At 34.3% G+C, this 60,948-nt stretch overlaps 5 protein-coding genes across 7 annotated transcripts; 4 read left to right on the top strand and 1 right to left on the bottom strand.

Annotated features, from left to right (window-relative positions):
- The first annotated feature begins 227 nt into the window (after positions 1-227).
- LOC132306604 (EPIDERMAL PATTERNING FACTOR-like protein 9) lies at positions 228-1,866 on the top strand. The gene is made up of 4 exons (XM_059804063.1): positions 228-426; positions 951-1,039; positions 1,138-1,316; positions 1,689-1,866. The coding sequence occupies exons 1-4, from the start codon at positions 354-356 to the stop codon at positions 1,690-1,692; spliced, it is 345 nt and encodes a 114-aa protein (XP_059660046.1). The 5' UTR covers positions 228-353; the 3' UTR covers positions 1,693-1,866.
- A 4,820-nt stretch (positions 1,867-6,686) lies between these two features.
- LOC132306603 (ylmG homolog protein 1-2, chloroplastic-like) lies at positions 6,687-13,128 on the top strand. 2 transcript variants are annotated; one of them, XM_059804060.1, is made up of 2 exons: positions 6,687-7,538; positions 12,743-13,128. In XM_059804060.1, the coding sequence occupies exon 1, from the start codon at positions 6,765-6,767 to the stop codon at positions 7,518-7,520; it is 756 nt and encodes a 251-aa protein (XP_059660043.1). In that variant the 5' UTR covers positions 6,687-6,764; the 3' UTR covers positions 7,521-7,538; positions 12,743-13,128. The 2 variants fall into 2 exon arrangements, with proteins under 2 accessions (XP_059660043.1, XP_059660044.1); XM_059804061.1 differs by having other exon boundaries at positions 12,726-13,128.
- Positions 13,129-15,248: 2,120 nt separating this feature from the next.
- On the top strand, positions 15,249-21,654 carry LOC132306602 (uncharacterized). Its single transcript, XM_059804059.1, has 5 exons — positions 15,249-15,656; positions 17,595-17,755; positions 19,535-19,565; positions 20,059-20,161; positions 21,029-21,654. The coding sequence occupies exons 1-5, from the start codon at positions 15,339-15,341 to the stop codon at positions 21,133-21,135; spliced, it is 720 nt and encodes a 239-aa protein (XP_059660042.1). The 5' UTR covers positions 15,249-15,338; the 3' UTR covers positions 21,136-21,654.
- Positions 21,655-28,258: 6,604 nt separating this feature from the next.
- LOC132306601 (uncharacterized) lies at positions 28,259-31,303 on the bottom strand. Its single transcript, XM_059804058.1, has 4 exons — positions 30,594-31,303; positions 30,254-30,454; positions 29,628-29,822; positions 28,259-28,697 (listed from the first exon to the last, which is right to left on the bottom strand). The coding sequence occupies exons 1-4, from the start codon at positions 30,597-30,599 to the stop codon at positions 28,644-28,646; spliced, it is 456 nt and encodes a 151-aa protein (XP_059660041.1). The 5' UTR covers positions 30,600-31,303; the 3' UTR covers positions 28,259-28,643.
- An 8,410-nt stretch (positions 31,304-39,713) lies between these two features.
- LOC132310178 (receptor-like protein EIX1) lies at positions 39,714-49,983 on the top strand. Of its 2 annotated transcripts, XR_009482566.1 has the most exons (3): positions 39,714-40,154; positions 48,987-49,061; positions 49,680-49,983. XR_009482566.1 is itself a non-coding variant. In XM_059808393.1 (2 exons), the coding sequence occupies exons 1-2, from the start codon at positions 39,815-39,817 to the stop codon at positions 41,306-41,308; spliced, it is 369 nt and encodes a 122-aa protein (XP_059664376.1). In that variant the 5' UTR covers positions 39,714-39,814; the 3' UTR covers positions 41,309-41,767. The 2 variants fall into 2 exon arrangements, 1 of the variants encoding a protein (XP_059664376.1); XM_059808393.1 differs by lacking the exons at positions 48,987-49,061; positions 49,680-49,983 and adding an exon at positions 41,280-41,767.
- Positions 49,984-60,948: the final 10,965 nt, after the last annotated feature.

Here is a 60,948-nt window from a genome sequence, read left to right as displayed (position 1 = left end):
ATCCACCAGAATCCCCTTTTTAACCTTCAAAAATATCAAATTCAGCCAATGTTGATGTGTAAAAACAGCAAAAGGAGGTGGTTTTTTTTGTAATTCTATAAGCAATCTTGTATTAGTAAATCATGTGTAGGCTCAAAAAATAAAAAAAATAAAAAAAAATTCATGGGGGACCTCTTTGCTGTGTTCTTCTCATCACAGCATCTTTTGTCAGTCCATCTTTTATGGTCATTATTTGACCACAACCCTTCCTTACCCTTCTCCCTCTCTCTCTCTCTCTCTCCCTCTCTCCCCTTCCCTCTCTCTCTCTCCCCTCTTCTCTCCTTCAAAATTTTCCCAATACTAAGGGAATTAAGATGGGCAATGCCAAACAACCAAACTTACTCTTGCTTTTCTTCACCCTAATTTGTGCAGCATATGTTATGCAAGGTCATAATAGCTAGTCCTTTCCTCTATTCTACATGTTTCTAGAGTATGCTTTCTTGTTTAATGTTCTCTTTTGGGCTAATTATGAAAAAGCCCTTTTCTTTTCAGCTTAGTATTGGTGGTTTTTTTTTTTTTTTTTTTCATTATTTATTATTAATTTGTTGTTCTGGCTTTGTTAGGAAGTCATTTTTATTTAATTGGACTAGAAATTAATCTTAATTATGAAAAACCCTTTTTTTCTAATATTCATATTGTATATCAATTTGTTGTTCTAACTTGCTAGGAAGTCATTTTTATTTAATGAATACTAGAAATTCAGCTTAATATATATGCTTATATATATATATATATGTTGCACCATCTAGTAGTACTAAGTTCCATTTGGTTGCTGAGAATGCAGAGGAGAAAAGAAAGGAATTTGGAGTTCAAAATAGGCCAAACATGGTGTTTGTAGGATTCCCAATTGTCTCTTCTTTTCCATCATCTTCAATTCTTGTGACTAACTTTTTTCTTCCATATTGTTTCAGGTGTTGCAGGGTCCAAAAGTCAACTGGTAGTTCTTCATGGTCAAATTGTGTATGATTCTTCTCAATCACAAAGAGAATTACATTTGCTGGTGAGAAAAAAACAAGCCTAAAACGTTGCTCAATTTTATTTCATATTGTGTTCTAACATATTTTTGAACATCGTTTCTCACTTTTTGGGAATACATAGGGTAGTAGCAAAAAATGGATGAACAGAAACTCAAGAAGATTGATGATTGGATCGACGGCACCAACCTGCACTTACAATGAATGCAGAGGGTGCAAATACAAGTGCAGAGCCGAGCAAGTTCCGGTGGAGGGCAATGATCCTATCAACAGCCCGTATCGTTACAAATGTGTCTGCCATAGGTAAAAATTCTAGTGTTGGAACTACTAGGTTGAGCCAAGTGAATGATGGTTCAAATTTGTAAAATCTATGGAGAAGACTCACAAAGTCTTATCCTCTCTTCTGCTTCAACTCTCTATTTTTATCAGTTCACACACTAGTGTAACATCATGTTTAGACCTAGATTTAGCAATTTTTGTGTGTTCATGAATTCAGAATGCTGAAGTGCATGAATTTATTTCTTGCCAAAAAGAATCTTTACATGTTTTCTTCTACTTTTGTTTGTATTTGTTACTGTACCTTTTTAAATAGTAGTTCAGTAAGATATAAAATATTATCTTACATTTTTTTTTTTAAGTGTTTTTGATACATTTCATTTTTCTTTCAATTTGTAGGTGAATCTTGTGGTTGAACAAGTTGAGCTACTATAGGGTATATTTTTGCATATTCATGATTAGGAGAATAAACTTCATATGGAAACGTTTTTGCACATTTGGATTAGAAATCTCTCACAACAATTTCTAGTTATTTGATGAGACTTTATATTGCAAACAAGAGATTATTTTTGGGAAATGATAAATACACTCCACTTCTTTATAATGCACCCATTTTTTATTTTTGTATATATTTTTTTTAACAACTAAATGACTTAAATGTCCTTTATATTTGATTATAATGAATTGAATCAAGAATAATAATGTCATTTCACATAAAAAAAAATGAGTGCCTATAAAAAAAATGGAGTACATTTTAGATTATCTAGCTCGAAAGCACGTTTTAGAGTGGCATTAGTGATCAATTTATACAAGTTAAGACTAAAACTACATTACAGTACGGGTGTTGTACTGCATCAGACGGCTCACAATACACACATGCGATCTCACAAATGTGTGCGTGTTCTGTGAGTCATTTGATACTATATAATTATGTGTTTTACTACATCGGATCCTAACATTACAGTACGGGTGTTGTACTGCATCAGACGGCTCACAATATACACATGCGATCTCACAAACGTGTGTGTGTTATGTGAGTACGTCGTCTAATGTTGTACAGTTATGCGTTTTACTGCATCGGATTCCAACATTACAACGTCATGCATGCCCTCCTCATTTTGCAAATAGAATTATAAAAGTCTTACTACAACCATTGAACTTGAGAGAGCACCTAAAAGCATTTTTCTTTGGAAATGTGGATTGATTTTTTGTTCATTGGTAGGTTAGATGGTGGTTTTAGAGAGACAAAAATGTGGCACATGGAAGTGGTCCCAAAATATATAAAAACCAGCAATATGTCACATGGGGGTACCTTGTGAGGATACATGCTTTTGCACAAAATGGCAAAACTGAATTTAATTTATGGCAGAAGATTTGTAGCCAGTAGGGGAGGTCCCATTTTTCAGTGTACAACAAGCAAAGAGCAAGCCACTCCAAACTCATGCTCTACTGCATGGTCCTGGAAGTTTTTTGCAGTACGTCTTGCCTTTTGTAGTGTGTGTACTCTCATTACTGTAAGGAACCCTAGTACCCATAAAGCCATTTAATCCATCCATTTGTTGGTGACTTCCCCTCTCACCACTATGGTGTCACAAGCACTTTACTCCTACAAAGCATTCAATGCCCTAAATGATGGACTCCATTCTCATAACACTTCTCCTTCAGGTTCAAGGAGAATATGTCTCGTTAAAATTTTACTATAAAAAATTTAGTGGGATACAGCAATGGAAAAAGAATATAATATTTTTGTGTATCTAAAAATAATATTGCATATATAAAAAGTTTAGTGGGATACATACCTAGCGATGGAAAAATAGTATAATATTTTTGTGTATCTGAAAATGATATTGTATGTGTTGAAACGGTCTCATTACTTTGTCAGGAAAATTAGTAAAAAAATAAAAAATAAAAAAAAATAAAAAATAAAAAATAAAAAGCAAACCTTAACAAAGGAAAAAGAGTACATGACAATATTTTTAACATTAATTTTATATTTTATATTTTAACTGACTTTTAATAAGTTCAGGCCAACTAATAACGTGGTCGAAGTTAAGTCGATGAAACTTTAAGGAGGTTGATCAAGCTATTTTGCAAAACTTTGATTTGAATGTAATAAATAGAAACTTAAGATAGGTGGGGGTGATTTATCCTACGTAGTAGTAGTAGTAATAATTACTGTAGTAACTATTGTCTACAATTGGGCCTGGGATTGTTAAATGCCTCAACGCATTTTTGTTGAGGTATTTAATCCATCCATTTGTTGGTGCATTTACCCCTCTGCAATCATCTGGACTTCCCCTTCAGCACTTTTGGTGATTGTAGAGATGGCAATGGGCTCAATTTTTGGGTAATCTCACTAGTATGGGTATAATTGTCAAACTTGTTATGAATATAAAAGAAATATAGAATACAAGAGATATGCAAACCAAAGAGAGAAATAATTGTTCTCTCTTTTTCACTTTTGTCATGTTTAACGCAACATGTCACACGCATGCATATAGATATATACACACGCGCACACACGCATTTGCATCGCCATTGTTGTTTTTTCTTATTTTTTGTTCACAAATTACGTATTTTCTCTCATGACACAAACACTTTACTCCCACAAAATATTCAATGCGATAAATGTTGGATTAATGACGGACTCCAGTCCTAAGTCACATAAAGAGGGCGCGGGAGAGCGAAAGTGGTAAAAATTTAAGTTAAATGGGAGGGGACAAAAGCGAGAGCGCACGCAGAGCGGCACCTGTTTAGAAGAATTATGTGACTTAGCTTCAATCTCATAACACTCCCCTTTGAGATCCATTAAGAATATGTTTCGTTAAAACCTCATTAGGAAAATTTTACTAGGAGAAAAATTAATAAAAACAACATATATCGAAGAACAGAAAAGAGTACATGAGGGTATTTTTGACATTTATATTTTGTATTTTAACTAACTATAATAACTTCACGATCAATTAGACACGTGAGTGATCGGAGTTAAGTCATAAACTTCAGAAAATATGATCTGAGTTGAGTCAACCAAACAATATGATCTGAGTTGATCAAGTTATTTTGAAAACCTTAATCTGAATGTAATAAATAGAAACTAGGATAGTTCGGGGTAATTTATCCTAATAATAATTAGTGTAGTAACTAGTAACTATTGTCCATGATTGGGCGTGGGATTGCTAAATGCCTGATTGGCCAAATGTTGCTAGTTTAACCAAATGTTTACAGATACAAAAACCCATGGACCTAGACCATGGGTTGGTGATGGGTTGGGTTACCTTTGTATGCCCGACATTCTTAAGCATTGTTCATTGTTGTCAAGCGAATCCATGTTAAGTCACTAGTCACTACTACATTATTTAAATACAATTTTATTAAAAGTTTAACAGTTATACTCTCTCAAGAGATTTTTATTTTTTATTATTTTTTTTTATCATCTCTCTCTCAAATTATTTCAAATATTGGTAAGTAAACCAATTCTTACCCACATTGCTTAGATCTACATTAGTTTAACACTGAAATACGAATTCCTAAATTCATACCTAGAAGTTCCAAAGTGCTAATAGCACATCTTTTGAAATTTAAGCACATTGAGTGATAAAGTTCTCAATTTTTAATATTGGAGTAATAATAGAAAGTTCGAGAGTGAAAAAATCAAATTAAATTTATATGATTAAATGATGATATCATGATGAAATCATTGAATGATGTCATCACTCACATAAAGCAGTCAACACATCCAACTTTCAAAATACTTGTCACTATTCCGAATATTAACTCGTAAATTAATTTGACAATTCTATACCATTTGGATTCTCAACGGTCCAATAGCCGTTCCAATCTCACATGGCAAGCTACGTCATTTTCATAAAATTCTCTACAGCTTTCCCTCTCCCTCGGATTTTCCCTCTCTTATGGTTCATCGATTTGAGACCTTTGTTTTATACAGTCAATTTAACAAGTTCATGAACCCATGAATCTAAGTACCATCATGGCCATGGATTTCTTGAATTAACATATATTGTAATGCCTTTGAAGATATATGTAGATATAGATTCTTTCTCTCTCTTCTCTCTTTAATTTTGCAAAATCCAAATAGAAAACAAAGCATTAAAAGTTTTTGGCTTGTTGGTTCGTGGGTCGATTCTCCCTCTAGCTTTGATTATGGCTTTCTCCCTCTCTGATTTTGCACTACCTTGCACGTAGAATCCCTAATCTTCTATCTCTATTTGAACTTAAAATTAAAAGTCATAATTAGATTAGCCCTAATATGAATTAATTTTCCTCTTTTTTGGGTCGCCTAATTTTTAAATAAGGGAGATCTTCACAAGTTTTTTTTTTTTTTTTTGACTTCACTTCACTTCCTTTTTAATTAATAAAATCATATAATTGCCCAAGACATTCTACTCACAATTCTCATTGATTATTAAAAATAGAGTAATGATAAAGAGATAATAATGGACAGATCTGACTAAATTTATTAGTAGGGAAGGATATGACATCATTTTATTTAATGACCACAATGGTAATGTCATCACTTACTCATATAAATTAATCGGATACATCCAAAATGCAAACTATTTATCCTTATTCTTAAAAACATGATGGGTAATTTACAATGATATCTTCTTTTACATAACCATTCCATATGTTCAATTAAATTTAAGATAAAGTACAAAAGAAACTCCATACTATATACAAAATCTGCAAATATTCATTTGGTGGTCAATTGTTAAAAAATCCCTACATTTTTTCAAATTGAGCAAATAAGGATTATTTTTTAATTTGAAGATTGAAATATCTAAAATGCCCTTAAAAAAAAAATAAAAAAAAAAAAAATTTAAGGAAAAAAAATAAATCAGGACATTTTAAAAAAAAATTATAAAATCCCAAAATTTTTATTATTTATTTATAATTTATATTTGTTTTTATTATTTTTACTTATTAAAAAAAACCTAAAATTCCCTTAAGGGCATTTTGGAATTTTTATAAAAAATTGTTTAAAATTGATGACCAAGGGACAATTTGTTATAAAATTTCAAAACACAAGTGTTATATGCAGTTTATAAAAGCGGGAGTGTTTCTTACACTATTATTTTTTTAATTAAAGGAGGATTTTTTTTTGCACTTTATCTTTAAGAGGGGTTTTTTAGCACTTTATCTTTAAATTTATTTTTTCTCAAACTTTAATGGCGGATGTTATTGGCAAAAATTGTAGTTTAACTAATTTCTCTCACATTTAAAATAGGTTTTTAGGACAAATTGTATAAAAACCCATGAACTTTTAAAAGCCCTCTTTTTAAAAAATAAAATAAATAAAATTAGTAAAATAGTTTTAGTACTCCGTAATTATTATTGTTGCAATATACTAGCAACTACTCCTGCCCTTTTATACAGGAGGAATATCAACTTTAGTGATAAAAGATACGAAAAGGGTTCCATTTCACAGTTGAGAATTGGGGAATTTCTGAGTAACCGATGGCTTCTCTCATGGCCTCTCAAACCCTCATCCTCCGAAACCCTAACTTTCTCTCTCCTCACAAACCCACCACTCTCTCTCTTCCTTCACCTCAAAAACACCTCCTCCGTCTAACCCCCTCAAAACCCACAACCCCTCTCTACAGTCTCAGGTCTCCCACTCTCAAAAGATCTAGGGTTTTCGCATCCTCATCTTCCTCCACAATACCCAACAACCCATCAATTGATTCGTCAAACAACCCGAATCACTCGCTGCTCACCGAGTCAACTCGCACAATCTCAACCATATTCGCGATAGGTCTATCAATTCTGAGGCTGACCACCTCCAAAATATGCAATTTCACACTCAAATTGAAGGGGATTTGCACAACCCCCAGTCCCGACGAGCTCGCCACGATTCAGACCATTCAGGAGAGCTTGGTATGCACAGTTGGGCCACTGTTCTTCGCGGCTCTGAAGGACCGTCCCAGTGGGTACCTGAACACGCCGTTGACGGTGGTGGCCTCCGGCATGTCGAAGTGGCTCGATATATACAGTGGTGTTTTGATGGTTAGGGTTTTGCTCAGTTGGTTCCCAAACATTCCTTGGGATCGTCAGCCTTTGTCTGCAATTCGGGACCTGTGTGACCCATACTTGAATCTCTTCAGGAATATCATTCCTCCAATTTTCGATACTTTGGATGTTAGTCCGCTTTTGGCTTTCGCTGTGTTGGGTACTCTCGGTTCGATTCTCAATAACAGCAGAGGAGGATATTGAAGAAGAATGGGATTCATGGTGAGGTTGCTAACTCATTGTTAGTTATTTTGGAGTAAAGATATAAAGTTTCAATCTAAGTTTTGGTTCTTTTGTTCTAGTATTTTCTGTGTTAGGGGGCTTTGTTGGTCACTCGTGTGATATTGTTGTAGTGAATTTTGTTTTATCTTATAAAATTTGCTACTTCCAAATATTATTAGATTGATTGTATTACAGTATTGCATGTTATATCTGGTGATTCATAGAATCATAGCTTTGACTGTCAAATTTGAACCAAAACTTCCTGTAATTTTGAGAAGTTGCATAAGCGGAATGAATTACTTTTGGTGTTATTAATTTTATTTTTTATATGCACCGAGTAGGTAAAGTACTGATTGAGACAGAATAGTTTTCAGAAATATATGATTTGTCAATTACTATATCTGTATAAATCTTCAAATAGTTTGGTTTCTTATGTTTGAAAATCTATATTGGGTCTCTGATTTTTTTGACTATGTAATTGTCACAATTCATTACCCACTGAATGCCATATTGTGACATGACAACATAGGGATGAAACATTAAAATTGGATGATTATTGTACTATACTTGGTATTCTCCATATTTATCATTGTTGTTACTGGTATCTTCGTTTTTTACATTAAGCAACTTAAGTTAGTTGAGAGATAAGTTGACTTTCCTTTGTTCAAAACTAACCTTCCTATATTGAAATCATCATGCATGTTTCTACTGACAGTTAGCATCTATAAATATACTCTCATCTAGCCATCATTATGAAATCATCTTTGATTCTTTCATTCATAACATTTGAGAAGTTGTAATTTTCATACAACTCGGTGCAACATTACACATCTAAACAAGCATACACAACTCAGAAGGCTTTAATATACCTTCATGTTAGCTTAACCACTTTTTATTCTTCTTTTACTTATTAAAAACTTGAGCTTTGTTAGTTCCAAAAGTTTAGTCTTATTGCACGAGTTTTTTGACCTTCAAGAATGGATACTTGTATGAATATCTTGTAGACTTGTTCTATGTAACTTCTTTTTGCAACTTTTTGTTTGATGTTGAAGAATTTGATAAATCACTCAATTGTTCTTGTCATATTTGAGGTAATGCAAGGTGCATGTGTTTGAACAATAGGAGTCATAAATCCATAATGTATGAGGGTTAGGAGGGTTAGGGCTGCAACTTGGGCGGGCTAACCCAGCCCAACCCCAACCCAGAAAATTTGAAATTTGGGCTTAAAATTCACAAATCGGGCTCATGTTCGGGTTGGGTTTTGTCAAAACCTAGACATGTTCGGGTTGGGTTTGGGCTCAACACGAATCCAAAACCCAAAATTATAAAAAAAAAAAATAATTAATTTTTTTTTTTTATTTTTTTCTCCTCTCTCTCTCCTCTCTCTTCTTTCTCTTTCTCTCTCTTCTTTCTCTCTCTCTCTCTCTCTCTCTGCCGCCGCCGCCGCCCCTCTGCTACCGCTGCCGCTGTTGATCCACTGCCTCCGCTATCCCTCCGCCTCTGCCGCCACCACTGCCGCCGTCACTTCCCAAAATTAAAACAAAACCCATACATACAAGTTAGCAGTTGTAGAGAGAGAGAGAAAAGGGTAGGGGGGGGGGGGGGGGGAAGCTTGAGAGTTGAGAGACAGTGGCTGAAGCTTGCGAATGGCGAACCGGAACTGGAACAGCGGGCGATGGTAACTGAAAGATATGGGTTTTGATTTTTTGAACAATCTGGAATGATATGCCGATATGGGTTTTGATATAGGTAATAGGTTCTGAACTTTTGATTCTTGCAGACAGATAGATAAACTGAAATATATGGGTTTTGAACTTCTGATTCTTGTAGATTTTGTAGTTTGCAGTTGTAGTGAGAGAGAGAGAGGGCAAGTTCAGAGTCGAGAACTTGAATATAGATGGAGGCTGAAAGGATTTGCCCTAAAAATATTTTATTTTTTAATAATAATAATATAATCAAATATATAATATATATAAAATTTCGAAAAAAAACTATTTTTTTTTTTAATGCAGAGAGAGAGAGAGGGCAAGTTTAGAGTCGAGAACGATAATAGAAATGGAGGCGATTGGGGAGGCTGAAATGATTTGCCCTAAAAATATATATTTTTTAATAATAATATAATCAAATATATATAATATATATAAATTTCCCCGCCCGGGGGGGGGGGGGGGACTTTGTTTTTTTTAAAAATGAAAAGCTCAACCTTTTCAACCCGACCCGACCTGCCCGAAAATATTTGGTCCAGGTTATGACCATAATTCATGTTGACTACAATTCGGACTGGTTCAACCCAACCCGATTTGGGTTGAGGTTGGGTTGGGACTGGGCTGGGCTGGGTTGGGCCAGCCCAAATTGCAGCCCTATTGAGGGTTGGGACCTATCATAGTGATCGAGTCAAACAAAACGTAGTGCTTGTTTCTTTTTCCTCTGAGAAGAAAATAATGTATTGCTTGTTATATTAATGGTAATCAAGTTAATAGAACATGTGCTATTAGATGCTTCCATTTTTATTGGAGTTTTTGACAAACAAACACAGTTGCTTTCATATATGAAGAATAATCATGAGCACGAGATTATCTACCTTTCTTTTCATTACACAGTTGTTTTCCTTTTTGGCCTTTTAAACTTTTATGTCACCAAGGTCAATATTTTGTAACCTTGTTGCCTTCATCCATTGGTATCATCTCACCGCATGCATGTTTGCTTGGATATATGTATCTTGGGACCCTAAACTCTCATGTTGCTTTTATACGTGCTTGCCTCAATACCATGTTGGGTTGGTAAATGCTTGTGTCTGTACCATGTTACCTAATTGATGGTTGGTCCAATGCATGAACTATAAGTTGATTTGATATCTGGTGGTCATAATGCACGGTGTTTGCAAAAAATTATGCAACTATATTGCCTTAGTATATGGCATGGTGGGAAATTTAGTGAACAACTTTACTTGGACTCATGCCTTGTTACTGTGTTTCCTTAGTTGATGGTTGTAGGAATGGCAACGGGGCGGGTTTGGAGCGGGTTTCCCTAAATCCCACCCCGCCCCTTTCAATTTTTGTCAAGTCCATGCCCGCCCTGAGACCCACGACGAGTTGGATTTTTATGCCCAGCCTCGCCCCGTTGGAAAATACTGTGCCCCCGTGCCCGCCCTGCTAATAAATTTTTTTTTCCCACTTTTTGGAACTTAAGCTCCTGCTATTTAAATGTGGAAAGCCTGGGAACGGCACAACATAAATGAAATTATATATCCCAACAAAAAAAAAAAAAAATAACATGCACATAACATAATTCAGAGAACATAATAAACAAAAATAAAAGTTTAATATAACCAAATCACAAGAAGTTCTAAGTTCTGACTTCCACCATAAGTAAAACAAAAGCAAATTTAATACCAAGTTTACATCCCAAATTAGGATTGTAAGAGATGGATAACAGGGTAAGCAAGTAAAATAAGTTATTAATATATATATATATATATATATATATATATATATATATATAATATAATTATATGCTTAGCGGGGCAGGGCGGGGTGCCGCGGATATGTATACTGAACCCTTACCCGCCTCGTGACCCGCGACAGGTACACAATTTGTATCCATGCCCGCCCTAATGGTATAAAAAGTGTTCATATATTCGTTATTAACGGGGCGAGATGGGGCAGGGCCCCGGCCCCGGCGGGGCGGTAAATATTGACATCCCTAGATGGTTGCCTCAAAATCATATATTTTTGACACATTCTACTTGATTAATTGTTAGCAAATTAGAAGGTTACCTCGATTACTAGTTGTAACTTGTATCCTTATGTGGAAAATCTCATGTTGCCTTGATATGTGATTACCTAGGTGTCATGCTACCTTAAATTATGTTGCTTTGATCTATAGAAATCTAAGAAGTGCGGAAACGGTTACGGGACACGGACACGACATGACACGGACACGGCAACACAGTAAATCCTAAAAAATTAGGACATGGATATGGCAAATAATAAATATATATTATATATATCATGTTATACTTTAAGAAATTAAGAGTAATATTATCTTTTATCAAACTACTAATGAAATTTTTTTTTGTGTGTTTTGCTGGGTAAAAGAAGGAAAGAAAGAAAGAAAGAAAGAAAGAGGATTAGGGTGTAGTTAGAAAAAGAATTAGGGGTTTTTCGTCATTGTTCATTTCCCCTTAAACGTCATCCCCATTTGTTTCCTCATCTAGCAATCAAACAGAAGTAGGCACATTAAATGGAAAGCATTAACCCAGTCATTTCTTATAGTAATTTCAGTTCAAAATTTCATACAAATAATAAAAATACATTTGACTACTATTCGGAAAATAAAACTGAAGGTCTATATCATATTTCTAATTAGAATTTTATGAACTATGTATTTACCTCTGGGCCGTTCCCACATGAAAATAATTTTGTCTCGTCTGCTGCTCTGCAAATAATGATCACCAAAGAAACTTGTCACTGGCTTTCTTGTGCATCCAGATTTGGTCCAAAATTGGGGACAAGAAAGCTAGTGACAAGTTTCTTTGATGAACCATAAAATAACGGTTCAATGTTTTTGGAGCCGTGACCAGACCAAACCATATAAAAATTGAACTGAGCCGCTATATATATTTATATATTATATAATACACACACACACACTAAACCTTAACTTCGGTAGTTCACACACACACACACACACACACACACACACACACACATTAAAATAAGTTACTAACCTTAACTTCGGTAGTTTAGTTAACATTTCATAAAATCCTGATGCCCCACCGCTGGCCTCCTCCTCTCCTCTTCTCTCTATTTGGTTATCAGTTAACTCGCCACTCTCTGCCACCATCGATCGTCTCTAGACCTTCACTGCCTTTGTTTCTATTACACATTCACTATCTCTATTCTCCAGCAACCAGATCGTATGGTGACATTCACACACCACCAACAGCAACGGTGGAACCACTCTCATCTTCTCAATATTGTACAATGGATTCACCATCATTTTCAGTTTCGGTAATATTCAAGACTTGAATTTTAAGATTGCTGTTATGGGTATTGTTATATTTTTTATATGCTTTATTTATTATTTTTTTTTCTTTCATTTTTTGATAAGTTTTAATAGCATTTTCTGTGAATAATGTGATATGTTTTTCTTCTGTTATATGATTTGAAAGGCTTGAAAATGCAGCTCTTCTTCTTCTGTAGATATTCTTTTCAAGGCTAGAACCGTGGAACTAAAGCAAACTGGTCCCTCACAGTTCGGTTAGGTTCAGTTATATTGGTTTTCACGGTCTGGTTTGATTCCAATTTTTTGTGGAACCGTTGAGACCGGTTTGGTTCCAAAATATTTCCAAACCGATCCAATTTGAATCGTCTGCACCTCTAATCATTTATTAATCCAGAAATATGATTTCGAATAAGAGATACTTTGATAGTTCTTGTTTGAGTTAGTTACATTTAACCCTCAAGGCCAAGCAATAACAAGAAGGCCATGGGATCTATTTGTAATTACGTAGCATATGAATATGTTGGTTGGTTACGTACCATATGAATATTTAGGTTTAATGTTTATATTTTTGGCATTTTAGTTAGGTATGATGTTCTTCCAAGGCTGTCCAGATATTCCATGTTGGATATTGAAGGATTACAGGATTAGTATTAGTTGAAAATGGTGATTGATTTCTGAATTTGCATGAAAAGTTTAAAGTTGAAGATGTCATTCATCATATTATTTGTTCGGTCTCTCTCTCTCTCTCTCACTATATATCCACACGAACACACAGGCACCTCAAGGTTTTTTCTCAGGCAAGGGTAAGAATCTGTCTGATTGGTTGGAATCGGACAATATACGAGTGCCATTGAAATGTGTGAACAGCGCTAGTATACTGTCATCCCTTGGAGACTTGATTTCCAGAAGAGTAAGATTTGAACTTTGTTTCCTGTGATAGTGCAAATTCACTTGTATGGACCATTCTAATCCAACCGTGAATCTTGTAAAAGATTCCAAATCAAGAAGGTCCTGAATGAACAATTCAAAACCATTTTATTTCATTCTTCTAGTAAGATTCCAAACTTGTAGCTATGTAAAATACAAGCTTTAGAGGATAGGTTTTTTTGAAAAACTTGAAACTCGCTTGCTCCATTCATTTTCTGAAAACATTTCTCAATAAAAGACAATTCTTGTAAAATAGACTTATTTTTATAACTGTGTTTTCATAAAATAATCTTTTGAAAAAATTGAACCTAAAATTTAACTAAGCAGAGTTCTAAGGCATGCTTGGTTTACCACTCAGAAAATACCAATTTCTAAGTAGGGTTTTGTAGAGTTTAGAAAATAGAAAACTGGATTGGGTTTTTTAATAAGAAAAATTGTTATCGAGAACTCCTAAAATAGAAAATTTAGGACTTATTTTGTTTGTAATACTGAAAACAGTTCTCAAGAATTTTGAAAACTATTTTTGAGAATAATATTGTATAATTATCTGAAAGTAGATATTTTATAACAGAGTTTTTAGAAAGCAGTTTTCCTGTACAGTTTTTTGAGAACAGAAAATTATCTTCGTAGTTACAAACTAAACAAATTATAAAGAAAAAGTCAATTTTTTCAAAACTGGTCTTCCTAGAATTGAGTTTTACAGAGTTTTTGTATCATTAAATGGTTTTCATTTAATTAAAAATGGAAAATTATTTTTTGGGTGAGACTTGTAGTAACCATGTGGATGGGATATTCTTCTTCTTTTTCTAATAAACAAATTGAAGTAAAATAAAAGTAAGGGAAATATTCTCATTTTTTTTAAAGGTTACATGCAATGCCGGAAAGAATTCAATTAAACAAATTTATTTCTCTCTTTCTTTGATCACAGTCAAAAAGGAAATGGGACGTGAATGTGTTTATTGGACAATTGCAAAAGATAAATTAGTTCTGATTTTAGTTTCTTTTTACTAAGAAACACTAGTTTATTGATTTTAAGGTAAATTACTTGAAATTGTCATAATTATATCAAACCCTCTTTTAATTTGAAAAATTATACAAACTTTGCATGTCATTGCTAAAAAAAATCAAGTTAATTTCATCAATGAAGTAAACAATTTTATATTTTACTCCAAAATTTAGATTTTTAATCTAATGAAACAAATTTGTGATAGAAAATTTTTACAAATTTCAAATTACAAGCTCATGCGCAAGGAAAATATATTTATTATACACACCTCAACCCCTCAACCTATCGGGTTAGACTCGAACACTTGGCATGATACCAGATTAAGAAATAAGTCTGACTCTAATACCAATTATAACGGGTGGATATTTACCTATTTACTCAAAAATTCAAATTGTTGGGTTGGGTAGTAGTGTTACATATCCACTCAGTTATACACATTTCAACCCACGTCTAAATCCAACGTGGGACAAATTTCACTTGTATCAATAAGTTACTTAGCTTTGGTAGTTTAGAAATTTAATTATTGTGTTCGGAAATAGTAAACCCCTTAGAATTGGAATGGAAAGAAAAATAGTTTAAGCTTTGAACTAATTTTTTTAAAATTTTCAAATTCAAAGCATGGGGCAAATATAGCGACAGAAAAGTTGAATCCATTAAAGAAAGTTTCTTATATAAATTTGTGTTCATTACAAAAAAAAAAAAAAAAAAATAATAATAATAATAATAAAATAAAATAAATTGAAAGTGATATTTTTTAAAAGTAAAAAAAATAAAAAATTGAACAGAAGCTTGCAAATCGTCTCCCACGAGAGTTTGTTAGATTGATGTGAGACGTTAGGGTCTCCGACTAAGAAGTAGGTATGATGATTTCGATCGCTAGAAAAGTAGAGAGTTTAGGTCCATGCCTCCAGCGAACCGCCCACCAAATCCGGTTCGCAAGAACTGATGCCCATTCGGCTCCCCCAGCCCGGAGGCGGGGCAAGTTCGCGGCGGCCAAGCTGAGGAAACCCGACGAGAAGTCGGAGTGGTGGGTGGTCGACGGCGAAATGCACGAAATCGGCGACAACGTGCCGCCCAGAGAGAGGTTCGTGATCCCTAGAGACAACATCCCTAACAGGCGTCGCAAACAGCTCAGAGACCAGTTCATGCGCCGGACTCGTCTCGTTATCAAAGAATCGGTAACTCTCTCTCTCTTAGGGTTTCTTTATCGAATTCATTTTGTGTTTGGTTACCGAGAAAATTGCAAATGATGTTTTTCTATTCAATCTTAATTTAGAACTGTCTTATACGAGCACTTTGCTTAGGTTGTTAATTCAATGGTCAGGTTGTTAATTCAATGGTCTGCTTGGTTGATGGGAAAATCTGGTAGAGCACAAAATAAAAAAATTGGAACTTTCTTGTCAGTGACTAATGGCTAATTTTGGCTAGCAAATTTTTCTGGCATAGATGATCTTACATTTATCAAATTTTATTTATTTATTTATTTAAAAATTGTGTGAGAAAAAAGAAAAGAAAAAAAAAGAGGAAATATATTATTGAATGAATATTACATTATTTTGAATCTTTTAACTTTCTATATTTTCTCAGCAATCAACAGGATGGTAGTCTGTTGGTGTTAAATTATGGTTGTCAATTCTTCCATTTTTTTGAAATTTCTCAGCATCTAATTCGGGCTGCTCTTGTTGTCTCTTCTCTCTCTACCAATCCTCGAACTGTTGACATAAGGGTTGACCAGACAAGCCAACTCCTAGGCCAAAGAGGCCACCAGAGGACCACTTACAAGTTCTCAAACCGCTTACATTTTCTCTCTCTCACTCCTATTTTGCCTTTCATTGCTATCTCTGCTGCTCTTTTTAGATGCTGATGGAAGTTGAAAAATCACCAGGTTGCTTAGAAAATTAGAATTAGAACCACTAGTATCTGAATAATAATACACTGTTGTCACTTTCTGAAGAGTTTGAATGTTTACTTTTCCAGGGGAACATGTGATTATCATGTAACTAGTTTACTGTATATAGCCGACTCCCCTATGTTACTGAAAAAAGGCAATTACAGCATTTACAATCAAATTTCATGTAGCTAAGGTTTAATTTGGATTTTGGAGCTATTCCTTGATCAAGGTAATGGGAGGGCATGCAATCTAGAATGTGTCGTGTAAGGGGAAGCAACAATGGGATTAAAAATTCGACATGGTAGCTACTGCCACTCATGCAAAATTTATGTCATAGAATAGAACTTTTTTTCTATCCTTCATTGCTTGTTAACATCTGAACATAACTTTCTCGTATCCTTGTAGTCAACTATACCTTATTTGTATACATTGCATTCGGATAGCACACCAGGGAAGCAACAATGGGATTAAAAATTCGACATGGTAGCTACTGCCACTCATGCAAAATTTATGTCACAGAATAGAACTTTTTTTCTATCCTTCATTGCTTGTTAACATCTGAACATAACTTTCTCGTATCCTTGTAGTCAACTATACCTTATTTGTTTACATTGCATTCGGATAGCACACCTTTGTTGTTACAAGTGCAGGGGTGACAATTTGTGTTGTTTCAATACATGGGTTTCTGTCTACACGAACACGACATGACATGCGACCTGTTTAATGGGTCAAGACTTGACACGACACGAAATGACACAAGACGCGTTTAAGTCATTTTTAACACGAAGAAGACACGTTTATTCAACATGTTTAACTAAATGAGTCATTTTTTACACAAACACGATACGGTTATCTGACACGTTTATTCAACATGTTTAACCAAATGGGTCATTTTTGACGCGAACAAGACACGTTTATTCACCATGTTTAACTAAGTGGGTATTTTTTTACACGAACTCGATACGGCTATTTGACACGTTTAGTAAACGGGTTGGTGGGCCACGACATGTTTAATTATCGTGTCAATTCGGGTCGACACGATTACGACACGAACACGATTAAGTCGAACCTAAACCCACTTATTCCATGTCGTGTTAGCATGTCATATCAAATTTTGCCACGCTAGAAGTGCTTGTACAATTTCCATTAGTTGCTTTATGCTTGGATATTAGATGTAAATTTACCTTGTTTCTATATAATAGAATCTTGCTTATTTTACTTAAAGGAGCATGAGCCATGGTGCAAAAGGTATATGGAACTCTATCAGGAGCTTAGAGAGAATTGGGAGAGACTTTATTGGGATGAGGGCTACTCTAAGAAAATTGCTCAAACTCACGCAAATTATGACTCCGCTGAAGATGATGATCAAGACTTTTCACCATACAGGTCCGTTTATTTTTGTTAATTTTCTTTTATGTCTACCTGTGTTTTCAAGTTTTTGGAATAGTGATGTTTAGATTTCCTGACATAAAGAATACTCAATTATTGTATCACAATTTACACTTTTTAATGGAAATTAAAGAGTATAGTTAGAAGTTTTAATTTGTTTTTCTTGGACAACGTCTTGGAATTTTTAGAATATTTTTCATCTAATATATATATATACACACACACACACACACACACACACACACACACACACACACACACACTACTTTGTGACTTGAATATTTGGGACTTGAATTATGTTTCACCATTCTACTTTGTGTAAGACCATAACTTAGTTAAACTATGTTATCATGTCCTTTCTTACTATCTAATACAAGTTAAATTTGACCTTCCCCTATCTCTTAAATTGCCTTCGTCTCTGGTGCAAATTATTGGTTTTCATTGCACCCACGGTTGGTTGACCATTTAGTCGATACACTCACTTTATCTCCAAAGGATCATTTCATAAATGCTATAATTTACTTTTTTTTGGTAGCTACTGAATATCTATTTCAACAGTCAGATTAAACAAGGTTGTAATTGGGATCCTACACAGGATTGATGGGATCAGGATCATAGGATTGGTTATATATAAATAGAAATATCCTTGAAACAAATATAGAATAAGACTAAAACACAATATATATATATAGATATAGAAATGCTACTCTAAGCATATAACCTACATTTAGGGACAAGTTTATCCATGTATATGAGAGAAAGTAGCTCAAGAGGTAGTGCTCTCACATAACTATGCGAAGACTCTGTTTTTGCTCAGAATAATGAATAAAAAAAGAGGGAGAAAAGGAACAGAGGGGAAAAATATCATGGGTCTCTTTCTATCTTTTATTCATTATAAGCAAAGAATAGGTGGGGAAACAGAGTTCTCTCTGATTTGTTTTGAAAAAGAAAGATAAATAGAGAAATCAACAAGAGAGCAAAACAGAGAAAATTTTGATGGTATGATTCTATACGATCCTACCGGCCAATTTTTTTTTTTTTTGGTTACTGCACGATTCTATGATCCTATCTACTATCCTTCCAATCCTACTGTGGTTGTATCAGCCAAAAAACTTTAGTTCGATTTAGATCAGTTGAGCAATTTGGGATTGTAGGATCTAATGATCCGGCTCTCAATTTAACAATCATGCATATTTTGGAATGCTAATATTTGAAAATGTTGTTTCTTAGCCACAAACAGTCCACTTTATCCATCTTGATATATTGCATGAGCAATATCATCCCATATTCCCACTTCTTGTATATAATTGAGTATGGTAAGAATTGTTCGCCTTTTGGTATCAATTCTGCTAAACTTACATTTTATATATTCAGTTTTATTCCTATTTATGTCACTTTCTTGATTTCTTGACTATAGAAATTCTCTATTAATCTGTAATTTCGCTTTTGTTCCACTTTAGTAATATTAATAAAAACATTACTATTAACATACATTGTAGATTCTCAATGATTTATTTAATGCATTCTCATTTTTCACTGTTTGAAATTTTCCTACTTAACACAAAATAATAATAATAAATCTAATAAATAAATAACTAAAAATCTCCTAGTTTGATTTCTTATTTATCTGTGTTTTCTTTTGAAAAGCCTTTGCTAATTTCAGGGGGCAAAAAAAAAGAAAAAAATTACTGTTCCCTTAAATAGATAAGGTTACTTGTATTTTGAGTTTTAACATTATTTGGTGAAGATAAATCTTACCTCGTTTTCTTATGTCAGGAGTAGGCAACCCCAAGCTGATCAAATGAAGGTACTATTACAAATGACCTACAAGAATTATTTCTTCTGTTGTTTTTTGATCTTGTCATCTTAGTAGGTGTTATATTATGAATGACTACAACAGTACTATAAAGCCTTTTGCTTTGTATTTTTTATGTTTCTTAAGTTTGACCTGCAGGTCCTATGTCTAATTCTTTGAACCTTAGTACAATAGAAATATGACATTTGGTCTAAAATACGATAAGATATTTTCCATGGATCCCACCTTTCTTCAATCCAGGGCCAGCTCAATAAAAGTTGAGGCCTAATGCAAAAAACTCTAAATAAGGCATTTTCTATGTTGAATATATTAATATATAACCTATTAAATATTTTAATATAAAAACTATTATTAACTCTCGAATTTGTGGATTTTTTTTTTACTTAAAATTCATTATTCTCCCATTTTGATATGTAAAATTACTTATTTATAATTGTATTAAAGGTTTTGTAACATAGCTACCATGACTTGACTTTGAGTGCAGTACCAAAGTATGGGGAGAAATGGCCAAGGCGATAATCGGGAAAAGGTTAACCAAATCCGTGACAAGTTTGAATATGACAGAGAGAGAAGAACGAGAGAGAAAGGTTGGTTCAATTGGTTTTGATAATTTTTATATGTTGTGTATTTTTATTTTTTGCTTATTTTACCACTCAGCTCGACCACTAAAAACAGGTTGGAGCCCATATTACTGTGAGGTGGTTAAAAAAACACAAATGAGCAGCTTGAGTTCAGCTCTGTCTTTTAAACGGGTGATCTTTGCTCAAGCATGAGCTCAACTACTAGAGTTGCTGGTATCATCATGCAACTGTGGTAAACTGCAGACAAGATGGATGAGATAGTGATAAAGTTTCGTGCACAAGTTATATTGCACCCAAAAGTGATACAATCATTATTGAAAAATGAGTAACGTTCCAAAAATGCCGACACTAAAATAATTATTATCCAGGTTGATTTTCTAGGGGTGATTTCCTTGCACGGTTATCCATCAGATTCACATTCTCTGCAAATGCTGCTGAAATATTTAGATGGGAAACCATTAGTGCACCTTGGAGGACTCCATGATCATGAAATTATTGTGTTTTTCACCACGTTCACAATGAAATCTTTCCTGTACCAAGGGATTGATCAGTAGGAAATTTAAACCATCGACAAAGTTACTTGTTGAAATTGAAACTTTGCTTTCACAAAACCCTGGGATCTTGCACATACTTGCACCGTTGCACATGTAAAGATACTCGGGCTTAGTAGCTTGGAGAGGCAAACACGCTCATTATGCACTGAAGAAAAATACAACAGAAAGAATTCACTTTTATCTAACATATAAATGTGCATTTCATGGTTGGTCTGTGTTTGTGTTGCTATTTATTTTATTTTATTTTATTTTCGAGTTTGTGTATTTAATTGATATTCTATGGGTTATGATCTTTATTCCTATATTGCGCTTCTTGCAGCCTTTGCACCTATGAACAGAGGAACTGGTTTTGACTCGGAAGATTCAGCCTCCAAGAATCAGCCATTCGACCCTCGTAGATACTTTCCCCAAGATGAAAGCGACTGACTGATGATGGACTGTCAAAGGTTTAATGTGAAAAAGTCTGTGGACTCTACTTTTTTCCGACGAGGAACCTCAAGATTCACAGATTATCATCCTAGCAACAGAGATCTGCAGCAGAAGCATCAAGAAGTTAAGGTCTTGATCATCATCTAACAAATCTGGAGAGGGGGTTTTAAAGACAATTTGACAACACGTTGCAACCTGATGACTTCAAACCGAGATTTACGCTTGGTTTTGCATAATTCCATTATAGACATTGTTTGTATATGATTTGGTTCCCATGGTGTTTTTATAGTCTTGATAAATCTAGATCATGGATGAAAATGCTTCTAGGAAACATGGATGCCAGAAGGAAAAGAAAATTTAGCATTAATTTGTGTTGTTACTACACTAATTATGCTCTTCAATGCATCATTTCAAAAGCATTATATATTGTGGTAACAATGTTGTACTGATCAAGATCTAATATATATATATATGTATATATATATTAAGAGGAATGAAAAATTTCTTTGTTTACAAGGTCATTTTGATGCTCTGTGTGCGCCAAAGCAGCTCTGCCAAACCTGGACAGCTGAGGCTGGCCACCAACCACACTGCCCTGTGTGTTCATGCTCCTGAAACTGGATGTTTTAGTAATCCTAACGCAATTATCACCTAACGGTGTCGACAACGATATCCATGGTGCACCGACTCGGTGGAGACGGCACCTGAAAGAGCCGGGATGGCTGGTCGGAGCACATATGCAGCAGCCTTTCTTCATCCTTGCCTCGGTTGGTTTGCTACAGTCCATCACATTTTTCTTCATGGTCTTGGAGGTTGAGACAACCATCATCTTGTTAGGCCTGTAAAACAATTTAGAGATGGGCCCATTACAATTAATTCAACTAATATATAGCTATTTATCCTCACAGCAAATGCTTTATTGAAAAAAAAAAAAAAAAATTGGTTAGGTGTTTGCATGCTATCTACTATAATTTTTGGACAAACACTGAAAGAGACTATCAGTCAGTGAACGGACCGGAGAATTATATGAGAGGAGGTGGCCTTGAACAATAATAATATATAGTTGGGTATTATTAGAAATTGAGGCAGGATACTTTTAAGATTTTACAAAATTTATTATAAATAAAAAATAATTCAGTGTGGATGGCTGTCCCCACTACCTTAATGGGTGCTTGCCAAAATAACACAGTAAGTAATGTTTCTTAAATAAACTAAGTAATGTTTTTAAAATAAACTAAATTTTCTTGAATTCTAAATTTAAGGGGTTGATTCAGTCCATTCAGAGGTAATTTTTAGAGTTTTGTAATTTATTGTTGTTTAGATGTTAAAAGGACTAAAGTCAGGAAACAGTGATTAGCAAATCAAATTTGATTAAGGCCGCAATATGAAATTAAAGTTTTGAAATTAAAATTAATAAAAATCGAACAAAAATAACTTAAAATTTTGAATTATTATTTGACATAAAACAGTTGAAATTCCTGTTCAATATAGAACAACTTTTTCACAGAGCCGGAACAGCTTTTCAACTGTGTGACTGTGTGTATTAACAGTACAAGGGTGACCATACTAACTTTCTGTTAATAGCATACAGGATTCAATTATTCGAAAGGGTGACCATACTAACTTTCTGCTTTTAGCATGACAGACCCTTTGGTGAGAGATGATCAGTCTTTCCCAACCCTATGATTTGGGACTACCATACCCTACGAAATAGAGGTCACTATTTCAACTACCCCATTTTTCAAATCCACAAGATATTTTTCTAGGTCCACCGACCACACAATTTGTGACGTGTACATGTAAAAAAAGGACATGAGTTCTTTCCAAGTGTCATCACTGAGCCCATGCCCCCATTACACTACTTTGAATGATCAGTCTAGTAAATATAAATTCAAACAATAAAACCTAAAATCAACCTATTAAATTTGAAATTGAAATAAATTTCAATTTCAAATTCGACCGCTGATTTGGGGTTTTCAAATATAATATAATAATTGTTAAGAAAAAAAATAATTATAAAAAACGATTTCAGTCAAACATTCTTACAATTATTATAGAAAAAGAATTATAATATATATATATATATATATAATTATATATAAATATGATAGATTTGTAGAGAAGAAAAGAGATAGAAAGTAGTGAACATACAGTAAATTGGAGGCAGTTGTGGTGTCAATTTCGTTCGGGTTGTTTTGATCCTCTGTTGAGAGTTTCAGTGACTTTCCCATGGCTTCACAAGTAGATTTCCTTTAGAACGCAGACACTGATCAAATCGTTAATGCACACAACAACTATATATATATATATATATATATATATAGAGAGAGAGAGGGAATCCAAATCCCAATAGAAGAAGAACATGAATTTGTATGATTTTTTTCTTTTTTGGATAAATAGTGATGACGTAAAATTGGCGCGTGCTGATAGGATCCCAACTAACTCTTCTTATCAATTTGGGATTTCCTTTTAAATTCAGTCAACCGTCACTTAATTGGAAAGTAAGTAGTAGTAATAGTGAATACGGGTTCGGATATGTTTTGTAATTGGTTGTTTTGCTTTGATTGGACGAAAATGCCATCTCTTATTGGTGATGGTGTGCTAATTTCTCAGGCCGTGATTGTCATAACCAAATTTCGGGCGGGGATATTCAAAGGAATGACTTAGATTTACTTTGACATTCTCCCTCGCATTATAAAAAGGTTTTAGTGAGGACGTGATATCATCCTTTAATTAAAGATGGATATATGCGTGGGAGGATGCATTTATTTTAGTAAATTTTGTTAATGTTTATTCGTATTTAATTAATGTCATCACTATAACTATAGCATTTGCGCATTTATTTTAGTGACTTTTGTCAATGTTCATCCTTATTTAATTATCACTATCACCCAGAGCATTTAAGTTTTTTTTTGCTTTCTTTGTTTTTGTATTTTTTGAAAAATTAATGAAAAAAATTAGCTTGTCTAATTATTACTATTAGATTTTGAATTTTTTTTTTTTTTTTTCCAAAGTAACAATGTAAATTTTGTCTCCATAGGGACTCTCCGAATTTGCCACATCAACAATTTTCCAGAGCCACGTCAACATTTCCCATAACAACGTCAGCGTTTTAGAATTTTCAAATTTTAGCTATCGGATGTACTCCAATGGTGCATTTTCGCTCTCCAAAAATATTAATATTTTTAATAAATTTTATTTTTTCAACTTTTTTTCTAACGACTATATTTTTAAAAGGACTATATCATAAAAAAAATTTAAACAATAGAATATTTATTATTAAAAACAATACGATACGATATAAAATGACTTAGTGGTTGTAGTTGTAGGTTGAAAACTAGAAAAGATGGGTTGGATATGAGGTAAATAATAGTAGGGGTTGATGTATTTATAGAGGAAAAATGAAAGGTTTTTTTTTATTTTTTTATTTTTTATTTTAATAAATATATATTTCTAATGAATTTTTTCAAAAAAAAAAAAAAAATCAAAAAATAAGTTTTTGTGCCAATATAGCCGTTAAGGCACTGTTTGGGTCAGCCAAACAGTGCCTAAAACGGCTATATGTCAATAGAAAAATTTTAAAAAGCAATTTTTTTATAAAAAAAAAAGCACTTTTATCTATTTTTTTTTAACTTTTTTTGCCCAAAAATGCCTTTAAGGCACTGTTTGGGTCAGCCAAACAGTGCCTTAACAGCTCTTTTTTTTTTTTTTTTTTTTTTTTTTTTTTTTTCAGCCAAACAGACCTTCCCAAACAGTGTTATGGGCTAAAACATTGTTTAGGCCAGAATTAAAAAAGAAAAAGAAACCTAATGCGGGCCCACATGTTAGGCCCGTAATTCGCCAAACCAATCTTGATTTTTGGCTACTTGGATCAAGATTGCATTAATGGGGCTCACTTTTTGAAGAGTCCATTGGAGCAGCCCACTCTTCAAAATTGACTCAAAATTGCCAAAAAAAAAAAAAAACTCACCATTGGACCTGCTCTTATAAGTTGGGATGAATTTTCTATTGAAGTTTATGTATCATGATATGATTGTACGACCTTAAAATGTGTTACTCGATTTGAAATAAATATTTTTTAATAAATATTTTAATTATTTGAAGAAGGTGATTGTCCCAAATTCTTTAAGGTAGCTCCAGGGGGTTTTGAACTTCCACCTAAATAGCCTTATCATTTGCATGTCTATCTCTTTGAAATTGAGTTGGGATCAATTTGACCTAAGTAACTTTAAAATGCGACTTGTGGTTAAATGGTATTTCATCTCCCGTCAAAGTAAAAAGTGGAAGATTAAAGTCCCCCTAAAAATATTATGAAAGTTGTTTACGAGGAAGCTTGAGTTAGTCTCAGTTGTATAGACCAAAACGTCTCCTTCAAATGTTGACTCCATTCATAGATTTTTGGCACCAAATTGGTCCATAATCCACAACTACAATTTCTTACAACTGGGTAGAGTATGATATGAATAGGCAAGCCATACATTGTAATATTTCAATTATAGGACACAACATCAGCTTCTACATTTCTTTCATGTATGCTGCTAACCTTATAAATTAAAGACAGTTACTTTGGGAGAACATTATACATCATGCAGGCATCTTCTCGTAGTCTCCATGGCTACTGATTGGTGATTTTAATGTCATCCCTAATGCTAGAGAAACACATGGTGGCTCAATGAGGTGGTGCCAGCTATAACAAAGTTCAGGGAGTGTTTGCAATAAGTTAAGCTTGAAGATCTCAAATTCAGTGGCATCCTATATTGTTGATGCAATAAGAGTATGAGAACTATATGTGTTGAAGTGAGATTCTGCACGATCCAGAATGACACCGTTTCCTACAAAGAGAAGCAATGAATCTTGACAACACCGGTGTGGTGACTGCCAAGAGCTCTCCGATATTCAAGTTAGTCACCGGAGCTCTGAAATATTAGTAAGATTTAATATATTAATTATCTCATACCATTCAAGTCGATTATTTACCTTCTTATAAGAGATGATAACTGTCGTTACATTTGATAACCGTCCCTGAGAGATTTTTGATGATTCCATAGAAATTTTGGGGAGGATAAATCCCTTACCCTTATCTCATTTGAATTTGAATTTGAGTTGCTCATTATTTATGTTGATGCAAAAATCCTCACGATTCGGAACGACGGCGTTTACCTGCAAAACAAAAGGACGAAATCTCGAATGGCACCGGTCGGGTGCCAGCCGAGGACCATCCGACGATTAAATTAGTACTTGTAATCGTATCATATAATAATTATGTATATTCTGTTTAGGGATCAAGTTAGTACAGACAGATTAAAGTAACCGCCTTTTGAAGCTTCTGGTGGTTTCTTGATAGGTTCGAACCAGCAAGCCCGTTCCTATTCCTATCCCTGACCAAAAAATTGAAATCCACAGTAACAACGTCCAAGAAACCGAAAAGCTTCAAGCGGCCTAACCTTCATGAGCTCATAGGGAGTAGTCATTTATAAGGATGCCTTGGTGATGTAACCTCTTTTTTCCCCCATTTTTTTTTTTTTTTAGAGAGAGAGAGAGAGAGCGGTGGTTATTTACGAGCAATGCTGGAAAATTGTCCTTCGAGCTAGTGCTCAGCTTCATATTGGAATTGCAAAGTTCTCTCTTTTTATAACTTTCTTTCTTTTATGAAAGAAATAGAAACTACTTTGCAGGAAGACACCAAATGTGGTCCATTTAAGATAAAATTAGGAGGTGGACGAATTTGAAAACTTATGATAGGTGTAAATGACGTGTGATAATATAACAAGAGCAATTCTCACACTCCACCATAGCTTACTTAACCAGGCACACTTTCTTAATGCTGCAGGGGGTCAATAATTTTGCACTATAAAGAGGTATTTCATCAGCCAAGTAAACTTATAACACCATGGGATAAGACAAGACAATTGATAGTTATTTGTTCTTGGAAAATTATATGATGTAGAGGTACTACTAACACTATACTTATGTACTGCTTTCAGATTAATTACATGGACGGGGTCCAGTAAATCTTAGATTCCCTCCCTCAAATAAACAGAGCTACCTGTTATAATTTGGACCTATGTTGAAGAAGGGGTCCACCACAAACACAACCCAATTGTCTACCACAAGCATTTATTCTTTTATTCCCCGAGCAGTGCTGCTTATGACTTCATTTTATTTTCTATTTATATCATGGGGATATGTTGAGTAAATTAGTGAGTCATATTAGTTACCATATGAAATACAATTTCTTCCATTTTCCTTGTTCTTTTCGTATCATACACAGATTACTTTATTTTTTATTTACATAAATATATTATAAAATTCATTATTACATATTAAACAAATGAATGATTGGAATAAACATTTCATTCTATTTCCGCACACCAAACACAACGTTAAAGAAATGAATGAACTTTATTTTGTTATGAAATCCATGTTTGGTAACATGTATACTATAGACTAAAGGAAAGAGAAGGGAAGGGAAGGGAAGAAAGGAAAAGGAAAACTCAATCTAAACCCTAAGCTGATTCACTTGGGGAAGAGAGAAGGGAAGAAGCCTTGGATGCGGCAATTATAAACACTACTTCAAGATCAAATGATGAGAGAGTGTCTTTACCTTTTGTTCCTTTTCTCCACATCCTTTCTACATATTGTCAAGCCCACATTCAGGTCTGGTTTTGACATTTAGTGTCCACCGTCACCACTTTTTCCTTCCTAACATGCTTTATCTTCCTTTCATAAGACGAAAAGAAGGAAAAAAATTTCAAAAGAAAAGAAATAGAGCATTCTCCGTTGAATGGGTGCACTTTTCTTTCATGTGCTTTCTCTTTTCCAATGTTTAGCCTTTTAAAATGTGGTCAAATTAAATAATCAAAATTTGGTCAAAATTAAATACTCAATATTTAGTGTGCCATGTGCTCAGACTCAGAGTCATACGTGCACAACACGTAGGATTCGAATGAATGAGACTAGTGCATGGTAAATGCACCCAATTAATACCTTCTCACGACACATATATAGCATTTTTTTGGTCCACTGTGATACAGAACAAAAGTGGAACTATATGGAGAACAAATATATATATATATATATATATATAAATACATATATATAATATTATAAAGAGACACCATGATTTGAACATAAGGAACCCACCCTTTCTCTTTTTACAGACACAGCCTTTCTTCTAGCTAGCCCAAATTCCGACACTGTTAATTCTCTCCCCAGTCCCTACTTTTGACCCAATACAGGCCGATACTCGAAACAGAAGCCCAAAAGACAACTAGAAAAGAAATAAAACCGTTAGCAAGAAGAGTTTGTTATCATTATCATATGATAATGATGATTTATATCTTCTTGAGGCCAACAATTTCTTTCTTAGCCTCTAGCAGAAGACAAAGTACATCAACACCAATACGTACATGTCTCTATTAATATAATAATATGTATATATATTTATATATATATAGTCTTCTCCTTCTCCATAGATGCACATAATCCTAAAAGCTTCACCATGTTTATGTGGCACAGGTTGGCAGATAGCAGCTTGAAAAGAAGCACCAAACCCTCTTCTGTAAAAAGAAAAAGAAAATATATTTTAAAATAATCGACATAAGACAAGGTTACACGCTTCTTTGCAGTTTGCCTTTAAAAATACAAAATTACCCATCCACAAAAAAAAAAAAAAAAATCTAAGGTCACATTTAATTAATAGTTTTTATTTTTTCAAAATTTCAAACAAATATTAACCACACAAAATATTGCTCATGGAAAGGATAGGGTTCAAACTTTCAATCTCTCTTTCGAAAAGAGGAGATTATTACATCTGAACTAATCTCCATGAGTATTAGGATTATGATTATAAATAAAATATAAAGGTCAAAGTAAATATAGTTGGGAAAACACTTTGTAGCTAGGGTTGTGTTTGTGAACGCAATAAACGGAGTCAACAGCATTAATTGCACTTTCAAATCTAACATTGGTCATAACCCTACAAGTCTAAGTCATCAATTAGCACTATTTTAGGCACCCAATTATCAACATTTTATTAATAAATAAAGGGAAAAAAAAAAAAAAAAAAATTATGTCACAAGATTAACTACCATGACTGTGACCACAAGTCCACCAACCATCACAAACTTGACCCAAAGAGGTAGTGATGGTATGAGTCATAACCCATAAAATGAAAATGACAATTAGTCTGATTAATAAATAAGTCAAATTGTCATTCAATGCTTTTATGATAATACCCATATCTTTTTCCCTAAATTTTCTTATTTAGTTTTTAAAAATCATCTTCATTCGAAATAAATAAATGAATTACCCATTAAAAAGTAAATTATGGTAAGAAATAATTAACTTTAAGCTCCGTTGAGTCATCTTTGATAACTTTTTTGTGACCTTTCAATCTCACTCTATTATAAATGTGATAGACATGTAATTTATAACGCAGAGAGAGAGAGAAAAGAAGTGAGAGAGACACAGGTGGGGACAAAGCTCACCCTTTTTGTTTTAGCATAGAGGAGGTCCGGTGAGATCTTGTAGAGATCCTCATCCACAGCTTTAGGAGCCTTTTTAGGCAGAGGAGGAGGAGGTGGTGGTGGTGGTGGTGACATTGAAACAGGACTTGGTGGCTCTTTCACCACCCACCCTTCCTTTTTACCTTCTTTCACATGCTCCCTATGCCGTCCTTTCGCCTACAATCCCATCACAACTACAACTCGTCACCATCCAATTCTTATCATTCTCATTTTGTTAAAAATAAAATAATAATAAAAAAAACAGATTTCAGAATATTGAAAAGAGTGTTCTTAAAACTAAATCTTTTTAAAATTTCATTAAATTGTAAAGGGTCTTCTCTGTTCATCAAAAAAAAAAAAAAAAAAAACTTACATTTTTTAAAATATTAAACAAAACATGACCCTTAGTTTTCATGGAATTATTTTCCTTCCTTCAAACAATCTTGCTCTGTTTTTATTTTTTATTTTTTATTTTTTTTACCAAGAAAAAGGAAGGCTTCTGTGAGAAACAAAAGACAAAAATGTTTTTGCTTTTAAAAACAGAGAAAGTAGTTTCCAAACATAAATACATTGAACATGCAAAATAAGAGGTGTTTAAGCTTATATACCCTCCGGCGAGGAACGACGATCATGGCCGGAGTGACGACATCATTCTCGTACAAATCTCCGGCGACGTACAGATCACGATCTTCGGAGTAGCTGTAGCGAAGCAAACCGGCTTGTCTGGCGGATTCAAAACACTGAGTGAAAGGGAGGTCGTCGGAGCAATCCCAGCTTCCGAAAGCTGGAACATGATTTCTTCTGAAATCCTATATATACATATATAAACACACACACACACAAACCAGTATAATTAAACACGAAGTCATTACATATACACATGCATATAATGAAGAACTATACACAGTAGCAAATTGAAACTGAAAATGAGAGAAAAAAAATGCTTACATCCATTGGGATTTGAATGAACAAGTGTTGGAATCTTGGAGATTGACTTCTCCTCAGAGTTTTCTAAAATGGGTTCTCTTTCTTTGTTGTTCTTTCTTGTGCGTGTGTCTGTGAGCGTGGGTTGGTTGGGGGTTTAAAAAGGAAGAATTAGAGAGAGAAAGAGAGTAGAGAGAGAGGGGGGGCTTTTCTTTTTTCCTTTTTTCTTTTTTGGAACAGGATATAGTGATAAATAAACAGTTCAAAGGGTTTTTAAATGGTATCTTTCTTTTGTATTGGTGGGTCTAGAGGGAGAGAGAGAGTTAGAGAGAGAAGAGTTAGAGGGTTAAGATTTACTGTAAGAAGGTATGGAGATCCAAAGAGTAGTTAATTCTTCTACAGGGAGAAAGAAAGAAAGAAAGAAAGAAAGCAACCCAGATCTCCATGTTTACAGTAGAAGACAGAAAAGACAGATAGGTAAGGCTACAGAGAGAGAGAGATGTGTGTGTGTGTGTGTGTGAGAGAGAGAGAGACAGAGAGACAGAGGGAGGGTCCGAGGGGAAGGTTGCTTTAGTTTTGCTTTTTTATTGGGTTTTCTTTATCACCTTTATCAGGGGAATTACTTTACCTTGTTTGTCGCTGATCGGTGTATATTCCAATGAATACTCTATAAAGTTAGTTTCTTTCTGTGTTTCTCTCCCTGTGTGTGTGAGAGTGTGTGTGTGTGAGAGAGAGTCTTTTTCTTCAATCTCACAGCAAAGCTTGAAAATGGCTTTTTATCTATCCCCCACATGCGTACCGGACTAAATCATGGTGCTTTGTGCAATGCGGAGTAAATTGAAAATTCAATTGAATTGGTGAAGTAGATAGATTCAGAGAGGAGGACACAGAAAGTCAACAGTCTATATGAGCATGACCAGGTTTGAATGTAGTACTATGAATTGCAGTCTAAAACTGTAAAATTGCAGTAGACAATTTTCCAGAATATATGTATATATATATTATATATATATATATATATGTAAATAAAATATATAGTTTTTGATAGGAACAAGAAGATAGAGCATTGTGCAGTGTGAGCTACGCTTGGGATTTCAATGCGGTCATTGGCGATGAAAAAAAAAGTCAAGCGGTTGAATTAACTTTGGCATGGAGATTCCAACACCCCTGCTTGGACTTGGAGGGCTTCAAACACAGAGCACTAGTCAAGAAATTATAAATTAACTTCATAGATTTGACTGCAACAACCAATGCTATGGCTTTGCTGATCTAAAGAATGTGTGTGTGTGTGTTAATTTGAATGATTAAAATGAAACAGAACAAAAAATTTGGCCGAATGTTAAGATTCTGGCAATCCGAATGGCTTATTAAAATTTTAAGATTCGAGCAAGAAATTATAAATTAGCTTTTAGATTTCACTCCATAAAAGTTTATGGCTTTGCTGATCCAAAGAATATATATGCATGTAACTAATGGGCCATTAATTCAATGATATAACAATATCTCCTTCCTCGCAGAGGTTCAAGCTCGGAGACGGCAAATTGTAAAAAATTTAGGAAAAAATAACTTTGTAATGATGTATAGAGTATGATAAATACGGTACATTATCACGGCACAATTTGATTATATTTTTCACACTTGTTATGTTATTATAGCACGAAGGTATTTATTAATAACATAATCCTAACACTTGTTATGTTATTATAGCACGAAGGTATTTATTAATAACATAATCCTAATTTTTGGATGAACCAAATAATAATCGATGTATTTGATCTATTTATTTGTGTTTGCTGTTTAATTTGACAACACACACATATATTTAAAACAGTCAAATTATTAAGAATTATTCAATTCAGTTTTTCAACAAATTTTATAAAGACAAACCAATTATATATATATATATATATATATATATATATAACAATAATTATTTTTTTTCAAACTTTAGATACACACAATTGCTAATAAATTACCAAATATGGGGAGAAAATAATTGGAATAGCTAGGGAAGAAGAACCAATACATTTTAAGGGAGAAAATGCATTTTACTCCCACTGAGCAACGCTAGTAAGTTGTTGTCTTTCCTTTTCTTTATTTTTTTGGTATTAGATTAAATTAGGTAGGATTTATATGAATTTTAAATATTAAATGAAACTTACTTGTTGTACCGTTTGATCCATCAATAAAATCCAGAGGATATAATGATGTCATAGTATTAATAATACTAACAGGCCCAGTTGCAGAGTCTCATTGGGGATTGAGTCTGACTTGCATAAATTTCAGCTCTTTGTTTCCAGTAAAACTGAGTCAAATGTACTTGAATGGGTTTTATTAGTGCTTAATAAAAAAAATATCCAAATTTAATAAATGATAGTAATATAAAATGCACAGATGAAGTAGAAATTATACAGACTCAATAATTGAGCTTGTTTGGTTTGTTCTCAAAAATTCATATAAAGAAAAACAGTTTTTTAGACGGTAATAAAAGACAGTTATTTGAAAATAAATTTTTTTATAATTAAATTTTTAAAAAATAGTTTTCAAAAAATTAAACTAAAAATAATTTTTGTTCAATTTTTTATTTTTAATTTACCATGGCCCAAACTTATATAATCAAAATCTTTCTATATATGATTCGATATTGGACAAACCGCTCTAAACAATTATTCATTCCAATAAGGGTGCTCAGGCCCCAACATGTCCTAGGCTTTGTATTTGAGCCCTAAAATTGTTGGCCTTAAACCATTATGGGCTCTTGATGGATCATTGGGCTGGGCTTGCTAATGGGTATGGACTCTTAATACTTTGGGGCCCTCCATCATGGTTTGATTCGTTATTCAACTTATTCTCACACTTTTTAGAATGTAAAAATAGTTTTGATTTTTTTTATTTATTTATAATAAATTGATTTTTTTAGCAGCATTTCTTTTACCTTATTATCCTTATACATACAAAAAAAAAAAAAAAAAAAGAAGGTTGGACCCGCGAGTTTTTTTAATGTAACTTCTGCTAGCACTTTACATAGGTTATGGTTGAAAAATGTTTCAAAATATTTTTAAAATATTTTTAAAAATAAATATGTATATAATTAAACTCTAATTATTTTGATTCATGACAGCCTTAAACGATAAAGTTATAAATGTGTTCACTTATATATGCATGTTGTTGGGTGGTTCGCGCATCAACAAGTGAATTGTTTTTACGTTTATTCATACTTAACATATAACGTTGTCAATGAATTTTGGGATGAATCAAGTTAAATTGAATGCACCAAAATTATTGAGATACATGTGACATTATTGTTATGGAATATGAATATTTATAATTCATGTATTTTGAGATTTGAACACATTTGTGAAGATTCACTCAAGAGGTCTGTGGAAGGACCACACTTCCCTCACTCAAGCACGAATCAAGTATGATTAAGTTCAATTCCATCTCATATTGAAATTTTCTTTCCTCAAATTTTAGAAGTTTAACTTCTAAATATTTCATACTGGGGGCATTCTGAAAAGATATTTAAGCGTTGCACCTAACAGTGTATCGATTGAATTATGGAGATAAAGTTGTCATGATTCCTTACACCTTGTGGGAGGTTTCGACTATCTTCAAAAAAACGTTTAAGCGTCTCCAAGTTATAGTCCAAGTTTTTTGAAAATTTTATTTTCGCTATATTTATAAGTGCAAGTGTTTTTCGTGATTTGTGATAATCAAATTTTCAACACTTATAAGAAAATATGGTGAAAAATTTATTTGTGCAATATCATTTATTATTTTTCTTTAATAGTTCAAAGTGATAAATCAGTACAAATTTTACTTATATAAATATTACAAATAGCTTTGAGAAGGGAAAAACATACTAAAAATTCTAACAAAATTGAAAATTACAATCTATTCACTATAATAATATGGAAAATGATGCTTATCATGAAAAACCAATTTCATAATCCATAGAAAAGATTTTTAATTGGCTCATTAGACGTTGTTTAATCAAATGATCAAACACGTGAATTGATATAATATTTGTTGTAGTATTGAAGTTTCACCAAATGATTATTATAAAGTGTTTAGCTTTAACCATTTGATCAACATTCTTGAAAAAAAGAAAAAAAAAAAGAAAATAAAATATAACACGATTTAAAAAGAGAAAATTTTGATGAATAAAAAGAAATTAGTTTTGGACTTAGGCAAGTCCAAAACTAGACCTGAATTGGGTTTGACTTTGTTAAAGCATTCAATGTAATAAAGGTCAGAGTTATCTCCTAAAATCTAAAGATTTTTTCTTTCGGAAAGTTACTAAATTCTAAAGTTCTTGATTAACAAATATATAGGAGTTTCTAAATATAAATATCTTATTAAATAGGTCAATTCAAATACAATTTATTTAATAATTGTGTGAGAAATTTTTTATACAAATACAACACAATTTGTTCATTAAATAAATAATATGATCCATGTAACTTATTTAATACAATTTGGCTTACTTGTAAGTTGGGTCCACTTTATGTAGATGCCAAGATTAAAATCTCACTTTAAGATAAGGTGAAGTTCACAGTTGAAAGAGTGAATGTGAAAATGAAAGTGTCAAATTCACAAAATTTAAGTCATACAGTGTGAATCGATAATGAAAGCTGTGCAGTAATACTCATTTAAAAGAATTGTGAATCTATCTTCATCTTTTTTCGAACCCTCCTAAAGAAACTTCTTCTCCTTCACCTCCAATGAATGCTCTGTGGAGTTGTTGAAGTTCCCGCCCAGGTCTGGTTTAGGGTAGTTAGGTTCGTTGATTAATGGGTGGGCAAATGGTAACACATTTTGGGTTTGTTTAACTTGGGCTGCCCTTTTGAAGGATTTTTTTTAATTATTATTTAATTATTATTATTATTATTATTTTGGTAACCAATGATGTTTTAGCCCATTGGGTTGGGTGGACTATTTTATTTAGGCCTTGGGGTATGGAAGTATTTTTTCCGAAAGTAAAAAGTAAATCATTTTAAAAACATAATTTTATATAATTTTTTAATGCTCCATTCGGTAAGAAAGAAAAAAAAAATTAGAGAAAAGGGAGAGAAGAAAGGATTGGTAAGACATTTTTAAGAAAGAGTGCGTATTTCATTATTTTTATTCAGTTGGATGGAAGATAAGAGAATAATAGAGAGAATGAAAAATAATGTTTTAAATTGTTTTTATTATTATGTCAAGTAATATTTATAATATTGTAATTCATAGATAATACTACTATAATTTAAAACTTGTGTAATTTAGAATAGTGTGGGTGTTATACCCTCAAGTCCACATGAGAAACACTACATCATCAACAATGGCCCACACAGCTCGATCAAACGGTCAAATAACTACGTCACATCAGTAACGATGGCCCACATAACCTGGTCAACAGTCAAACTTATCACGACATTAGCGTACTTCGAACAAAAGACTGAAGACCTGAGTTGGGAGTAGGATTCAGGATTACCTGGGATCTGAGGAGGTTTTGGTTTGGCGGCTAAAGTCCAAGGTTCACATCAGTAACGATGGTGCACATAACCTGGTCAATAGTCAAAGTTACCACGACATTAGCATACTTCAAACAGAAGACTGAAGACCTGAGTCAGGAGCAGGACTCAGAATTACCTGGGATCTGAGGAGGTTTTGGTTTGGTGGTTAAAGTCCAAGATTTGCTGAGTCAACACTCGACCTAACTTGTAGAGAGAGAAATACCATTTTGACTCTCGAGCATTTAATCCCATCTTATTCAACATTGCTTTATAATTATTTAAGAAATTAATCACTTTTAATTATTTTGTTAATGGACCCACACGTGATGTCATCGATGACATCACCCACTTTTACTTGGCTTATAAAAGGATGTGACCTAAGGCCAAGAAGGAGGTAGACAAAAAGAGGGAGGAAATGACCTAGCTCCCACATGGAGAGAGCTTTAGGCTCTCTGTTAGATACAGATTTCCCCCCACTTCACACATTCATCAAGGGAGTCAATGGTGTTCCACCTCTCTCTTGAATTTGTCTAGGCTTCCACCTTTCTCAATCCACCTCGGATTCTACTATGTTGCAAGTTATACTTCACCATTTGTTACTTGATTATGATTTAGAACCCCCTAAGTACTAGGTACTTACAAATAGTGTTAATTTTTTATTTTTATTTTTATTATTATTGAATTTTGCTATTTGAACTCCCTTATTAGATTGAGCAGTCTAAAATTATAAAATACATGATATGAACATGGATCAATTATAATCATAATTTTTTTTTTCATGTTTTGTATTTTAAATTTAAAAATTGTTATTTTCACGATTTTTAAGAAGACTTATTTGTGAGTAAATCATTAATTTTAAGAGAGAAAAAATGAAGTCCCAATCAGAAGGCTTCCAAATGGGTATTAAAAAATAGGGTAAAGTACAGCCACACTCCCTAGGTTTTGGCAAAAGGACACTCAGATGAAACTTTCTTATTTTTTGGACAATACACCCACTGAAGGTTCAAAAATGGACAAAGACACCCCTTTATATGAGAAATTGACCAAATTACCCTTTGACTGTTTAGGAGACTTTTTTAACTTTACAATTTAATAAATTGGACCAATCTACCCTCATGAACAATTTATGCATAAAAAAAAGTAACAAAAAATATATATAATTGTTATTTACTTTATAAATGTCCCAACTACTTAAAAATGTAGACGATTTTTTGATCCAGTACATATATTTCAAATAAATTATATTTTGTTATTACTTCTTTTTTTTTTTTTATTTATAAATTAAGATGCTTAATTCTTTCATCTAAAAAAATTAAACCAATCTCTTTTCCTTAATAATAAAAATATGGTACCAATATAACTTTATACATCTTAAATTATATATCAAAATTATGCATTTCCTAACATAAAAGGGTAAAAAAATAAAAATAAAACAAAGGGAAAAAAATAATAATAAAACAAAGGGGGGGAAAAAGAAACAAAGGCATGCATAAAGTTAAGATGTATAAAGTTATACTAGTACTTATTTTCTTTTATGTTGGGAAATGCATAATATTTGATATATAATTTAAGATGCATAAAGTTATACTGGTACCATATTTTTTATTTTTAAGGAAAAGAGATTGGTTTTATTTTTTTGAATGAAAGAATTAAGGATCTTAATTTAAAAATAAAAAAGAAAAAGAAAAGAAGTAATAACAAAATATAATTTATTTGAAATATATGTATTGAATCAAAAAATCATTTTAGACGTCTACATTTTTAAGAAGTTGGGACATTTATAAAGTAAAAAAAAAAAAAAGTAAACAATATAAAGTTTTTTTTTTTACTTTTTTTTTTTTTTTTTTTTTTTTTATGCATAAATTATTCATGAGGGTAGATTGGTCCAATTTATTAAATTGTAAAATTAAAAAAGTCTCCTAAACGGTCAAAGGGTAATATGGTCAATTTTTTATATAAATGGGTGTTTTTGTCCATTTTTGAACCTTTAGGGGGTGTCTTTGTTCAAAAAAACAGGTAAATTTTATCTGAATGTCCTTTTGTCAAACCTCAGGGGATGTGGCTGTACTTTAACCTAAAAAATATAATAAAAACACACAAACACACACAAATACAAACACTTAGAGAACTGTAACATTGTCACATAAAGTACAAATAAGGAGTCCTGTAGGTAACATTATCATGAAATAATGGTAAAAACAATTATAATGGCACTACCTCAAAACCTATAATGCAATTGTTTGATGGTAAACAACACTCTATAATGAAAAAAATGGTACCTGAAGAGACCAAACAACTTTTAGTACAATATAAATTGTTAATTTATGATGGTTGGGTTTATAGAACAATAATATATATATATATATATATAGAGAGAGAGAGAGAGAGAGAGAGAGAAGATGGTTGGGTTTAGGAGGGAAAGAAGAGACTAGAAAATCATATACGTTTCATTTTCTAGGTCATCTAATCTCTCTTTCAAAATTTTCCCTGTAAATGGTTAGTCACTCTACCCGTAAACACACACACACACGAATATATATCATCTCGTGAATACACACCCAAATATACTCGGTTTAAACTTTAGTCAATGCATTTTAATGTACATGAAAAACCACATCAAAAGGGTTCAAATTCATTCTTTTTCCTTTTCCTTTTTGGCAGGAGTTAAAGCAGAGGAGATTCAGGTTGAAGCTGACAGAAGGAGCACTGGGTTTGCATAAGCCGAGGATGAAAAAAGATCACTATTGCAATAAAGTTCAGAAAATAAAGTTAGACAATAAATATATAATAACGTTCAATAAATTTTATAAAGAAAAGAGGGAAATACACATAGAGTCGTCAAAAGATCAACTCCAGAGAAACAAAACAAGGCCAAAGCCACACCCAGCCACCAAACCACCAAGCAAAAAAGCAAAGAAGCTTCTTCTGCCACAACGCATAGACGTTAATCTTTATATGAAACAAATTATTCATAAATGAAAATATAATGTATATAAATGCCAATTTGGTGAAATAATGTTTTTTTTTTTTCCTGTGGATAATGTGGTGCAATAATGTTAGGAAAAGGAAAAGACAAAAACTAACATAGATTGGTATAGTGTGATATTTTTTTCTGGAAAAAAAAAAAATGCATGATATAAACTACTCCGCAGTATGCAATTGTTACACAGATTATGACATCAGACAATGAAGAATAAGAAAACGGGATTCACATCCCTAATAATTAACTAAAAATGTTTTGTTGAACTGAATTACAATATTTTTTTTTGTATCCTTAGTATTTATTGAAGGGAAGATCTAGAAGAAGATAAAAAAAACTGTTTTTGAAAGGTGTCAAGTAAATACCAAACCGAGCATAAAGGAAAAATACTTGTGGGTTGAATTAGTCTGATGGAGATCTAATGGCTCTTAGAAGTGTGATGTTGCAATCAATGAAATAAATGCAGAATCAAAACTCCTGTCATCAATTTCAAACCTTTTTCTAAATTTCAACAACTATGCTAGCAATATAGACCTGAATAGTAGTTGCAGGCCCCATTAACACGAAACGGTCGTTGCACGCAACCAAACTCTACGCAAGAAAGAAAAAAATGGCAATTCATGACTTTGGCTCAGACTTCACAAGTCAAGAATTGAGGAAGAATTACAAAGAAAAATTTGTTACACTACTAAATCATTTTTTGAAGCTGCACTCTTAACTCAATCTTCTTCTACATTTCTACTAGCCTACTTTGCTTGCAAGAAGCTATGGGAACACGAGTTAGAATGTTCCTATTTGCTCTTGTTTTCATAGAATTAGGAGTTGGTATTGGGTTGCAAATCAATAGAGATCAGTCAAATGTAAGCTGCACAAAGGGTGAGCTTAAAGCTCTTCTCAAGTTCAGGGAATCTCTCGTTGACGAATCAAATCGTCTATCATCATGGGTTGGAGAATACTGTTGTACGTGGACGGGAGTGGGTTGCAGCAAGAGGAGACACACAGTCGTGGAGCTTGATCTACACAATCCATTTTCGTTCGACCTTGGGATGTTCTTCACTGACAGCAATGTCACTGCGAGAGATTTATATAATAGAGCCAGTTTGCAAGGTGAGATAAGTCCTATTCTCAATCTGAGGCATTTGCATTACATCGACTTGAGCAATAATTATTTTTCAGGAACCCAAATTCTAGAATTCCTAGGCTCCCTTAAGAACCTGAGATATCTTGACCTCTCCAATTCGGGTTTTGAGGGGCAAATTCCCCGCCAATTTGGCAACCTCTCCAACTTGCAACATCTCAATCTTGGCTTAAACTCTTTACAAGGTCCAATTCCCGATAGTCTTGGAAGGCTGTCATCTCTCACTTTTCTTGACCTTAATGACTTTGATGGTTCATACTCCCCAATGCCTAGTTGCTGGTGTAAAATGAGCAACCTTGTTCATTTGGTACTCGGTCTTGCAAGTTACCAAGGTCCACTTCTTCCTTGCCTTTGGAACTTGAATTCTCTTACAGTCCTTGATCTCTCTGAGAATAGTTTTGAACATTCACTCCCAAGTGAGATAGGCAATCTTACACAACTTACTGTCCTTGACCTCTCTCATAACAATTTACAAGGTGAAATACCAATCACCATAAGGAATCTCTGCAGCCTGCGCAGTTTCAATTTGTCTTCTAACTTGTTCACTGGAGAGGTACCATTTTTCCTAAGAAATACATCTACTTGCCTCCAAAAAAGTTTGAAGGGGTTAAACCTTGGATCAAATAAGTTCACAGGTTTTTTGCCAAATCAATTGGGAGAGTTTAAGATGCTAGAGGGGTTAGATATCCCTGACAATTTATTTAGTGGTCTAATCCCCGCATCACTTGGAAGACTCTCATCATTAAGATGGTTATCTGTTTCTGATAATCAGTTGAATGGGAGCATTCCCTCGAGTCTTGGACAACTTTCAAGGCTAGGGTCGTTAGATGTCTCTAACAATTCGTTGGAAGGTATGGTATCTGAACTTCACTTTGCCAAACTCACTAGGTTAGAAACGTTGGACATGTCTTCTTGGAACTTGTTAATTGTGGTGAATGTGAGTGTACACACAAATTTTGTTCCCTACAAATAAAGACAAAATATAGGCAAAATAATAATTTATTAAATCAAAAATATTTGGAGTACAATCCTTTGTGATATCTTTTACAAAAAGAATGGTCCTCTGATTTGATCTCCTTTTTGTTGTTGGTTAGATCCAAGGGCTGCACGAGCTTGTTCTTGAATCACCGTGGAATTTGATAAAGAACGGCACGTTGTTGGATGTGCTTGTTGTTGATCACCGTAGAATTTGATAAAGAACGGTACATCGTTGGATTTGCTTGATGTTCTTCGCTTTTGGGTTTGAATTCTGAATTTGCGTCTCTGACTTCTGAATCTCTGGATTTCTGGATTTCTGGACTTCTGAATTCTGAATTTGTGTTTGAATTTCTGAACTTCTGAATTCTGAATTTGTGTTTGAATTTCTGAACTTCTGAATTCTGAATTTGTATCCTTTGTTAAATTTGAGGAAGAACGGCACGTCTTTGGATGTGTTTGTTGTTCTTCGTCTTCAGAGATGATTTGTTGAATTTGATGAAGAACGGCACGACTTTGGATATGCTTGTTGTTCTTCGCCTTCAAGTTTGGAATTTCTGGACCTTTTGGATTTCTGAATCTCTGGATTTATGGACTCTTTGGATTTCTGAGTCTTTGGATTTCTGGACTCTAATTTTTTTTTCCCCTTCTCCCTTCATTCAAGCGTCTATTTATAGGCTTCTTGGATTGATAGGATGATGACACGTGTCTCTCCTAATAAGGATAAAATTATAACTGGGCTGGGCCGGTTATATTATGATAATTATCCTTAAAAATAATTATTCATAATATATTTTATTAGGAATAATTATCTTTTTATTTAACCATTTGGGCTGAGCTAATTAAATAATTTAAGTGGACCAAACTTGGGCCAATTAAATAACTTAATTAAACATTAGGCCCATATTTAATAGGTCCATTTGTCAACACCAAAGCCCACTAAAATTTCAGTGTTTACAAATTGCCCCCACTTCGAGTCCCAAGTTTGACAAGATTTGTCTCCTTTTTCAAATGGGATTTGAAGTATCCAACTTTCCTTATTTATTTATTTATTTATTTATTTTTGGATTGGAATTTGACTTTCCTATTTGAATTGAATTGTACAAATCCCAATACAACTTGGAGGTATCTTGTTGCCTATATATACCCTCAATATTGTAGGGTTTGACATTAATTCCAATAATCTCTGAAGACTTGTCAGATCACAACTTTTGAAGACTGTGTTGGATTGCTGCCTCTACTTGAACACAAATAATTGGTATGTTTTTTTTTTTTTTTTTTTTTTTTTTTACTTTCCTGTTTTTTTTCATGCTTTTAGTCCCTCTGGGACCCATTGTTCCTTCAGAATGCGTCTAGTCCGTAAGGACCCATTGTTCCTTCGGAACGCAACTAGTCCGTAAGGACCCATTGTTCCTTTGGAATGCATCTTGTCTGTAAGGACTTATTGTTCCTTCGGAACGCAATTAGTCCGTAAGGACCCATTGTTCCTTCGGAACGCATCTAATCCGTAAGGACCCATTGTTCCTTCGAAACGCATCTAGTCAGTAAGGACCCATTGTTCATTCGGAACGCAACTTTTTCGTAAGAACCCATTGTTCCTTCGAAACACATCTAGTCCGTAAGGACCCATTGTTTCTTCGGAACGCAACTAGTCCGTGAGGACCCATTGTTCTTTTGGTACCAAAATCTTCCATGCTGCCATTCCACACTTTTTTTTTGTTTTTTTGTTTTTGTTTTTTAGGTGCTAGTCAACCATGGTGTTTTTCAAGAATTTCAAACCCTATACTATCACCGTTTTGGAGCGAGAACAGACTCTGAGAGGTCATGCCATTAGCACAGACAGTGTCGTTAGCAACCATGAATCAACTCGGAGAGCAATGAGATATATAGGTGCAGGGAGGCTTTACCAACAGCTCAGACAACGTTATCAACACCTGTTGCCAGAGCGTCTTCATCAGCCATAGATCATCCAGAAGCCATTGATAAAGCGAGACCATACTCCGAGAGGTCATTCGACCAGCACAGACAGTGTCTTCAACAGTCATAAATCAATCCAGAGAGTAACGACAGATATAGTCTTCATTAGCCACAAATCAGACAACAACCATTCAGAGAGTAAGAACAAACTCCAAGAGGTCATACCACTAGCATTGTTAGCCATCGCCAGAACATCTTCATCAGCCATAGATCATCTAGCTGCCATTGATAGAGCGAGACCATACTCCGAGAGGTCATACCACCAGCATCATTAGCATTATCAGTTTTGATGATGATTTCAAGCCGAAGCTCCACCAAAAGATCTGACTCAGTGTATAAGTTTTACTTATGCACCAGACACCAGTAGTCACTTGACATGAAGTTACTGAGTTACGCAAGTGTGCTTGTGCATATCTGTCTCAAAGATAGAGCTATGTTGCAGATGTTGTAAGGATGTAACAGACAAAGCTTGCATGCCTATGCCTCTGTGTGGTGATTTGTTTTTACTTCAGCAATATCTTGGCGACGCCGTGAATTTTTTTCTTGACGCAATACCTCAACAGAAAATCAAATTTCTCTTTCAGTAGCACCTCGGCGGCAAGCAAATTTTTTTGTTCGACGATGAGTCAAAATTTTGTTGCAGCAACACTTTGGCGATGACCTGGATTCTTCAGTGATGCATTGGCGGCAAGTTAATTTTATTTTTTTCTTCCAGCCATACCTTGATAACGAAATTTTTTCCTTCAACGATAGTTCAACGAAAATCTTTTCTAGCAATACTTCGGCGGCGAGCAGAATTTTTCTTGGCACCTATAGTCTGGCGACGAACCAATTTATTTCTTCGCAACTACACTTTGCCGGATCAAAATTTCTTTTGTAGCTACAATTATGGCGAGGGACCAAAATTTTCTTTGCAACTACATTTTGGTGGTATGCCAAGTTGACAGGTGCGATGAACACTTTTGATATCATACGATGAGCACACTTTGTCCTTTTTTTTTTAGGTTGACTGAACTTGGAACATACTTCCAAAATGCCTACATACCCTAAACAGGGATCAAGTCATCATGTAGTTCATAATTTTTTTTTTTTTTAGCAGACAGTTTATACTCATGTTAAAGAGTTTTTTTTTTTTCTTTAGGCGGACAATTTATACTCATGCCAAGGGGTGTGTGTTTTTTTTTTTTTTTTTTTTTTTTTTTTTTTTTGTTCCAGGTAAGCAGTTTAAACTCGTATCAAGGAATTCTTGATTTTTTTCAGGTAGACAGTTTAAACTCATGTCAAGGAGTATCAATTTTTTTTTTTTTTTTAGGAGACAGTTTAATCTCGTATCAAGGAGTTCTTGATTCTTTTTTTTTTTTTTTTTTAGGTAGACAGTTTAAACTCGTGTCAAGGAGTGCTTGATTTTTTTTTTTTTTTTTTTTTTTTTTTTTTTTTTTTTCCAGGTAGACAGTTTAAACTCATGTCAATGAGTGTTTTTGACAGTTTAGGCTCGTATCTGGGAGTACTTTAACTTTAATAATTTTTCTTCAACTTTGCAAGAATCAGATGACAATCTAAGCTTATACTGGAGGGCACGAGCTATCTCGTCGTCACTTTAAGGATTTTTTTCTTCGTTTCCTTGACTTAATGCCCCCTGTGATTTTGTACTTTCGGTTGAAGTCATTGTTGTAGCATGGTGTGTTTCTTGATGCAAGTCTTTTGAGATGATCCTTACAATGAAAGATGAAGTTATTTCGTCATCCGAGTTAGGAAGTGTATTGTCTTCTTCTTCAGATTCACTTATCTCATCTTCTTGAAGGTTGTCGGATATATCAGGAACATTTTCCCTAGCACCATGATTTTCCATGCTAAGCTCCATGTCATAGGCTCGAGTAACAAGCTCTTCAAATGTGCAAGGCTTAATCCCTTGTAAGATGTTAAGAAGCTCCCAGCGCATGCTTTGCATACATGCTTCAATTGCAGAAATTGCAGATAAACGATCCTTGCAGTCAAGACTTAGAGCTCGCCAACGATTGATGTAGTTAACTACGGGTTCACTCTTTATTTGTTTTGTATTTGTAAGCTCCAGCATACTAACAGTATGACGAGTGCTGTAGAAACGGTTAAGAAATTCTCGTTCCATCTGCTCCCAATTGTCAATACCTCCAGCTTTGAGGTTTGTATACCATTCAAATGCATTCCCTTTGAGGGAACGAACGAATTGCTTGACAAGGAGATCTCCGTCTGTACCAGCATTGCTGCAAGTCTCAACAAAGTGTGCAACATGTTGCTTGGGATTGCCTTTTCCGTCAAACTGTTGAAGCTTTGGAGGTTGATACCCAACCGGCATTTTTAAAATGTCAATTCTTTTTGTGTAAGGCTTTGAGTACATGCGAGCACTTTGAGGAACGCCATTGTATTGTTCTCTTATGCGATTCACTATAATGTCTTGAAGTTGTTAGACAGAAAGTGAGGTGATGGAGGCAGCTTCAATTGTTGGATTGGCGGACACGTCATTTTGATTATTAATTGGAGTGTTCTCTGGCATAGAATTAGAATGAGGAATTTGGCCTTTGCTTGACTCAGCATTGTCGTCATACAGCGAGGCAATTTTCAGATCTTGCTCCTTGAGAGAGTGTTGCAATCTTTCAATTGCATGAGCCATAGTCGTCAATTGCTCTTCGTACGAGGTAGTACTCATCATCATGACTGGCATAGTGATGGAGTCAGAAAAAATCTTTGGCCTTGGGTGGACCATCCTTGAACTTGACCTTGTGACCGGAGCAACCTTTGAGGTTGTAGGAACCTTCCTTCTTGCCCCCAGCACGGTGGAACTTGAACTTGTGACTGGAGTAACCTTTGAGGTTATAGGAACCTTCCTTCTTGTCCCCAGTGAGGTGAATGTGGTATGAGTTTGAGTTGTTATTTTGATAGATTTGGAAGAATTGACTCTCACCACATCGTGCTGTCTTTTGGTAGGAACGGATGATTTGACCATGCTTCACATCATTGAACTTGCAGAGGTGTTTGTACCACTTGATGAAGTTGCAACCTTCTTGCCACCTTTTGTGATGGTATTGATGTTGTTCGTTATGATCGCGATGTCTTTGGTGGTATTCTTGCTCTTTGTCTGAATCTTATTGGAAGTCATAGAATCTGACGATGAATTTGTTGAGGATTTGATGTAGGAGAAAGAGATGAGAGGCAGAGGATGTCCCACCGGGTGTGCTAGAAATTTGTACAAACAAATTTTGTTCTCTGCAAATAAAGACAAAATATGGGCAAAATAATAATTTATTAAATCAGAAATATTTAGAGTACAATCCTTTGTGATATCTTTTACAAAAAGAATGGTCTTCTTATTCGATCTCTTTTTTGTTGTTGGTTGGATTCAAGGGCTGCACGAGCTTATTCTTGAATCACCGTGGAATTTGATAAAGAATGGCACGTCGTTGGATGTGCTTGTTGTTGATGACCGTGGAATTTGATGAAGACCGGCACGTCGTTGGATTTGCTTGATGTTTTTCGCTTTTGGGTTTGGATTTTGAATTTGTGTCTCTGACTTCTGAGTCTCTAGATTTCTGGATTTCTGGACTTCTGAATTCTGAATTTTTGTCCTTTGTTTCTGAACTTCTGAATTATGAATTTGTGTTTAAATTTCTGAACTTCTGAATTCTGAATTTGTGTCTGAATTTCTGAACTTTTAAATTCTGAATTTGTGTCCTTTGTTGAATTTGAGGAAGAACGACACGTCTTTGGATGTGTTTGTTGCTCTTCGTCTTCAGAGATGATTTGTTGAATTTGATGAAGAACGGCACGACTTTGGATGTGCTTGTTATTCTTCGCCTTTAGGTTTGGAATTTCTGGACCTTCTGGATTTCTGAATCTCTGGATTTATGGACCCTCTGGATTTCTGAGTCTTCGGATTTCTGGACTCTGAATTTTTTTTTTTTTTTTCCCTTCTTCCTTCCTCCAGGCCTCTATTTATAGGCTTTTTGGATTAATAGGATGATGACACGTGTCATCTCTTGATAAGGATAAAATTATAATTGGACTGGGCCGGTTATATTATGATAATTATCCTTAAAAATAATTATTCATAATATATTTTATTAGGAATAATTATCTTTTTATTTAATCATCTGGGTTGGGCTAATTAAATAATTTAAGTGGACCAAACTTGGGCCAATTAAATAACTTAATTAAACATTAGGCCTATATTTAATGGGTACATTTGTCAACACCAAAGCCCACTAAAATTTCAGTGTCTACAATGAGCATCCAATGGGTTCTTCCTTTTCAACTCAAAATTATTAGAATGACTTCTTGCAAATTGGGACCCCAATTTCCTCCACGGCTTCAAACACAGAAACATGTTAAAAGGTTGTTCATTTCTAATGCAAGCATCTCAGATACCATCCCTGACTGGTTTGAGAATTTATATTCTCATATCAACCTCCTAGATATATCAAACAACCAGATTTGTGGAAAACTGCCCAAGTTTTAAGAATCTAATGGTACCACTAGGTATCTATTTTTGAATTCTAACAAGTTTGAGGGTCCATTAACACCATTCATGTCGGATGTTAGTGAGTTAGATTTGTCCGATAACTTACTTTTAGGACATTTTCCTCTCATTGATGATAGTATTCATATGAAGTTTGAATATCTTAGTCTCTTAAATAGCAATTTGACTGGTGAAATTCCAAACTACATATGCAAGGTAATGGCTCTTGAAATACTGGATCTCTCGAAAAATAAATTATTAGGAACACTCCTTTGGTGCATGGGGGACTTGGATCGACCGGTGGTGTTTGATCTGAAAAATAACAATCTCGATGGTGATATTCCAAGTTCTTTGGGTTCTCTATGACAGCTTAGTTATTTACACTTGCACAACAACATGTTTCATGGAAAGCTCCCTTCGTCTTTGAAGAATTTGACACATCTGAGCATTCTTGATGTAGGTGAAAATCAATTAACTGATATTATCCCTTCATGGATTGGAGAAATGTCTAGACTAAAATTTCTCAATCTTTAATCAAACAGGTTCCATAGTTATATTTCTCCACAGCTTTGCCACCTCTCTGCTCTTCAAGTGTTAGACCTGTCACATAACAACATAACTGGAAGTATTCCTCGCTGCTTTGCCAACTTCACTGCTATGGTTTTGGATCTCAATGCAGAATATACAAAGAATAGTACAAAGAATAGTTATCCGCGTTATCCGCAATGCACAGAGAGTATTTTAATTTACATTAAAGGAATACAACTTGAATACACCAGAACACTCTGATTTCTCATATCTATTGATGTTTCGAACAATCAGATAGTTGGAGAGATTCCTGAAGAGTTAATGAATCTTATTGGTTTAAGGAGTTTCAATGCATCCAAAAATCATCTCAATGGAAGGATCCCAAAGAAGATTGGAAACATGAAAGCTTTGGAATCACTTGATTTTTCCAGAAACAAACTTTCTGGTTCAATCCCTCCAAGCTTGTCTGCTTTGAATTTTTTAAGCTACTTAAACTTGTCGTTCAACAACTTGTCAGGGCGAATACTAACATGAAATCAACTCCAAACACTCAATGATCCATCCATCTATATGGGCAACAATCAACTTTGTGGACCGCAAATCTTAAAGAGTTGCCCTGGTGATACTTTGTCTGATGGTCATCATGATCAACATGTTCCTGAGTCTAGAAAAGATGAAGAAGATGAGTCGGAACGTCTGGCATTCTATGCTAGCATTGGACCTGGTTTCTTGGTTGGCTTCTTGGGAATTTGTGGCATTTTGCATTTCAAAAAGTCTTCGAGGTATGCATGGTTTTAGTTTGTGGAGAATACTTACAATAACCTGGTGGCAGTTGCAGTAAAGGCAGCTTGGGTGCGGAGAAAGTTCCACAAAGATGAAATGGGAGGATAATTCTCTCTCTAATATGGTTAGTCTCTCTCTCCATAGACACATATACAGACACACACCCACACACATCTGTGTGTTATATATATATATATATATCATCGCATGAAAGTTTAAACTTTAGCCAATGCACTATATATTTAAAGCTCTTATGAATGATTACTTAATTTACTTTGGGTATTTGTTTTTGTTTCTTTGGTTTTTGTCTATATGAAACTTTTGAGATATTCTCTTACTGAAAATTGGGAATGGAAATTTGTTATAACAATATTCTCAAGCATAGTGCTTGGCCTTTGCACGGTTTTCTCAATTATAATCTGAACTTCAAGAATATATAACCATTCTTTCTTAGCATAATGTGGTAATAATGATTAAATTAATTATTTCTTCCTTATATATGTCAGTTTTAGTGTTTTATTTCTAACTGTTTATGTAACTTGTTCAAGATCTTGCTGTGAAATGAATCTACCCAAGGAATTAGTCAAATGTGTTTTCTTTAGTCATATGGAAGGATCATATAGATGACCTGAGTAACTTTATTGCATTTTAAATACATGAAAAACTATGGTTGTCATTCTCTGTAGTTCTCTTCATCACGGATTGAAATTCATTCTTTTTTTCTTTTCCTTTTTGGCACAAGGTTTAAATTCAGTTGAAGCAGAGTGGTTTCAGGTGGAAGCTGACAGAGTGGGCAGTGGGTTTTCGTAAACAGTCTATGAAAAATGATCATTACTACAATAAAGTTCAGAAAATAGAGCTAGACAATGATATTATATATTTTTGGTAATTTGTTATGATGTTAGTGTGATAATCGTGTGCCTTTCTGAAAATATATATTGTCATTGATTCAATATCTATATTTTGTGAATTATATAAGACTCCTTGCGGGCTTGCAAAGTTGCAACTGTATATACATACACATGTATATGTACAAGATAGCTACGGTAGATGATATATATATCCATATCAGTTTCCAAGTCCTCCATTATATTGCGGAAAGCGTGAGAATTTTGCAAAAGGTGGTTATAATTATATCATTGATTTTAATGAAAACACAAATGACTTGTAATTGTTAAAAACAAGGAAATTGGCTATAACTTATCCGCAATAATTGATATATTGCTTAAATCAGGACTCGAACTTAAAACCTCAAGATAGTAATCCGGAAAAACTTTCTTCCCAACAACATGAATTATTAGATGCATTATGTTTGTTCTTCTTTATTCTTTACCTTCATATTCAAATTATCCTTTTTCACGAATTTAACTGTTGATTGAAGATTTATTTATTTATTTTTTTCCTAATTGGTACTCACACACGCTGCCTCTACTGAAGTTCGAACCCTTGATCTTTCTTTGAAAAGTAGGAACTTCGTACCGTTAGGCCACATGCGTGTTGGTTTGATTGAAGATTTTGTTATATCAATTTTATAAATGCAAGTATGCTACTAATTATATTCTTTTCATATGATCACTTAGAAGAATTAATCTTATTTTCTCTACTCTATTTCAATTTGTGCGAGTATGTTATCATTAAAATGTTTACAAACCCTAATAGCTAGAAAAACTTTCTGATTTGGGCATCTTGGAATTGAAAACAAATTGAAAAATAGTCCAGTCTTAAATTGGAAGCTTACCTTGGTTAGCTTTGTGTATCATCTATGGAAGGAGTTCAATAATCAAATATTCAGAGATAAATCAGCTCCTCCTCTGAAAACATTGATCTCCATCGTAGATTCAATTCGGCTTCGGCTGTTCTCCATCAAGGGATGTCAGTGTCCCTTCGCTGAAACCATTGCTTCGCTGAAACCATTAATGGGTGGGCCAATGCTAACACATTTTGGGTTTGTTTGACTTGGGCCTTCCCTTTTGAAGGTTTTTTTTTTTTTTTTTTTTTTAACTAATGATGTTTTAGCCCATTGGGTGGCCTATTTTATTTAGGCCTTGGTGTATGAAAGCATTTTTTTTTTTTTTTAAAGTAAAAAGCATAATCATTTTATTAAACATAATTTTATATATTTTTTTAATGCTTCATCAGTAAGAAAGAAAAAAATTTAGATAGAAGGTAGAAAAGAAATGAAGGATAAGACATTTCTAAGGAAGAGATTGCGTATTTCATTATTTTTGTTTGATTGGATGGAAGACAAAAGAATAATAGAGAGAATGAAAAATAAAGTTTTAAATTATTTTTACTGTTATATCCAATAATATCTATAATATTGTAATTCATAGATAATAGTACTATAATTTAAAACTTGTGTAATTTAGAATAGTGTGGGTGTTATACCCTCAAGTCCACATGGCAAACACAACATCATCAACAATGGCCCACACAGCTCTGTCAAATGGTCAAAGAGTTACGTCACATCAGTAACGATGGCCCACATAACCTGGTCAACGATCGAAGTTACCATGACATCAGCATACTTCGAATTCGGCCTCACTTGTTTAGAGAGAAATACCATTTTGACTCCGAGCTTTTAATCCCATCTTATTTAGTATTGCTTTATAATTATTTTAGAAATTAATCTCTTTTAATTATTTTGTTAATTGACCTACACGTGATGTCATCGATGACATCACCCACTCTTACTTGGCCTATAAAAAGATGTGACCTAAGGCTAAGAAAGAGGTAGACAAAATGAGGGAGGAAATGACCTCCCTCATTGAGAGAGCTTTAGGCTCTCTGTCAGATCCATATTTTCCCACACTTCACACCTTTATCAAGGGAGTCAATGGTGTTTTTGTACACTGTCATCCTCTTTTTATCTCTCTCGAGTTTGTCCGGGCTTCCACCTCTCTCAATCCACCTCGGATTCTACTATGTTGCAAGTTATACCTTACCATTTGTTACTTGATTATGATTTTGAACCCCTGTACTAGGTACTTACAAATAGTGTTATATTTTTTACTATTATTGAATTTTGCTATTTGAACTCTCTTGTTAGACTGAGCCGTCTAAAATTATAAAATACATGATATGTTAACGGATCAATTATAATCATTGAAAAAAAAAAAAAAATTCATGCTTTGTATTTTAAATTTGAAAATGTTATTTTCACGATTTTTAAGAAGATTCTTATTTGTGAGTAAAATATTAGTTTTAAGAGAAAAAATGGAGTCCCAATCACAAGACTTCCAAAAGAGTCAAAACAACTGTAATGACACTACCTCAAAAGAGTCAAAAGCTATAATGCATCAAAGAACATCAATTGTATGATGGTAAACAACACAGGTCATGAATTGTTAGGATAATTTTCCTAGTAAAATATTAGTCACTCTACCTGTAAACACATACACAGACATGAATATATATCTCCACATGAAAACACACCCAGATGTACTAGGTTTAGGGGTGCATATTGGGCGGGCTAGCCCAGCCCAACCCGAACCCAACCCAAAATATTTTGGGTTGGGCTCCCAATTTTTGAACTTGGGGTTGGGTTCAGGCTGAAGAATGTTTAGCCGTGCCCAATTCGGGTTGGCCTCAGGTTAGAATAGTTCTAACCCGAGCCCAACCCGTCCAATCCGAATTGGGTATTTTAATTTTTTGTGTAGGGGGTAGGGGGAAGAAAAACGGGTTAACCCGAACGACCCACTCGACCCGAAACTATTTAGGCTGGGTTTCATGGGTCGAGCCCAAACTTGGGTTATCACGGGCTGAGCCCAACACAACACAAAGCCGGGTTAAGGTCGGGTTCGGTTTGGGCTAGGTTGGGCAAGCCCAAGTTACACCCCTAACTCGGTTTAAACTTTAGTCAATGCATTTTAATGTACATGAAAAACCACATCAAAGGGGTTCAAATTCATTTTTTTTTTTTTTTGCCAAAAGGTTTAAATTCAGTTGAAGCAGAGGCAATTTAGGTGGAAGCTGACAGAACGAGCAATGGGTTGCATAAGCTGTGGATGGAAAAAAGGATCACTATTACAATAAGGTTCAGAAAATAAAGTTGGACAATGATATTATATATTTTTGGTAATTTGTTATATCGTTAGTGTGATAATTTTGTGCCTTTCCTAAAATATATATTGTCTTTATTCAATATCTATATTCTGCAAATTATTAGACTCCTTGCAGGCTTCCATAGTGAGGGCTGCAACTCGGGCGGGTGAGGTGGGTTTGAGGCATAACTTGAGCCTTATCCAACATATGAAATGCTAAATCCAAGCCCAACCCAACCCTATCTTCAACTCTAACTACTCAACCTAAGACCAACTCATCCTTTTATTAGGGGTGACAATTCGTGTTGGCGTGTCGTGTTCGTGTCGACACGATTACGACATGGATACGATTAGGGTTGACACGAACACGACACGATTATTAATCGTGTCTAATACCCTTGACATGAATACGACACGATTATAATACGTGTAACACGACACGACATGCATAACCTATTTAATAAATGGGTCAAGAATTGACACAACACGAAAAGACACATTTAAGTCATTTTCAACATGAATACGACATATTTTGCTAAATGAGTCATTTTTTACACGAACACGACACGTTTATCTGATACATTTAGTTAATCGGGTTAATCGTGTCATAATTGTGTTTACAGGGTCAAATACGAACACAACACGTTTAGTTAGCGGGTCAATCCGTGTCGACACGATTATGACACGAACACGATTAGCCCAAACCCTAACCCGCTTATCTCGTGTCGTGTTAGCGTGTCGTGTCAAATATTGCCACCCCTACCTTTTATATTTTTAAATTCGGGTTTGCAACTTGGGTTTAAATTCCGTGTTAAAAATTGGGGTGAATTCGAGTTACATATAGCTAATCGTTACATAAAAAATTTAATATGATCTTGAATTAGTTTTAGATTAAATTACTCTTAAAAAAAAAAAAAAAAAAAAAGTTTAAAGACATTTTATAAATTTTGAATAAATTACAAACAAATTCTTAGAAAATTAATTATCTTAAATGTTAACATACAATAAGTTAAGATTTAACAAACGAAGCTGAAAAGAAAAAAAAGTAATTGTAGTTTAAATATTATATATAATGTATTTAAAATTAAAAAATATATATAAAAATAATATTAGAATTCGGATTCGAGTTTGTTCGGATTGCTAGTACCTCAATCCAAGCCCAACCCTAATTAAATTCGGTTGAGATTTTTCAACCTAGACCCAACCCTATTTTAAAAATAATCGACCAAACTTATAAAAAATCGGACAAGCTCGTGTTGGGTTTGGGTTGCCCAACCCAAGTTACACCTCTATCCACAGTTGCACTTGCATACACATATGTATACGTATGTAGATGGCCCCTAATTAATTTATTTTACTTATACTCGACGCTACGAAGACAGTAGGCATGGCTGATTAGAAAAGGAGCTAGAGGGAAAACAGATGCCAGATGATAGCATGTAAAATTGTTGTATACATATATATATATATATATATATATATATATATATATAAGTTGATTGTTTTACACTTAAGAGGAAAATAAACTATGAAATCCACTTTAAATTAATATACTAGATCTTTAATTACAAAAGTCGACTGGTATGAAAATGGAGTGGAACACTTTTAACACTTCCTATGTTACTTACTTCATCTAAAGTTATAATCACAACATGGACAATGATGTGAATTGTGCAGTGTGAGCTTATTAGTTGCAGTTGGGACTTCTACACGGGCATTGGTGATAAAGGGTCAAGGGGTTGAATTAATTACCATTGTCATGGAAACTCTAGCAGCTCCCATGGGAGTAAATCTAAGGGCTCGTTTGGCATAACTTCTGTTACTATTTTTACACAAAAGAAAAGAAAAGCAGAAGTTATCACTTCCATTTAACTTGTAATCATGTTTGAAACATGTATTTTAAAATAGCTTTTTATATTATAACAATTCTATACTATGTTTGGATAAACATTATTGAAGCTCTTCTCCTATTAAAATACCTATTTTATCCTTAAATGGAGTGAACAACTATTTCTTAAATACCATATAAATAAATCATTCTATTTCTTGATTGGGTACATAATCCTTAATTTTGTTCTATCTTTTTTTTTTTTACTCGTTGCCATCTAATTTAAAATAACCAATGAATAATTATTAAGTGGTAAAATACCTAGTAAATGTAGTGAATCACAAAAAATAAATGTGAAATTCGCACATAAAAGAATAGACCTCTGCCTGTTTTTTTTTTTTTTTTTTTTTTTTTTTTTTTTTTTTTTTTTTTTTTTTTTGCATAGAGAAGGTTTAGAAAAAAATTAATTGGGTGGTTAGTCCAGTTAAAATGTTCATCTGCGCCATGAGTGAATTTTTTTATTTTTTTATTTTTATTGTATCTAGTTTATTATATGCAAATTATTATTGATTCCTTTATTCATACTGATTGTTTGATAAAAGATTAATATAAAAGGAAATAAAATGAATAGATAGATTAACAACACAAATATAACAGAGGGTACAGAGATTGATAAATAGCAATTGGTAAGAAACAAGCACCACAGAAATTCTCATCATAACTCAAAAGAAAACTTATACCCATTAATCTAAAAACACCAGTCAGGATATATATATATATATAAATTTTCTTTTCTTTTTGACATTCATGCCCTAACCAATAATTTTTTGCGTCTATAATTTAAATCCCCTGGGCAAGTGTTGCTTCTATAGTCCCCAAATTTTCTTTAAACCATTCGATCTGCTTGATTTTCATCCTGTTAGAGAGAGTTTTGGCCATCTTTGAAGGAAATCATTCCCTCATTATCAACCAGCAAAACTAATTGGATGGAATCACAAGCTTATAGATAAAAATTAAAAAAAAATAAAAACATAAAAAATCAAGTATTTGTGTGGCATAAGATATGAAGGTGGTACCATTTCAATCTTAGTTGCATGATCAGATGGTGATTGGTATGAAATTGCCGATGACTGTTGTTAAATAAGCAGGAACGTTGGTTTCCCTGAGGTCTCTGAATTCATGCGAGAGCTTTGATGTGTACTAGGGTTTGGGAAGAAAATAAGTGAGTCTTATATAGGGACACGCTTGGAATTTTATATTTCTATTGAATAATAAAAAGGGTACTCTTGGAATTTAAAAAGTTTCATTAAAATAACAATTTAGCTTCCCGTGTCTTTTTAGAAGAGTGTTTTAAAGAAGGTAGGGGGTACCAGCTTCTCCAAAACACTCTTCCAAAGACCCAAAACTCTTTTAAAAAAATAGCCAAACATTACTCAAAATAACTTTTAAGCTCAAAAAGCCAAAAGCTGCGTTTCAGAAGCCAATCCAAACATGCTCAGATTTCCAATTGTACCAATGCCATTATCAGATTCAAATCACAGTGGGAGTTATTCATGTTTTAGTGAGATAGTGCTAGATTTTACTTGAACCAGAATGAGAGTTTTGTGGGATTCTTGGCCAAAGTTCTTAGAACCTCTTGGAATGTTGTGAAATAATTAGTTTAGGTTGGATAAACCTCATTTGACTTGCTTAGAGTCAAATCTCCCTTCTCATTTATATATTGACCATTTTGCCCCTTGGTTAATGGATTTTGCCCGTTTTGACCTTTGTTTCCGCTTTCATTCTCTTTGAGTTTCATGACTTCATGGAAAGTCACTTGAGTGTCTTAGGGATGATTGATATCTCTATAGACCTTGTTTTTGGTTTCGCTTCCGGATTTCGAACTTGTTACTGGGTCAACTTTCGGTTCATCACTAACGCACAGGGTTGCAAAACTAGGGCCGTCATAGGTGGTATTAGAGCTCCTAGGTTCGAAAACCTTAGGATGACGGGTTTTGGGTGCATATCATGCTTATATTTCCATGCTCTATGTTTTTATTTGCTTCTTGATAACATGTTGAATGTGATCACATGTTTACGCGCTTATGGGGACGTATGTTTAGAAGTTTTCTTTAACTGTCTCAGCATGATATATATGGTTGTTTGCTTTAGTATATTGTATGTGCTAGTCTGTCTGAGTACATTGTATATACTTGTAGGTTTTAGCATATTGTATGTGCTTGTCTGCCTTAGCATACTGTATATGTTTGTCAGCTTCAGTACATTGTATGTGCTTGTCTGTTTTAGCATGTTGATTTACGCATGTCTGCTTAGCATGAGGGTTATGCTTATTTACTTTTATGTAATGCAAGTGCTTGTTATTCTTAGGATGACTGTATGATGCATACATTGATATGTCGTATATGACCTTACTACTTGTGTGAGTATGTAGTTCGTTGCTATGTTATTTAGTAGCTGTTTATTTCTATGTCTTGTTTTGGCATTGTGGGTTGTTCCAGCTGGGTTAGTAGAGATTGATGATAGGGCATTGTCTCTTGGAGTCTATTGTATCCCTCGAATACATTATTGTTTTACGGGTTTCTCCCTTGGGTAGGAGAAATTCATTCTTTAAGGAACCTATGTCGGGAACCTTCTTGTCTGTTTTGCTAGTTTGTGTGTTTCGAGACTTTAGTCTGATGGTTGGTGTGAATAAGGCTCATGTGAGCGTAGAGTCGCAGTCCTTGTCTGGTGGAATGAGACGTGGGCCAGGGAGGCACCGTTTTATTTTCTTTTTCCCTTCGTGGCTTCATGACTTGGTCGGGGAGTGTCTGGGTAGTTGGTATCATTTCTTGGGGCTTTGTGGTGACTTTGATGTGATGACGTCATTGGGGTCTTGTTTCTAGCGTCATGGGATGATGAGTCGGAGTGACTCGAGTCCTTCATTGGGGATTTAGGAGTTTTGTTCCTCTTGAGCCTCATTGCTGGGGTTCTTAGGTCATTTCTTCTTAGAGTGATGGTTAGGGATTTGATAGGTGCGTTGACCTACGATTCTTCTTATCTTGCCTTAGACAGCTCTTACGAGCTTAGGTTGGGGTATAACTGGTCTCGTGTAATTAATTACATTGGTGCAATTAATTACTCTCCCTCGTCATCGGAGACTTGGGGTGTTTTAGGTTCCGATAGGATCCTGTAGAGTTCCCATCGAACTTGTCGGCTTCTTGGGATGTGATCGCTTGTTGGTGCCTCGTAATGGTTGGTATTGGGGCTATCCATTACATTGTTATTTTGTTTTATGTGGCGTTAGGATTCCACCTTAGGTTTGAGTCAGTCTTGGGAAAGACTTGTAAGCTTTTTGTTTCAGGAACCTTAGTGTTTATTCTAGGAGATGATTCCTTTCCTCACAGTGGGAGATTGGGACCATCCGGGTTTTTAGGCTTCACCTTCAGTGAGTTCATCTTTTTTAGGGTCATTTTATCCCTTCTTGCATTTGTTTTTGTGGGATTGTTGTTTGCATAGTTATTCCTACATGTTTATATGCCTTGTTGTTTCGAGCATGCCTTAGAATCATGTTAGGGGATGTGACTATTTGGTAGTTATATGATGATATAGATGATGTGGTTTCTATTTACTATATCTGCTTGTCATGCTAGCATCATAGGTGATGTGTAGCGTCTCTCTGATGCTTGACCCTTATGTGATAGGTAGCATATTTGATTGCCTTTGTACACTATGTGTTTAGTTATATGGTGCGATTTGGTTTCTGTGAAATTATTCGTAGAATTTCATTTACGTTTAGTATACTTGTACCTAGTATGCTTGTGCGTTGTTTATTTCAGTTCATTTTGGTTTAGTATACTTGAGCCTGTATACTTGTCTGCCATGGATTTAGTACTGCTTAGTATACCTGTGAATGTATACTTGTATATATATATATATATATATATATATATATATATATATATATGTTTCATAACTAATTACTTTATTAGTTCATTCCGTTTTATCATTCCGTACTATGCTGGGGGTTGTGTCACCTTGGTTGTCGGGATTGCATGTATGAGCTTGATTCGATGTTTTGATTCCTAGGTGTAGCCTTGTAGTAAGTCAGCTTTAGGATGACGTGAAGGATTTTGGGTGCATTGTCTTGTCGGAAGTCACTGTGCCTCGGACGATGATGATGTTGTTGATTTGTAAAGTCCGATCCATTGGCTTGAGTGCATAGACTTGTTAGGATTTAGATTCATGACTGGTGTGGTTGACAATGGTGTTTGGAGACTTGGGGTTATCAGTTTTTCCAGTATTGAGGATTTAAGGCCTTAAGCGTAGTGGTGCCTATGACATTGTTGTCAGAGTTTTGGATTGGCCAGAATGGTCCGGCCGGACATTTTGGACCATATCGCAACTCTCACAAAATGCCTGGTTTTCGTGGTGCTTTTGGTAATAATTGTTTGACATTGATGTCATTTGTATCGATAGGTTTCACAGGTAAGCTTGTTGGGGGCAAGTGACGAATTAGGGCTTTATACTGTCATGCTACCGTACAAGTTGTGTGTAGTGGGTGAGTGCTAGTTACCGTTGATGCTACCTTGCATTACCTAGCTAGTAATGTAAGTGTGGGCGGGCACTTGATGCTGTCGATGCTACCGTACCTTGGGTACTTTGTGGGCCGGTTTTAGTTAGTATTCGTGCTGCCATGTTATTTCTAGTTGTGTTCTTAGTTTTGGTGTGTAGTTGCCTTGGTCTCATTTGGGTGGTTGACATTGGTTTGCATGTTAATTCGTTGGGAGAGGTGTCTCACTGTTCATGGTTTCGTATCTCTTCATTAATCTTGAGACCTTTGGAGTTGTCCTTAGGTACTTTATGATCTATTCCTTGGTCTGACCATGTGTTCGGTTCTTGTATGGTTCTTTTGGGAATGATCTTGATTTTGGGGACAAAATCTCTTTAAGGAGGGAAGATTGTAATGACCCAGTTATTTTTCTTCTTTTCCTTTTCCTCCATTTTTTGCCGGTTAAATTTTTTTCGTTGAAATTTCCCTTCGTGTAACCTCACTCTTCGTGCTCAGAGTTGGTTTTTGACCTCACGTACTTCCATTCTAGTTGGTTTCCTTGAAAGGCGTAGCTTTACTTTTGGAGAAAAGCTTCTCAGTAGTTTCTTTTTCCCGCAGGGGCGTGGATGAAGAGATTCTTCAGAAACATTTTTGTTTCTTGGGGTGTTTTTCATAAAAATCTTTTGAAGATATTTTGATTTAGGTGTATCTAAAAAAATATCTTTTGGAAGATATTTACATTTGTGGTCGCTTGCGCAGTTATCCTTTTGTGTAGGGGCCTTTGTGCAATTAATGAAAGTGGATTGCAAAGTGTCTCCTTGGGGCTTGAATCCTCGTATGGGATTTATTTTCACATTTCATCGAGTCGTGTACTCTTACAATTGTCTTGCGGTCGATTCGTCCAGTTTTTGGGTTTTCGGCCCCGGTCAGCGCCAAACTTGTTTGGGGCATATCTCTCTACTTGGGACTTGGTTTTTGACGCTGTTTCTTCCACTGTTCATTTTTTCCCATTTTTGTTCTTTTTCATTCACAGAGTTTTGCCGTTTGAGCGCGTTTGCTCAAATTCTACTTTTTCGGACCCGGTGAGACCCGTTCGGGGCACTTTTAGGATTTTTCTATAAATAGGGGTCTCTAAAATGAAAAATCAGATTTTTCTCTCTTTCTCCCCTCTCTTGGCCGGATTCCATGGCAGCCAAGGGTTGCCACGTTCTCTCTCATCTTTTGAACCTCATCCCTTTAGAAGTGGTGATGTCTTAGTGTTTATTGTTCGTCTTGACGAGGCATTCGATTCCAACCGATTGGAATTCTGTTTTGGCCATTTTTCGAGTTCGGGTTTGAAGTTAAGTTAGGATTTTGATAGGACTTCCTTGGGGTTTAATGATCACCTTGCTGTCCCCGACAAAACCCCGAAGTTTTATAAGATTCGGAGCGGTTTCATTTCGGTGAGGATTTGAGATTTTCATCTCAAATTAAGGTAGGGGATGTCTTAGGTTTATATTAATGTTGTATTGATTGTTTTATAAGTATATAAAACTTGTGAGCATGCCTATGTTCAAGATTTAAAATTTAATTTAATTATTTTCTATGTTTAAGATTTAATTCTCATGATGGT

Source organism: Cornus florida, unplaced genomic scaffold (genome assembly GCF_030987335.1).
Source record: "Cornus florida cultivar Cherokee Brave unplaced genomic scaffold, ASM3098733v1 CherokeeBrave_3.0.0_Hap2_Chr05, whole genome shotgun sequence".
Classification (NCBI taxonomy): domain Eukaryota; kingdom Viridiplantae; phylum Streptophyta; class Magnoliopsida; order Cornales; family Cornaceae; genus Cornus; species Cornus florida.
This window is presented reverse-complemented; position numbering and strand designations above follow the sequence as displayed.

Coding starts and splice junctions, on each gene's coding strand:
- LOC132306602 (XM_059804059.1), top strand. CDS start 15,339: ATGATGATTTCGATCGCTAGAAAAGTAGAGAGTTTAGGTCCATGCCTC. Junction 15,657..17,594: donor GTCTCGTTATCAAAGAATCG/GTAACTCTCTCT, acceptor TTTTACTTAAAG/GAGCATGAGCCATGGTGCAA. Junction 17,756..19,534: donor CAAGACTTTTCACCATACAG/GTCCGTTTATTT, acceptor TTCTTATGTCAG/GAGTAGGCAACCCCAAGCTG.
- LOC132306604 (XM_059804063.1), top strand. CDS start 354: ATGGGCAATGCCAAACAACCAAACTTACTCTTGCTTTTCTTCACCCTA. Junction 427..950: donor TGCAGCATATGTTATGCAAG/GTCATAATAGCT, acceptor ATATTGTTTCAG/GTGTTGCAGGGTCCAAAAGT. Junction 1,040..1,137: donor AAAGAGAATTACATTTGCTG/GTGAGAAAAAAA, acceptor GGGAATACATAG/GGTAGTAGCAAAAAATGGAT.
- LOC132306603 (XM_059804060.1), top strand. CDS start 6,765: ATGGCTTCTCTCATGGCCTCTCAAACCCTCATCCTCCGAAACCCTAAC.
- LOC132310178 (XM_059808393.1), top strand. CDS start 39,815: ATGGGAACACGAGTTAGAATGTTCCTATTTGCTCTTGTTTTCATAGAA. Junction 40,155..41,279: donor TAATAGAGCCAGTTTGCAAG/GTGAGATAAGTC, acceptor GTTGTTGGTTAG/ATCCAAGGGCTGCACGAGCT.
- LOC132306601 (XM_059804058.1), bottom strand. Junction 29,823..30,253: donor TCGTCGTTCCTCGCCGGAGG/GTATATAAGCTT, acceptor ATGGGATTGTAG/GCGAAAGGACGGCATAGGGA. Junction 28,698..29,627: donor TCTATGCTAAAACAAAAAGG/GTGAGCTTTGTC, acceptor TTCTTTTTACAG/AAGAGGGTTTGGTGCTTCTT.